This window comes from Odontesthes bonariensis, chromosome 7 (genome assembly GCF_027942865.1).
Source record: "Odontesthes bonariensis isolate fOdoBon6 chromosome 7, fOdoBon6.hap1, whole genome shotgun sequence".
Taxonomy (NCBI): domain Eukaryota; kingdom Metazoa; phylum Chordata; class Actinopteri; order Atheriniformes; family Atherinopsidae; genus Odontesthes; species Odontesthes bonariensis.
In genome coordinates, this window is record NC_134512.1 from 26327542 (window position 1) to 26388489 (window position 60948).

Here is a 60948-nt window from a genome sequence, read left to right on the forward strand (position 1 = left end):
CTGACAAAGACTGAGACAATGAACAAGAACTAAAAAATAAACTAAATAAACCATGAAGACTGATGGCGAGGATCTGACAAAGACGAAGGAAAACCAGAGAGCTAAATACTGTGGAGAGCTTGATGGGTAACAGCTGAGTGCATGGAGTAAATGACCAGGCATGAAGACAATAGAGAACAAGCACCCACATGACAGAAAATACAAGGTTAAAGCATGATAAAAACCCAGGACTTCACAAGAAAACAACAACCAATCTCAGAAAAACCAACACAAAACTAAAGTCCACAAATCCTAACACAGGGGCTTTTAATTTATTTTCAGTCTTTATTGCCCTTTCCAGACCTGCCTCAGCTTTTTGCTTCTTTCTTTCAGCTGTACACTCAAGCCTTTTAAAACAAATCATAATTTGCTCCTCTAATTACCAAGTCAGTTTTACATCTCTGTAATACAAATGTTTAACAACAAAGACAAACAGCTTTTGTTCTGTGGCAAGGTTGACCTCACAAAAATAACTAGCATTTGTACAATGTGTTCCTGTTGCAGTGGAAACTAAATGGGGCAATGCGCTCAGTTCATCTTCCGAGTCCATTGACACAATGTACTCATTAAAATATGTAAGGCATCAACATCAAAACAGCTTTCCAAAGCCACTCATCGCTCTGTCGGTCATCTGTCATCTATTGTTGTGCTCTTAATCCCACCATTGACAGTAAGGTTCATTTCCACAACTGGGGACTCAGAATTAATCAGTGGGCTTAAATTAGCTCAGGGCAATTAAAACACCCAGCAAATGGTTAATTAATTGACCTCCATGGTCATTAAACAATTCATGGATACAATACAGGATCAATGGTCACCAGCGACCTTTCATGTTCAGAGCAGATGGGCCGTGGCCACTTAGATGAAACCGTAACTGGATGACAGTGGAGATGAACCGATCGCGCTTTATTGCCCCGACAGATGGATACGTACAATCCCCCACCCCCCGCCTGTCCATCCTCCCCGTGCTCAACTCTCCCCCCGCAGCAGCCGTTTTATTTTTTAACCCTGAGGATACAGTGAGATTAAGCCTGTCTTCCTATGACTGACAATTTCTCTTTTATATCAGAGGTAAAAATGTATCATCTTGTCTTTCCAACAAAAATGAAAGCAACATTTAATTGTTGCTTTATTGATGATGACTGCAACGTGTTTTCCAAACTGATTTAATTGCACTGAAATGAGTACTTGATTTGTTTATTTAATGCTCCTAAATTGGCATGTTCAAATTGTTTGTTTGTTCCAGTCAATAATCAAGCGTTCACTTCACAATGATGGAGGAAAAAAAGGAACAACCTGCTTTTAAGCAGCTGACAATAGTTTGAAATTTTGCTTGAATTTTGATTAATTGAAAAAATCAACATACAAAGTCAAGTGGAATGTAACCAAAACAACAATGACTTGTTGTTTCTAAATGCTTTGATATTTAAAATGATTTACCTCTCTAAGCATACAGGACTAATCACATGTCCCAATTTTCACAATCAGTTCCCAAAACAAAATTCACTCTGTGTGACTGCAAGCGTCCCTGCAACTGATTCTCATTCATAAATGTGAACATTTTACTAAAAATCATGTGAATCTTTCTAATTGGTTTAATTTCTTTAAAAAAATGTCTGTAAAATCTATATTTTCAAGCACAGTTTACCAAAATGCAGCAAGGTTTGTATGTCTTCTTAGTAATGTACTTTTTTAGTAACCACAAGCCAGCTGCACTCTGTATGACTTCAATCTCTCCTGAAGCAAAGTTCGTCCCTGACCCTTGTATGGCCAGACTGTTGAGGACAAAGAAACTGCTTTCTAGTACATCCACCTCCCTCCTCTTCCTCCTCCTCTTCCTCCTCCTCTTCCTCCTCCTCCTCCTCCTCCTCCTCCTCCTCCTCCTCCTCCTCCTCCTCCTCCCCTACTCAACTTCAACCATTGCTCATTTAAACTCCCCAGTCTCCCCATCCACCCCAGTCAAACGAGCAACACAACCTACACAAATCAGCTAAATAGATAAGGATGACAAAACTTTGGCTGACATAGTTGAGAAAGGGAGATATATCTTCAGATGAGAAGTTTCACCATTTTTTAACCTGCAAGAGTATTTATTGCATCAGATTCACAAGAGCAGGCTGAGCCCCTTTTAAACACTGGTTAAAAATGTTTTTTGTTTTAAAAACCTCGCTTGAAGTGTTTCATCTGCATTCAGTCTCATGCCCAATGACTCTGCAATAGTCATGGATTTTTATCATCACTGGCACAGATCAGTTGTGATAGGAACACAACACGCAGGTGCAAATGCTAATTATCCACGAGGGTGGAGAGTGAGCACCTTTCTGACTGTAGCATCTCACATGAAGGCTCTGAAATTCACAGGAGGGCAAAGTAGACGGGACTGATTGTTTGATTTTGTTTCTGTTCCTCGAGTGTGTGTGTGCATGGGTGTGTGTGTAGCTAAGCCTGATTTACAGTCGTCCGGGGAAGGCTTTATTATCTCATACGGTTGTGCTTATAAGAAAGCACAGTCCACCACAGCCTGCAGGGTACAGTCTAATGCCATCCCTTCGTGATGCTCAGTAATAGCCTTACAGGCTCGTCCCTTGAGAATTAAAGGTTCTATGGTTCAGTTCTGTACAAGTTGTTGCCCTCAGACAGGATAAACAAACTTCCGCCTACTGGACTTAGCAAGCATGTTTTAGCAAGTTTACTTGCTTTTAAAATTGCAAAAATGTTTAAACAAGCTACTTAAAAAAGTGCATTATTCTGTTTTCATTAAAAAGTATAAAGAGTTTTACATTATGAGTCATTTATTTGTTGAGAAAGTAAAAAAGGCAGGGTAACATTCTGTTATAATTGGCTTTGTTCTGAGACATTATGTGTTCATATTCTGTATTTTACTAAATAACCTATGTTCCTGGTTTGTACTTTTCCACTCTGCTCATACAAACGCAATGTATATCCAAGACTTTAAGATGACAAAATAACTGGGTCAGATAAAGCATCTCTATTAGGTCAGATAGGTCTGGTACGGTAGATACACGCCTAAAACAGCACTCACTCACGCCCGTTGTTTATCACATCCAAAGAACATGGCGAAGACGGTGGTTGGCCTGCTCATGTCACTAATAACTGTCCAATTATACTCTGTCGAGTGTAAGTACAACTTCTGTGAGATAAAGGTGAACATAAATATGAAATGTTTCCGGATATCGGGCTCGGGCTCGGGCTCACGGATTTCCTGCGGGAGCTTTGTTTAACTTAAGATTTCTCCAGCTTGTTCTTGGTCTTCCAATTAAAGAATCAGGCTAACAATATATAAAAACTTAACACTGCAAACGTGAGCTGAATTGAATTTAGTCTGTGTGTGCAGCGAAAATAGTCTGACATGATAAGAGGTTTTTTTCTAACTAACTGCAACGCACTCTCCAGTCTCAGAGCTGTAAAGAAAGCAACTATGTATGTGCAATGATTACAAGGGTTTTGAAACATGAGAAAATGAAAATGTAGCGAGCTGTTGTGTTTCTGTCCCATGTTGGAGTGTTAGTTTGCTCTGTTTTCTGCAAGAGCATGGTTGGTAAATCATGGGTAGGCATTTACATGTGGCACTTTTTCTCTTTCTCTACTGACTAAAGGGGAGAGTTGTAGCCCACAGTTGTTGAACACTTAGCGCTTAGGAAGTGTTTGGTGCCCTCCCTCTGTGCCACTAGAGTTTCACAAGGCACTGTGATGAAAAACAGATAATCCTACCCAGGTTGATGATAAAGTATCTACAGAAGAAAACAAAGTAGTCCAGCCTTGGACAAAGTCCTGTTCTGTTGTCTGTTTTTTAAAGAATAGCAAATTGAATTGCAGATCAGGCCATAAAAGAAAATTGGCTTAAAAAGCCTAAAAGTTTGGTTTAAAGACTTGGACCAACACAGCAGGTGTAGTCGAACTACTGCGAGCTCGACTGACTTTTAGGAGATAAACCCAACTGCCAGTCCATAGAGCAGCTTTATAGCTCTGTGGATGCAAGCGAAGGGGAGAAGGCACCTCTGGGGAGCAGGCGGCTTTGATTTTGAGGATGTCATTTTGCCCTGCTGCTCCTCTTACGCTCAAGGTAACTTACCTTTGCCGTACTGCTTGTTCAAAGGCTCTAAAACATCTTCCCACGGGGGTCATGGCATCATCAAGAAATGATGACATCCTAAAATTTTGGATTGAAACTGTCTAGTTGGAGCCAATAACGTCCCGATCCCCCCACTCTTGCCTCAGGCTCCTCAGTCAACATTTTTTGACTTTCATAGAATACCATACCAGCGGAAAAAATAAATAAATTAGGTCTTGTCAGTCACTATGAGATCGCTCCCCATCTGTAATTCTTATTTCTCATGGCCTCCATATACTCCTTACATAATCAGTGTTTTCTATAACTAAACAAAGAACCATCTATTTCTTTTACATCAGCACACATATGCCCAGTTCAAATGAGTGGTCGTCAGTAGTTGAGGATGGAAATGACTTCTTTCCTGGCTGCTAATCGTTTTCGTAACAGAGCTGACATACAGAATGGCTCAGAGAGATGACGGCACCGCTTACACAGAAAATATAATCAAGCACAAAAATTTGGTTTATACTTCGAAATACACAAAGATTTTGTGTGCTCATGATTTTAATGTGGAAATGGTCAGCAAAAATTTCTTAAAAAATTGTAGAGTGAGACCAGATCACATGGTACACAGCATACAAGCTGTGTGGATAACACACTTGCTTTTGTAACTCATGTGGTCACAAATATTGGGCGGTCACCGCCTTACGATGCTACTCATGACACAGACCCATTTCAGTGCCCTTCAGTTGGCGCAATTCATTTCAATGTAAGAAACTAAGAAAATAGTGTATGCACTGTATATGTAATTGGATTTAAAAGTGTCAATTTGGTAGTGACGTCATTGTTGCTTTGTCTAGCCAATCGCCGCGCGATACACAAATATAAACACACCCTCACCCTCACCCTCACCCTCCTCTCTCTGGCAGCATCAGCCAGCTGTCTTCCCTGCTGCTTTCAGCTGATGGAGCACGGGGGAACAGGGAGGATATGAGGAAAGTGGGGTGGGGGCGGGTGGGTAACAGCTGAGCAGATGAAGTAGCCCCTTCTGGGTTAGCAGGGGATGGGCTTTTTCCCAGCCACCCGCAGCCATGCAGCTGCTCAGGGACCAGCTGTCCCGATGATCGCACCAAACAGACCAGGGACTTCCTCACTGTGGTGGTTGGCTGAAGAAGGAGTTGAGATGGTGTAGTGTGGACTTCACTGTATGGAACAGCTGACACTGCCTGAATGCCCCCACCCACCACCTCTCTATCTGCACCACCAGTTCGAGTGGTGACCAAAACTATTCCAGACAGCATGTGTGAAAGTGTACCATTTCTCCACTTTGACATCTGACCACAGGCGGGCATACAACAAATATAACTGAAGTGTCACAAAATGGATTATAGATCTGTTCGGTTATTCGTTAAGTGTCATTGTATAAAAACAAACGAACAAATGGCCAATTAGGCTGGTTCTTAAGATGATTCAATCCCTATGTTAAAACACTTCACAGCAGAAATGAACATGTTTACAACATCATATAAAAAAAACCCAAAACACTTGCGGTAGCTAATTTCTGCTTTATCGGGGGATGTTGTATGTTATGTAACTCAGTTTTTTTAGCCCTTGTTATATTCCCTCATAAAGCCACTGTTCTGAGGCTTCCTCATTCATAGTGACCAAACAGAAGCCAAACAGCCCAAGAAAGCCACATCAGTCCCACCTTCAGTGGGCGTTGTAAAAAAGGTTCCAACCACAACACAAGACAGCGTCTAAAACCACCGAGTGAGACTTACAAACCAATTAAGACAAAAAAAGAATGAGTTTAACCTTTCGTTTTCTTCCTGTTATTGGATGTGCTGTCTCGGGACAAAACATGACAAAGACTAAACACTGGCTAGTGAAACGAGATCCTGCCTGTAAAAAGAGTTTTACGTTCCTCAGCCTGACCTCGGCTATGGTCCCATCTACTTGGGTTCCACGAAACAAGTCCATTAGAACAACTGGATAAACAGGCGTTAGGTATGAAGACTAATATAACAGCGTGCAGAGACGTGATGCCGCTCTCACTCCCTGATTTATTTGAGCTTTTACTGACCTCACCCAATGTTGTCCAGTTCATGTGATCTTTTTGAACATTTGGAAACACAGTAGAACTGTTACATGTAGCGACTGCCTATAAGTATAAGGAAATGTATCTTACCATTACAGGATTGTTTATTTTTGTAATTCATGTTCCAATAATGTAGCAGTAGAACAATGGTGATATTTTTTTTGTGTTTTCATAAGTTTAGGGCTCACACGTGATTCTTAGAGAACATTCACTTCTGTCAAACAAATAATGTAGAGCTTTTGTAAAGGTCTGCTTTACATTGTGCCAGATGTGATTTTATTCTAACCACCGCTTCAAGTCCTGCTATACATGTCTGAATGATAAATATATGTAGGCTTTTCCAGTGTGTGTTTAATATGCTTGCAGCAATATCAGTGATTAAAAACAACACAAACGCAACAAAAGGATTCAGTGTCCATGTCTACATGTGGGTGGGGAGCGACATGATTGAGAAGAGGACCGAGCACATTGTGTGTTTGAGTGTGTGCGCTTGAGGGATGGCCGGAGGAGGGCCCCCCCCCCCCCCCCGCCCCCAGATGGATGATGGATGGGAAGTGCATTCAGGAGCTTGGGTCAGGCAGGAACACATCAACATGCCACTGGTGGGAGGCTGAGGGTCAGAGCTGTTGACCCGACCGTCCATCCAGCTGACATTAAATGAAATTACACTGCAAATCAATGTAGTTAAAATGTGAATAAAATTACAGTCTCTCTTAATTTATTGACATCCGACTGTGAATCTACAATAATTTTCCAACAATATTTGTGGCAAATTCATGGGAAATATTCCAAAAAAATATGAGTAGTTGTAATTTGCAGGAAAGTCTTGGCTGAACAACTTATTATTTTAAAAAGCTAAAAAAGAAAAAAGATTGACTCAGGTCTTTCCACAATGTTCCTTTTAAATAGAGGTCAGGACTCTGACTTTTGCTGTTCCAGAAAATCAACTTTAATCTTCTTTGACCATTCTTAGGTAAACGTTTCTTGTGTTTAGGCCTGTCTGGCAGCACGCTCACTTCCTTTTTGATATTTTTTTCATTAGAAATTGCTGTAATAATTCAAAACTCATTTGTCCTGATCCCAGATCCAGAAAAACAGTTCCAAGCAATGATAACACTGCCATTGTGTTTTACAGGCTGGAAACAATTCTTATAATTGAGCGCAGTGATTTTTGTCAATTCAGCATTTACAAAGTGGGATTAACGCGTCACTCCCTCTTCAGACATCACAGATGTCTTCTCTCCTCTGGGCGTGTTTTAGCAGCAAACATACAAGGGAAGCGAAGCCAAATTAAAAACATGAAGAGGAATCTGTTTCAGGATAAAACCAGAAGTAAAGCTGCAACACCGAACATGAGAACCCAAAAACCGAAAGACAAAGTCTATATGAAAACAAAGCAACAAGGAAAAAAAACTAAATTAGAGATCATGACACACCAAGTCATATAACTCTTATCTATATCAATGTATCTATAATTAGTCTCTTTTGTTTCATTTGGCTCTCTTTATATACTTTTCGGACTTCTGGTCTTGCTCAAATTTATGTAGAAATATTGAAAAGCGCAAGTGTCAAGCACCACTGTTAAACCCAGGATGTCACTGCCTCTCAAACATACTGGATTTGTGTTGAAGGCAAGAATATCCATTACATAAAGCTGTTAAAATCTTAGCTGATCGGCCTAGATTGCACCAATCCTGCTTTCAGTGGCTGCTTACAATAAAAAGAAAATTCAGAAAAGGCTGTTGGGGGTCAGAAAGTGCTGTGGGTCAAGTCGTAATTAGATCATATTCCCCTAACCAGCACAGTCTCAGCTGTAGCCATCCATCACAGAGGCCCAAGGCACTGGACTGGGAGCCCTTAAACCAACACTGGGCTGACTGGCCACAGAGAAAGGTGAACCGCCGTCCCCAAAGCTCTCTCCATCACCTGTCACCTGTCACTGTCACACCTCAGCAACCCTTCCACTCTACTGGCTTGAGAGAACTGGGCAGCAGCTGGCTTGCAGTAGCAGAGCATCCCCTGTGTGCTGCTTGCGTTTGATTCTGTTAAAGGTTGGTTTCTATCCTCTTCTCCGTAGATGAAGGCTTCTTTTGTCCAGAAACAAACCAAATCACAGTGAAACATGCAAACACTTTTATCTAAGAGAAACCTCTAAGAGAAGCAAAAGAAGAACATGGTTGTCATTTAGTTGCAAGAAGCACCAGCACTGGTCTTTGTTTCGTCCACAGTCAATGATCAAAAGCTGTTCGTGCTTTGAAGTGGTCCCAGTCAGCATGGCTGCATGCACTGTTGAGTCGAACAATGGTTACAGCTCGACTTGGCCAGTTACGTGCACGAGAGGGAAATCGAGTTCTTAACCAATGTATGTCTGACACCACAATGACTGTGTGAGAAAAACATTCAAGACATCCTGCTGCGTCTAGTTTTTTCTGTGGGAGATCATCATAATTCACTGCACAGATGTTGCCTTTTAGTTACTTGAATGCTGATTATACTCGATGATACTCCAATTATTAAATCGAATTTAGCTAGAGCAGAGCAACACAGCGATTGCGAGTAGACACGTAGTCTTAACTCATGGGCGAATTTTCTGCCTCAATTTTGTAATCTGACAAAAGAAAGTTAAAATCACGTGAATGAGATCAGCGTTATCAGGAAATTGGTTGTATCAAATACACATTAACCTTCACTGTTTGTACAAAAAGATGGAACTTTAGGACATGTGCGGAGCATCTAGGTCCATTAGAATCGAGCTGAGCATATACGTGCAGGAGTTACTCAATCCCATACCTGCATTATCTGGGTGTGTTCGTCAGGTTTTGAGAAGCTCAGTTTCCTAATTTCATAAATCATATTATGATTTCATTCAGACTAACCTGTTTGTATACATTTTAAAAGACCAGTTGTTTAGGATTATAGTTGAGTTAGTCAGTTCTTCCTGTGTTTTCGTTTTCTGACATATCCTTATGTCTCCTAACTGTCCTAAAATTTGGCCTCTTAGTATGATTTGTGTTGTCTCGGGGGGGATTTGTTGAGTGTTAGAACGTCTAAACCTTTTTTCAAAAGTTGCATTGTAGTAGCGTTGTACATCTAAACTTTATAGAAAACTGCAGAACCTCTTTTTTCTGACTTCAGATAGACTTTGTAAACTTGCTGGTAGCTGTTCAAAAGTTGTGGTGCGACTCTCTTGGGGGAAATCTCTTTGCCTGTAAATTGTAAAGTTTAGCCCTTTGAAATCCACCATTCTTATTAGCTGCTGTTCAGAGATTAGTTGAGATTATCTGTGATTTTCGTTCTCAACAAAGTATTGATTCAGTGTGGGTAAGAGCATTGATCACCAGCTGGTTAACAAATGGAGGACTAATCTCTCCTCCCACAGGCTATCCTGGCATCAGTACAGCTCAGCCAAGCCCACCTCAATCAAAGAGGTCACATTATGACTATTTGTTGACATGTGTCATACCTGTCACCTCATTACCTCACACAGCAGGATCCTGTTGACTTTTCAAGTAGATGACAGTGGTGCCACCCTGCTCTGTGACACTTCAGATGTCACTTCCCGCGGTCAGAGAAGCGTCAAAATCTTCACAGCGCACAAAAGCTGACTGTTCACAGGAAGCGTCAGTTGAGCCATTTAACTCTGTCAGCATGGGACAGCAGCCTGTGAGGGGGTCTGTTAGAGGATGTGAGAGAATCTGTGCAACTTTGAAAAGACATAATAACATCTAGTAATTCCAGTTGCCAACCTGGATGGGTTAAAAGCGGAGGACAAATTTCGTGTGTATGCATGTATGCATGACCAATAAATCTGATCTTAATCTTTTTGAGCATTTTCAGACTGGTTTGTGATAAGATGAACACACCCTCCAACTGTTAGATTTCTTACTGTCAGCCCGCTCAAAGAAGAATTGCCTATACAAACATTTCCCCCCCAAAAAAGAAGAAAACATGAAAAGGTTAAATGAAGTCTTAATCTTAGTTTCAAGGACTAGTGCAGCTGATGCATTTTAAGTATGTGAAAACTGAGAGACTGAAAAATCCTTTTGCAGGACTTCTTTTGTTTCTGCATGCTGTAACCCCACCTTTTTTTTATTTGACTTTTATTTATTTTTATTATTTAGCTTTTTAGCTGTGGCACACTTTTTAATTTTTTAATCTTCTTCTTTATCTTTTTGCCTTGAAGGGAAAATTTAAAAGAAAATGAGCAAATGTTGGATCAGTTTTAGGCATTAAAGCACAACTTGCAGGATGCTATTCTCAAAGAATATATACTGTATATAATGTGTTGTGGAAACGCGTGTTTTAAAACTTACTCATCAACTGAATACATTTCACGACGCATATGTGCATGAACACAGAGGAGAAAGTAACAATTCAGACTAGTGCTCTTACAAAAGTTTTTTTTCACCATCAGTTTACCTAGCAAATGGGGGTGGACTCTGCTCCAATGCTCTATACAGTATTGGTGATAGTGAGTTTTGGTTGTTCAGATTAAGGTAGTTGGTCATTATTTGGATAAATTAAATCACTGTAAACATATACTTAAGTGCAGGTTGTAGAAAACTTTAAAGTCCACAGTTTTTCTGGGTTAAAGAGGCTAACAGAGCTAGCTTTGATAGCTGCCTGGATACAAATGTGATCATGTGTGGTGCTCATTTTAAACCAGAAGATTGTGTACCTGACGATTTTTTATTTTTAGTTTGCAGATCAGGCAAAATCATTGCAAGACTGATAATTTACAGCCATTCATTGTACGTCTCCATAAGCATTAAGCTGCGAGGATGCCTGTGATCTGAACGTGGAACAGAAAGAGTGCTGAGATACAGCCTGACAGAGAGCTGCGATTTTAGAAGTTTTTTTTTCTAATAAAATATTTTGTCTTTCATCTCTCTTGTGATTTAATCTCCTTCTACTGCTTTGACATATCTGGCATCGTAGAAAGTAGTTTTGCTTCATCATACAGTGTAATATATCTAAAGACGTTGTCCCTGGGCATCAGGTTTTGCTTTTGGTCCTGTTTAATAGTCCAGTGGTAAAAGACCACCTGCCCTCCTTTGATGAGATGTGGCGGAAGACAATGTTAGCCCCCGTTAGCTAGTGTTGCTGTTTCAGCAGCACACCGGTTCACTTCTCCACTCGTTCATCTCACACTGCAAATCTGTTTCTCTCTAAAGAAGGACATTTCTCCTAATCCTTTTCTTTTCCTGGTCATTTTTTATGCCTATCAGGCTAATAATTAGAAATCTGTACTCTGTTGTGTGCTTGTATGTTTTCATTTTTCATCCCATCAGCGTCAAAACTCCCATCTGGATCCATATTTCTTATTGTTAAACTGTCTCAGCTTCACTGTTCTTCCCCTTTTTTCCTCAAAAACATATATCTTGCAAATTTTATGAATAAAATCAAGTTGAAAATCGTAAATTAAGAGAAAGCAATAGATGAAAGCAGACTCTGAATCGTTCAAAGAGAAAAACAACTGAAGGCAACTGTTTGAGTGTCGTTAGGACCCCACACACAGGCAAAGGCCATTCAGCACCTCAGCTGTCTGTTGACATAAGTGTGTAAGTAGCAGGCGCTTGGTGGTCACCATACCCGGTGTGCAGACCTCACAGGGGAAATCAAATTCTCTTGTCACACATATTCACCCAAGGAAAGAGATGGTGTTCGATATCATCCTCCTGTCCGAGTTTTTATTAGTTTCTCTGTCGATTTCAGCTGAACCAAAAGAGTACCACGTGAATCCCCTGGTTGACATTAGGAAAGGGTTTATTTAGGAAAAAACAAGCTGAGACTGTAACTTTTCTGGCAGTTTCTTCCCTTCTCACATTTCAGCTGCCTGGCAGACCCACATACTGTAGGCGAGAGGCCTTCACAACACTTACTGCAGGAACAGTGACGGAAAAACGTTGCCTACTTTTGTTTTAAATTGATAGAAAATAAATGTTCTTACCTGGGTAATGTGAAAATCCTGCACACACTCTTTCACAGGTCAGAGCTCCCTGAATGCCTTCACAGCTAATGATTCATTCACTGATTCATGAACAGCTAGAAATGTTATTTTTGTTATTCTTTTTTCCTGAACATGTGTCATCAGAGATACCTGCATCCCACTGTTGTCATGGTAACATAGAATTACAGTCTGCATCTTTTTTTATCAGGTTCAGCATTCGAGCTGTCTTATGCCAACACGCAACCCGATTTGATTCTGATTACTGGAGGTCACCATCTGATGAAAAACTATATGCGCTTCAAATTATTTCAGTATCCATTCAAGTTCACTGTGTGAAAAAGAGAAAAAAGAAAAAACACAAGTAAGCATGGAAGTAAAGTAAATTGTGTAAATAATTGATAGAGTTATATCTAAAAAGGTTACCTGACGTTACAAATACTAGGATAAGTCCATGATATATCACTATATGTACGAGTTACCATTTGTTGAGGAGACCTATTGTTTAGATAAAGGATCCCAATAAAATACAATTTGGCAACAGTATGAAAAAATAGAAACATATCTATATGTTATCAATATAGAGCAGGTTAGATGCAAACCTGTTATTCATGCACATTTCCAGTCTTATAATATTCTTGTGTTGGATTCAAACCCCAGCGTATACTTGACACTTTTTGTTAGCACCTACTGGCACCAATATTTGATCCTAAGTAGGGGGACAACAGATGGAGACATGTTGCATTCCTGAGCAGCTGGAGTCAACAACACAGCAGATGCTTTGCTTTTATTTTTGCTTGGTCTCTGGGTCATTTGGAAGTATGGCAGTCCGAGCAGCACAAAGAGCCAAGGCCAAATATCTTGGCTTTGTGGGGACAACAGCTGGGAGGGACTGACCAGGCAGTCGATTCAGTTCATTAAAGACTCAGCATGAGAGCAGCAGAGCTATTCTTGGTCTCTCCATCACTACTCCTCCCTCCTGTCTGTCGTTACTCGTACATGTACACGCCTTCCCTCACCAGTGCTGGTTTAGAGAATTAACTGAGGGCATGAGGAGTCCTATCACACTGCTATCAGTACATTTTTTTTACGTTTTTTATTTCAACCAGATGGATTCTGACCTTCAAACCAAAGCTCTGAAACAACCAATGCCATTCCTTCTATCTAATCCCATAAAAGTGTTTCTGTACCTTAAGCAATGACACACTGTTACTTAAGCTCGTCTGATCTGATCCTCCTACAGTGTGAAAGTGCTTCTCTTAAGCTGCAACAGCTCTAATCTCATCCACAGTGCAGAGCTCCCGCTTCACAGTTAATACAACTGATCAGTTGCATCTGAAAATTTCATTGTCTTTATGGCTTATCTCAGTTCATCAGTTGTTTGGTTGTTTCCTTGCCATCCCACTTCATCTGACTCATTTCCTACAGTTGTGACCTCCCGCTTCATGAGGAATAGACCAACATGCACTTGTCATCGAGAGGCCAGTTGTGTCTAAGAGCACATACAAATCCAAACATAAACAGCCAACTCGGACACAAACACATGCATGGCCTTTTGGCATCACTGGCCCCATTAGCAGCCGCCAATCACCTCATGATTTGGGCTTTCAGTGAGGGATGGACCGATCCCCCCTCAGTACAACAAAAGAAAACACCTGTTAGAATCTGCTTAATCCTAGCCAGCGGCGCTGCTCTCTAGGCTCTAAGAGGCCCAGTCTAATCCACACAAGGGCACTGGGCCAAGGCCGAGCAGACTAGACCCCCACCATCCATCCATCCATCCATCCATCCCAGCACGCACACACCTCTGAGTCTGCCCCCTATAACAAGTATTTGAATTGGTCTCTAATCCACCCAGCCAGCTCCCCCCTCTGCTCAAACCTAATCTTCATGCATCCCGTTCAGACTTGGTCCAGCCCAGCACTCACTACCCCACCTCCCACACCACTCCACCCCACCTCTTTTCCCTCCACTGGTGGGGCTCAAAGCCCATTGATTTGTTGATTTCTCCCCTTTTGTTTGCGGCCGGCCGAGTGTTAACAGGACAACCAGGGTCCAGAGCACAGTGCCAGGACTTTTAGCATGAGAGATTAAGGTCCTAATCTGGGCATCTGTCAAGGTCCAGTCCCCCTTCTCCTTCACAGCTCCGAGTGAGAACATTTCTTTAATTTTCAGTTTAAATGAGCTGTTCAAGCTGTACATTGATCATTAGCTTTGAAAGAGAAAAAAAAGGGAGCAAATAAAATCCACATTTTAAACATAAATCAGTTTGAAAATCAATCCAAAAGGTCTAAATATGTGTTGTGTTTTAGTATGATGACCTATAATCTGGCACACACAGCTATATACTCAATGTCATCACCTCTTAAATAGACACAAACACGAGTCACAGAGGTTAACATTTAGATCCAGTCTGTTTACAGAATGTTTGGGAAAGTCTGTATTCAATTACAGTTTATTTAACTGACAATGTCCTTGGATTATAATCTTTGTGCATAGACAACATAATTAATAATATAAGTTTTAATTAGTTAAAAAAAAAGGCTAAAAAATCAATAAAAATCATATAAGTATTAGGTTAAATGATATTAAAGAATTAATTTGGGACTTTAGACCCTGAAACAATATATTTAAAGTGCAGAGGAACCAGCTTATTTAAATGATGAGAGTTACATTCAAACAAATAATAGAGATTTTACCTTTTTTATTCTGACGTATATGTATTTATTTGTCCAATTATTGGCAACTAGTGCTTGTTAATGATGTACAGTGCAGTAAATATGCAATATGTAATTATGACTATTTTGTTTTAGTGTTAATATCTGTTTTGTAAAGATTACAAAATACAACATACAAATAAAACCACCTCAATAACTATAACTTCACAAAACAGATTAATTACTCTTGGGTAGATGAAACAACTCCACAGAAGTTTACTCAAGCTATGTTTATGTAGGTAGGTTTCCATCTAGTGGTGGGACATATCTAATGCAAGAGGGGATGAAGGAATTATTTCACTTCCAGTGAGGAGTAGCTTCAAGAAGAGCAGCAATTTACAAGAAGATGAGTCAAAATAACAGAAATATAGTATATGAGAGAAAAAAATTTAATTCGTACACTTCTAATCAGCTTTAAAGTCAATATTTGGTGTGATCACCTTTGTTCGTCACCACAGCCTCTTAGACAAGCTTTCTTGTCTTTTCTTTAAGTAGTCTTAAGGAATATTTCTCCAGGCTTCTTGAAGGATATTCCAAAGCTGTTCTTTGGATGTCGGCAGCCTTTTGTTTCGTTCTGTGTCAAGATGGTCCCACACTTCTTCTGCAATACTGAGGTCATTACTCTATTTCTTGTGTTATTTAGCATACCTCAGCCCTTTCTCCCAATTTACCTTCCTTGAGGGGCTTCTTGACAGCCACCTTTTCATAGAGATGATTTCTGATGAGGGTTCAGTGATGGATCAATGGAAAGTCCAGAGGAATCTATCCACACATATTTCATCTGCTGTAGATAGTTGTTCAGGCTCTTCTTCTTTTATCCTCCATTTTTGCTGTTTTTACTTTTTTTTTTTTTTTTTTTTTTTTTTTTTAAATGGACTCATCACACCATGTCAACATATGCCAATTTTTTTGGCAAACAGCTCTTTTGGAATGACGTTGTTGGTGCAAAAATATTAATTTGTGTGTATCAAGCTGTGTGATCTTTGACATTTTTCATAGAGGCACCTAATTAGATGGAACAGGCTGCTACTAACTACTTAAAGACAACTAAAACTGCTCCTTCGCAATGCTGTCTGTTATGTGTAGATACAACGTTGGTTCATCCTTTGAGTAACATGCATTTTTAAGCTTATATTGGTACAATATGTTTGATAAGGTACAAGGACTGGACTGAAAATGAGTGAGATTTCCTAAAGAAAAACTTCAGAAAGTCTGAAGAAGTATTACTCGAGACTACTTTGTAAGGTTGCAATAAAGTCTGGCTCCTTAGAAGGAAATGATTAAAAAATAAGGGGTGGGTATAGACTTTTGCAGAGTGCTGTAAGAAATGAGTCACGTGAGTAAAAGTTGCGCAAAGGTACAGCACATCAGGCAAATTGAGGTTTGACTTTTAAAAATGTTTCAAAGGTAAAACCCATTTTAACTGTGACATAAAATCGGTCATCTTTAGTAAAGTGGGCCCTTTGAGTACAAGATATAGAGTCTTTTTACCTATACTGCTCAGCTTTTCGTGCTCATCCTCCATTCAGAAACGTTAAGCTCTTTCAGTACAACTACAGCTGCATGCTAAGCTGTGATTTCACAAAGGCAAACTGTTATCATGTTTTAAGGTTGTAACAAATTTTAAAAATGAATTTAAACATAATGTTTCGTAACGATGACATTCGGGTGCTTTTTCTTTTTATTTATCAGATCAAAGATCAAAATAGACGTACTGATGTGTATATTTCTGGTGTAGTTGTAAAGCTTTCATCTCCATCTAGTGGTAGGCTGAGAGATATCTGGATGTAAAACATGGGGAAAAAAAGCAATGCAGACAGTAAAACAGGTTTTTTCATTTTTAAGACTTTTAATGACTAAGGCACTGATCAATGATGTGTTTATGATGCTCTTATAAAAAAAATATATATAGGCATTGTATAAGCAACAAAAAAATTCTGCTGTTTCTAAAATGCTGATCTACATTCAAATATATACGTTTTGATGCAAAAGTGATAACACTGATATACCCATAAAAAAAGAATATTGTTAATACATTACAATAACATCAGTAAAAGATTTGTAAACTCATTCACATCCAGCCCTGAGCTGCAGAGCTCTAACTTATAGAATTAACTTCTAAATTTTTATTTTTTACTTTTTCTGTCACAGCTTTTTGAGAGGTAGCTTGTGTTTTTTTTGTTTTTTTGTTATAGCTTTCTATGCTGTTTAAAGTATGATAATGATACTGTTGGTTAAATAGGATATCACTCTGAATAACTAGAATTTACGTAAACACAATTGCACTCTCACGTTGCTCAGAGCGAACTTACAAAGAGGCAGATTTCCAAAGCTGAGCATTGCAACTGGACCAGCTAAATGGAGACAATCTTGTCACACGGCAGCAGCTGGTTGACACCGATTTTCTTCGCATATTCATTCTGCAGAAACACAATGAAAATGTTGAGTTAAGTTTCCTACACAAAAAAACTCCTTCGAGGTGCTTCAAGTACCCTAAGTAACATACTAATGTTATATTCAAACTGAGTCATCTGTTAAAAAATAAATAGATTTTAAGAAGTGTAAAAAAAATATGTATATATTCTTATGTTATCTTTGCATAAGTTAATAAGATTCCAGCACTGGAAGTACTGGGAGTGAATTCTTGTAAATTTAGATACAGCTAAGCTGGTCTCTGTCTTCATGGCAGCTTTCTTAAACATAGATTTTTGGGAAGTAATAAGAATTATCATTCTGATATTAGCATTTCACAAGTTAACAAGATTCAGAGGTGCTGAGAGGGGAACTTTAGTGACTTTGGACACAGCTAACTCTTATTTGTCTTTATGGCAGGTTAAGCTAACAAGCTAACTTTAAACTTCCACAGTCGGCACGTGTATTCAAAGAGGGGGATGCGGACAAGTCTGTCAACTTCAGCCAGGATGGAACAGAATTTAACTGGGAAGCAATTATTTATAAAACGGTTTATCTTTATCAAGTAAAATAGCACAAATGCCCTCTCAGTATCTCCACATCTGCTATTCGATAGCACACTGTCAGGAGCATTACTTAATATTACCTGAATTTTATTTAATTTTACTTGCATAAAAAACTTGTTGATACAATTTAATTTGAATGACTGTGAGAATAGCACAAATTTTCACCCATTACCATGTACTTGATGACATTGATATGGTAGGGTATTCCACCCATCTCCTCACACTTCTTCATGTTTATCCTCTCTGGGTCTCCAGCAGCCAAAACAGGAGAGTCAGGATCGGCCTGCAGCAGAACAACATTAACATTAAGAAAGTGAACCTCTAATTTTAACATACCTTCCACTCCATAAAATTCCAGTCAGGGTTTTGAGATACAGTGCCAATGATAAAAACCTCCATATAAACCACAAGAACTTGGTGCTCCCCATTGGTGCGACGCTCAAGAAAGTTTATAACTACCCAAAAGTCCATCATTGGGGTGTACTCACAGGATTCTGGTCTCTCTGGATTGAGAGCAGATCTGACATCCTCTCATTGAACCCTGGAGCGAAGTTCTCTGGGTTGATTGCTACAAAACACTGACCCTACAACCCAAAACAGGTGGCACTGTGAGGTGACTGAGAAAAAACAATATAAATCTGTGGTTTCCATCAAAGTAACTGTGTTTATCTATTTGAATAAAAGCTCTAAAACAGGTGAAAATGATCAGGGTTGATGGTTTTTTGCTGTTGCTGAGTGAGTTCTAATCATAAACTTTGTTCGTCTTTAAATAACCAACACATTACAAAGCCATCTCTGTGCATTATCTAACTTAAAGGGATATGCCACCCCCAGGCCAAATTAAGTGTATCCCCGCATTCCCGAGACATAAATAAGTGTGTGGGAGCGTTTTCCTGACGACCCAGGCATTGTCCGAATCTCACAGCACTGACCACTGCTTGGTTTCGCGTAATACCTCCATGCTAGCGTCGCCAATCGAAATATTTCGCCCAATGTGAATTAATTTACTTGATTTACCTTCTAATTACTGTGTGAGTGGTGTACTTTCACATGGAGTGCAAATGACTGTGTAAATCAAGACGGAAGGCCCGACTTCCTCAAACAAACCAGCGTGAAGCAGCCGGGGGGGGGGGGGGATTCCCAATGAAGTAGCGGGGAGTGTGCGTCGGCTGTGTTTTCCGCACCGGAAACTAGTTCCCAAACCGACATGAGCAAACCAAGCCTTCCGTCTTGATTTACACAGTCATTTGCACTCGATGTGAAAGAACACCACTCACACAGTAATTAGAAGGTAAATCAAGTAAATTAATTTACGTTGGGCGAAATATTTCGATTGGCGACGCTGGCGACGCTAGCATGGAGGTATTACGCGAAACCAAGCAGTGGTCAGTGTTGTGAGATTCGGACAATGCCTGGGTCGCCAGGAAAACGCTCCCACACACTTATTTATGTCTCGGGAATGCGGGGATACACTTAATTTGGCCTGGGGGTGGCGTATCCCTTTAAATATTTTATGAATTTCATCTCATCATTATTTTGGCAGCTTTCACCGAAGGAAACATTAATATTTTTAAAGCGAGAGCTTTTATTTCAACTGCTGGCAGCCACATTTCATGTGCCTAAGAGCAAAAGCTCTATCCACAATGGAATATAACAATGACCTTAAGATTCATTTTCCAGTTTTTAAATACAAAAAGAAATGTGTTTGGCCATGAGTTGCATTAAGTTTTACAGACTTTTAGACAAGAGGACCAAGATGCTAACTTTTAGCATATTATATAAGAGGACAATCATGAAACAAGACACCTGACAAACACAACTTTGTTTAAAATGGGTAAATATGCCACGTTTATATCACAATACAATGCAACACAAGAAAAAAGGAAAACAGAACGTACCAGGTTGGCAACACGGTCGGTCACTTTCCACGTGCGGACATATTTGCTGTACTGGGCACCAGCCAAAATACCACAGAACACCTCCACCATCATCCCCAGACCGTAGCCTTTGTACCCTCCTGAAGGCAACAATAGAGAGATAATGATACATGCCAGAAATGTACTATTTCAAATACTGCAATATACAACTGGCAGCAATAGAGAGCACATAGAGAGATAACATCCTTGGAAGACATCCTCCAATCTCAAGTAATAGTCCAGATCATTTGCGGCCGCTGTGCGAGTAAGCGTGTGCGTGTGCTGGGGAAGTTTTCCTTTCCACTGACCTGTGGCTCTACACTGTTGTGGATACATACAGATACATGCAGTACTCATATCATTTGAATAAGGAGTTTCATCTGCTATTCTAAACATGTTGTAAAGCATACGCAGCATCACATCCACCCTGCGAGCACCAGACACCCGTGTTACCCAACAACACCCATTTCTTTGCATTTCCAGCTAGGAGAGCACAACTACAACAAAAAGCCTCCAGCTGTGATGTGCTTCAGTGAACTGCAATCACGGAAAATGACCAAATCAAATTTGTGTTCAGGAGTGAAAATGGTCAAATGTGATTGGGTTGGCTGAACTTGGATCATGCAACACGACAATGTTCCCAAAGACAGCAGCAAAAGGCAGCCGTGGCTCAGTGGTTAGAGTCGGTCGTTCAATAACCGGAACGTTGGCAGGTTCAATTCCCACTCTCGTCACTCAAAAATTGGTGGAACTGACAGCTGGAGGGGTGTCCGTCCACCTCCTTGTCACGGCTGAGGTGCCCTTGAGCAAGGCGCCCTTGAGCAAGGCGCCGTACCCCCCATTCTCCCCGGGTGCTGCGAATGGCTGCCCACCGCTCCAGGTTGGCATCTGTCTCTGAGAGCATGTGCATGTGCATGTGCATGTCAACAGGTGCCAACCTGGACGGGTTAAAAGCGGAGGACAAATTTTGTGTGTATGCATGACAAATAAATCTTAAATATAAGATCTTAAATATACAACAGAATGACTGAAAAAGAAGAGAATCGAGGTGTTGCAAGTGTCCAGTCAAAGTCCAGACCTCAACCTGACTGAGGTTGAGGTCTGGGCTGTGCACAAACGAATGCTTCCAAAACCTGAATGAACCAAAGCCACACTGTAGAGATAAGTGGACCAAAAATCCTCCCCAATGATGTGTGGAACTGATAACATATACAAAACTGATCATATGGAAAACAATAACTTAAAGTTATTGCTGCTAAAGGCTATTGAATCACGTGGTGTTTTACTTCATTTCTCACACACTGCCTGTAATATTGACTATTTTGGTTTAGTTTAAGTTAAATAAGTGACAGTGTAATATCTCATTGTTTATCTGAGCTTGTATTTACCTCATTTCAAGATCAGTTGAGGACCACAAGATTTTAAACTCTTTTTATGAGAACTTGTTCCTTATCTTAATGTACCAAAGTGAAACCACATTCTGCACGTTTCACAACAGCATGGCTCCCTAGTAAAAACGATCAAGAGCAAAACTGGACGGCATGCTGTCCACACTTGTCACCCAATCGAAGACATAAGGTGTGTTAGGAGTTCCTGAACCATTCAGCAGCTTAAATCATTGAAAGCAAGAATGGGAAAGTACTTCACCTTTTGAACTAAAACAAATAAAACAACAGGGCTCTTGAGTTCATAAATGCCTTTGATTACTGTAAGAAGAAGTAATGCAACACAGAGGTAAACATGCACACGTCCCATCTTTAATGAGAATGTTACTGACTTTAAGTTAAGACTGAGAATATATATTTTTCAAAAACAATGAGATTTATCAGTTTCGGAATTTGACATGACAAGTCTCCACAGCTAACTGTAAGAGCAAAGGGGGAAACTATTCTTACATTAGAAAGAAATAAATGAAACAAATAAATAATTAAGAAGAAGAAATATCTGACCCGTGGCTTCACTGCCACCAATAGGGACCAGTCCTCCTCCGGTCAAAACTCTCTTGGGGTCTGTTGTTATCTTTCCGTGAGGGTCACAGCCCCACCCATCAGGAATAGGGTCTCCACGCCGGTCATTAAGCTCCACCTGTAGAAACATTGCAGAAAATTAAGAGATGAAGAAGGCTTCACTTGCACAATCACTTAAAAAAAGTCAGTGCAACTTTTGTTGTGTAAAACATTCAAGACATCTTCCCAGAAGTGGACATCCCAGAAAGTTCACCCCACGTCAGACCGTGCAATGATCAGACAAACTGCACATCTCAGAATCTACAGGCCTCAGTTAGCACGTTAAATGTTAGACTCCGTGACACTATAGTTAGAAGTTTGGCTCGTTTGGAAGGGTTGTCGGGAGAAGGCCTCTTCTCTCTGAAAAGAGCATGGTAGCACAGCTAAGGTTTGTAAAGTTACATCAGAGCAAACGATGAGACTCCTGGAACAATGCTCTTGGATAGATGAGACCAAAATGGAGATATTTGCTCATAACGCACAGCACCTTGTTTGATGGTGCTGGATGGAACACCTCATACTGAATATCAAGCACGGTGGTGGAGGGCTGATGATTTGGGCTTCTTTTGCAGCCACAGGACCTGAAAACCTCAGAGTCATTGAGTCGACCATGACCTCCTCTGTATACCAAACTATTCTAGAGTTAAATGTGAGGCCATCTGTCCGACAGCTAAAGCTTAGCGAAAATAGGGTCAAGCAAAGCAAAATGACTCCAAGCACAGCAGTAAATCTACAACAGAATGACTCAAGAATCAAGTGCAGTGGTCCAAAGGCCTGACCTTGACCTGATTGGAATGCTGAGGTGGGAGCACACACTGCTTCTACATACTTTTGATGTTAAATAAATGACACTGTGTAATATGTCATGTGTTTTAATATTTATCTCATCTTAGGACCGGGACCATGGACATGGTTTGTTTTTGTTTTTTTATTGTGTCCTTAAACCTTAAAATTGAAAATAAAAGTACTTACTTTTTCGCATGCCTGTGTTATACTGATACTGATACTTTTCCAAATCAGCAGGATGTGCTTACCTTCAAAATGACCTCGTTAAGTGACCAACCACTGACCACTTCCATAACAACTACAAATGCAGCAGTAAAAATCCAGGTCTTACCTTTCCAAGTGCTACCGTTGAAGTGGCCGTGTCTAGAACAAAGCTGTCTCCATCTTTCGCTGGAGCGGCTATACTCAAGGGGTTGGTGCCCAAAGTGCGCTGTAGACGACAGGCTCACAGTGTTAGGATGAGAACGACGTTTACATGGAAGATACATGTTCATACATCTGGGCCAAGTCATGCAGTAAACAACAGACACAGAACTCTTAAACCCTGAACCCTGCCGTCTTAAACCCTGCAAAGATGAGATAAATCATGTGTCAAGCCTGCAGGTTTCAACACACATGGAGAGCTGAGAGGGCAAAGTGCAAAGGGTCTCAGTGCTCCAGCCACAAATTTCTGAAGAGAAGATGACGAGGAATATATTATGTCGCGAGAGGCGTCGCGCAGATCTTCATGATATCAAGATATCACAAAGGGAGTAACACCGTGTATTTCATGTCTTGCTCTCTGTGCGGCAAAAACTAGCCTGCGGACTCAGCCACAAACTTTGAAACACGAGACACTCGTAAAGCTAAACAGCAGCATGACAAGACCGTCCAGGGACAGATGCAATGAGCTGCAGCACGCCTGCATGCAGCATCTGGAAATAAACTTACAAACTGTGTACTGTGGAAGACATTAGAAAAAAGACAATTTCATTTAAAAACGTGATGGTAGAACTGGCATTCACTTAGTTCATGGGTCATATTTAGGCCAAGCTGTTCACAAGAGGACGCGACATGTCTGCAGCTCATTGTCAGTGACACATGGAATGCAATACTTTCTTTTTCTTTTTATCGTAACTGCATCACTGATAAATGTTAAGGTAATAAATAGACAATTTAGAGAAATGCCATTTTGCTGTTATTACAGGAAGAGGTAACATGCAAAAGTAACAAAGTACTGTTTAGCAGATTCTCTTCACTCTGTTAACAGTAAATGGTCAGTTTGGTATTTCTTTAAAGTGTCTGTTTATCACCAACGGTTTCTAGAGAAATTCGGTCAATATTGAAAAAAAAAAAAAAAAAAAAAAATCTGAAAGTGTTGCTTCGAAGAAGATTTAAACTGTGCCTTTTTAAATTCACAGCTGAGAGCACAAATGCCACCAGGAATAGCCAAGTTTGACTGTCGCGTTTACAAACAGTCTGAAACAGAATTCATGCCGCATATCTCAACTGAGGAAACTACCAGAAATATGACGCCAAGTGCATCAGTCAGAAAGGTTCAGCTCTTCAAGCCCCAACATGAAAGTAACAAGACACTCAAAAGTAGAGCACAATGTTTCCACCGCACGCTTAGTTCATGCAGTGGAAATGTACAGACAAGGAATAAAATCTGCAGTCCCGCAGTCAAAACACACTGAGTGTGTCACGTGTGGCCTTTAGAAAAACGTACTCGACAGACTGAATAATACATTTACCTCTTTACCACGCGTGGGAACCACGAGTGGGGATGTGTTGGTAAATGACATGCCCTGTGGAGATCAGATCCAAATTAGCGAGGAAATTTAGAAATGACAGCACATTCATTTGTTGTTATTGATGAGATATTAAACAAAAAACTTTGAGGTTTAAATAGCTTTCAGCTTTCCTCTTTATGGAAAAAAAAAAAACTCAAATAGATGCTGTAATGTTTCACTCACAATCATGTTTTCCTTTAGTGCTTGCATTGCATAGTATCCAGCAATACCAAAATGGTTGGAACCTAAAAAAGGTGGCATAAAGATGTCAGTTTTGCAGAAATATTCCTGTTTGTCATTCTTTATTCGTCATATTAGTTTACTGCTTCTTTACTACAATGAAATAACAAAATCATTCAGCTTTCGATAAACTCAAACGGAGATTCTAATACTCAATTCGATCAGCATTTATTCCTCATGGAAAAAAGGCATTGTGATCATCGAAGTCCGACTCCCTGAGCTTTTGCCTGCCTCAGCTACATAGGTTCTGGTTTTTCTTCCGCCATACTAACTTGGCTGTTAATATGCGCCAAATATTCACTGATCTTTCAAGATCAATGTGAAACTTTAGTTTTTGAGAAATTACATTTTTTGCTAGCTCATTTATAATGCATTGAACCTAACCGCAGTGCAGATGCAGTCATGTATCTACAAATACGCCATTAGGATGCCAAAATATGCAGGCGGTCGAGTGGTATTTAAGATCCAGACAAATTTTTGTTGAACTCTGCGATAAGGCAAAGATGCAACCTTCTAACTGGTTTTTGACAGACAGAGGTAGATATGGATTTGCACAGTGCAAAGTGAAACCTGTTTTGTTTGAAGACGAAAGAACATTGGGACTCACCGTGTGCCACAACCCAGCCAATGCCAACCTCTCTGGCCTTTGCTATGGCCAGATTCATGCAGAAGTTTCCCACCACTGGGCCCAGGAGGTTCTTCCCATCCACCAGCGCTGTGGCTGCACTCTCCTTCTCGACCACCGGCTCACCGTCAACTGCACAGATTCCAGTCTGGATGTCCTTCACGTACATGTCTTTTTAAAAGAAAAACACACACAGGGGGCAGAGAGAGTATACGGCACACACATTTAAATCTCATTAACCGTTTACGCCGGATACGTCCTACAACCATCACCCTCCGTGTTGCAAAGGTATGTGCCACATAAGAATTATCCATGCAGAAAAAGTGACTGACCCATCCTATTGAGCCCATGGCTGTAGTGACCCCTGCAGTCTCCCTCCACCAACACATCAGCAAGGCTGCGGGCGTGATGCGGTTTGGTGCCCACTGCTGTCACACACCTCTCAATGAAGCCCTGCACCTCTATGTGGCTGATCAGACACCTGTGAGGTGGTGGTTGGACAAAAAGTACACATAAGCACATGTAACTGTTCTCATTCATGCTGGGCAAAGAGATCTCGCTTTCAAATTATCTTTTCGAACCGTGATGATAGCCTTCCTTCTGCAAAAGTGTGCCAATCTTAAAAGTTCAAGATCAAATCCATGTTTGTTTTGGAGTGACTGTCCAATCTGTAAGTTATAGATGAACAGTGTTGGGGAAGTTACTTTAAAAATGTAATCCGTTACAGTTACAAGTTACCTTGTTTAAAATGTAATTGTAGTGTAACTTTTTGGATTACTTAAAAAAAGTAATGTAACTAATTACTTTTGGATTACTTTTGGATTACTTTTACCTATTTATGGTATAGGATAATCTGTATATTATCTGTATGATTCCATCTGTATTTATCACATTTATTTATACCATGATATTTTTCTTTTCATTGTACTGCCATAACTACATTATACATTCTCTGCACATACATGCATTTCTCTAGGTAATTGATCTATTCTGCACATATCTATTAACCATCTTTCCTTACACTAGCTGTAAATAACTGCATTTTATCTCTAAATACTGCATGCTATACATCTGCACGCGTTACACTTGATAAGATGCCAAACTGCATTTCATTGATACATGTGCAATGACAATGAAGTGCTCTACTTTAGTAATAAATAAGCAAAGTAAGACTTTTACATCACATTTTATTTTTCTTTGCACACCCTTGCTTGTGTGTGTGCGCCAGTACTTCCGGTGAAAACTTCCGGTGATTTGACAGCTAGCGCGTCAGGTTAGGGCCAGTGGCCGTAAACAAAGGTTAACTTATAGCCGAGAAGAAAGATGATAATATAACGTAGCTAAAAAGACTAGCTTTCTTCAGTAGCCTAATGCTTACCGATTTAGCAAGCCTAGCAGCCTCGTTGCTAATGCTAGCCGCAGTAACGTTACCAACCATACCCGACGTCAAGGAGTTGGCTGAGCAGGGGCAAGAGTATGGGGCTGGCAGAGTTAACTTCATAATCGGTGAGTGCAGGTTTCATTCACTTGTTTTCATTCTTTCACAGGATTGATTCACTTCATTGGTTTATCCGATTGCTGGCCGCCGAGCCATTATGTGTCTGGGTTTGTGTAGGTTACTGATCATGGTTGTTAGCCGATAGTCAGGTTGTGTGATGTGTGTGTGAGTGTGTATTTTTTCTATGGGTACATGCCATTGACTGTATGAGCGGTCTGTGCTCGTTTTTTTATTTTTATTTAATTAGATTGGAGATACTAATTAATACTGAGGGGGGGCTGGTCCCGGGGAAAATTGCCAGGGCCGATTTTTTCCCCCAGTCCGACCCTGCCGCTCTGTACTTCTGTCACTGCAACCTCGCACAAATTGTAATCCTGTTAAGTAACCCCCATTCTCACTGAATGTAACTGTAATCTGAGTACATCGTTTTTGCTTGTACTGTAACGGATTACAGTTACTTTTATTTTGTATCCTTTTACCGTAACGCCGTTACATGTAATCCGTTACTCCCCAACCCTGTAGATGAAGGAGTACAGTAGTAAATCTAATTTGAAACTAAACTGTTAATTACAGATAAAGAGGCGTCATTACTGACATAATTTCCTACTCCCTCATTTTTTGCAGTATTTCCTCCTCTTTCTTTTTTCTTTGCAGTGTTTGGTGGATAGAAGAGGGGGGAAACTTTCGGATGAACCCCAACTGCAGTCCTATACGTACCACGGACAGGTCTGTCAAGTGACTGCACGATACTCACTCAGCAAGAGAACATGAAAACTACCTAGACGAAGCACTGGCCAAGGAGGAACACATTGAGTTTTGTAGTGAATTTGACTTGTTTGGGAAAATATCTGGATATTTGTACTGAGTGAGATACACGCTCTTGTAGAGAAATTCTAGTTATTCTTCAGTGTTACTCATCAAGAAGCCTGAAGAAATCAAGAAGAAGCACACTTAAGAACACTGCGTCTGCCTGCAGACTCAGACAGCGTTCACACGCATTATGAGCTCAAAGTGAAACAACTGCCTGCCTCAGCCTTAAATTCATCAAAATGTGCCTTGAAGCGTTTTCAGAGTGCTTCTTGTGCCGACTCTTTTTCAGCAAAGAGGAATATCCTTGTAAAGTGCCCTTTAGCAGGGGAAGATGCTTATTTGCCTCTTTTTTTTTTTGTTCACTCGAAGATTTAGATCAAAAGACCAATATCACTCACAGCCCTTTAGCCCCTGACACAGAAGACCACAGCAAATGGAAAGTTAACAGTAACAGCTATAAATAAGACATATCAATATATATATAAATGAGACATATCAAAGATGCCTTTGGACACACGGGAAAAGCTCCAATGTGTATTATTGTTTTGTTTTTTTCTTCAAAAGGATGTTTCATAGCTATGTGATTTCAACGTTTAGCATAATTTCAACAGACAATTTATGAATGTATTTCTTCAGTATACTTATTAAGGTTCACCAGTGCCTCTGATGTGGCACGTTTTCTCCATACAAACCTGAGTCTGGACCTTAATGCTCCACTTTCACCTTCCACATCAACAACACCTAACCTTGACCTTAATCCTTGCTGCTTGCTTGCCAAAACTCTAAGAGAGGGAATTTCTATCTTCAGAATGGCAGGACGTGAGTGGGGGGCAGGGGGCCTCAACACAACAAAGCCCTACTACAGCCCAGAGTGGAACTTGCAGCATGGGGGAAGTCCAAGCATGAATACCACTTGGTCACGGAATAGCTTAAAAGTTTCTACTGTTCATCGAATCTCTCCTTTGGGTAAAACTGCTCCAGCAAAGTGGCTTACGTTCAATTTCTTTGTAAACAACAATGTGCCGCCCGACCGTTTTGAAGGGCTGAGGCCCCTTTTTCTCCAAATCATATTACTGATGAAATTGTACACCTGAATGTCCGAGATGCATAAAATAAATTTTAAAAAAAATGCATCACAATAACCATCTTTAAACTGAGAGAGTTGGGTAACAGTGGCCTAATTGGCACCACTAAAAACCAAAAAGAGATTAAATATGACTTGGCGGGAAGAGCTTACTACTTACAACAAAACTACAGAGTTCCCTACTCTGCTCTGGCAGGGCTTGTTGTACTGAGTTCAATGAGTTCACTTCAGTAAACGACACACTCCCCATTAACAGTGAGATGAAAAAAACTTTGAGCAACATATGTACAGGGCTCCTGAGCAGCATGTTGTACAGCGAGTAGTGGCCCCACCAGTCTGCTGAGTGTTCATTTTGCTCAACAACAGCTTTTCCCCCTGTTTGCCCTCCTTTGACTTCAGCTGGTTGAGAAACACAGCCATCCTCCCAGAGTCTGCTTCTGTTGTTGGTTTACTCCTAATACCAGAAAGTTTTTCCTCCAGACTGCTGCTCAGAGGAGGATGGCTGGGTGTTGCAAGGGGTTCGACCTGGCTAATAAGCATGCCCTGAAATGGCATGTGTGGTGATTTGATGCCATAAAAGTCTATCAAGTAGCTCTAGGATGGAAGAAAAGCAGAAATATAGTTTTATATTGTGGTGTATCACCTTAATTGAGTACCATGATGTGCAATAAGCTATAAAATGGAGCACAAATATGTTGCAACAATGGGTTGCAAACTGCATCACGTGCTTTCTGTAGAACTACAAAAGTAGAAAACACGTTAAAAAAAAACATTTGGTTTCAGTGGCCTGTAGTGTAGCACACGCATTTTTCTCACAACCCTCTGGATAAACGGGGTCCCAGGCCGACTCCTACCTATTCATGCTGCCCGGCTCTGAGCTCCCTCTGGCCGATGGCTCCTCGCTGCTGGTGCCTGCGACACTCTGACAAAAACGATGCAGAAGCCCGCCCAGTGTTGTCAACCCGTTCAGCTTTTGTGTCTGTCAGTGTCTCAGTAGGCGTGTTGAAATGAGATTTTTTTTTTTTTTTTTAAGTTTTCATCACATCAGACCCGCCCCGGCTCGTTCTGATCATGTGTGTCTCCAGTGGGCTTCAGACCCCTTGCAAATTTCGAGCTTCGCAGTTAAACATGGGAGGGACCCTCCCTGTCCCTCAGAGATCACATGTTCTGGCGGGTAATATTCTCATAGGGCACTTATTGAAAATACATAAATAAACACTTTGCCCAGGCAACTTTAAAGAAAAAACTGTTTCCTAAATAACCACCTCAGCCTGAAACGGAGACCAAAGTCCCACGACTACTACAGATACTCTGCACCGTTGCAGTTTATGTCTGCTCTCTCTAATTTAATGATGGACCTGCGTGTATTTTGTCCTAAGCTCAAGGAATGCTTTTGTCTTCCAAAATGGCAGCAAGGGAAATCAAAGAAGACCAAAAAAACAGAGCGCCGAGATCGCATGAACATGAGCTCAACACAGAAGGGGTGTTCTTCAATGAAACCATCTGAGTGAATTAGGCTTCTTGTGTTCGTTGTGGTCGCCAGCTGCCAGCGAAGTGGTCCGCGGATCGAATCTGATCAGGTCACAGTTGTATTGAGCGGCTTTGAATCAATTTCATTTCTCAGTCTTGCTCTGTGTTCACGGAGCGCTTTTGCAACCAGTGTAAGGTCCAACAGATAGAAGCCAACTTGCCTTTTAGCCATGATAAGGCCTATAGGTCGCAATTTTAAAGGTTAATGATGCAAAATATTTTCCAAACCCAAATTGATGTAATTGAGCCACGATCTGCCGTTACAGAGAGCTGCAGCCTGTTTCTCGATACCTTCGATTGATTTTTGGATTTGACAAGCATGAATGTCTTCCTCGTGTCAGCTACTAATATGTTTCCTTGGGTTGTTATTGTCAGTGTGAAAAAAACTTTGTCCATTGTCCAGCATTGTCCAATAGATATTTAAATAATCAGGGGGGAGAAAACATAGGCTTCCATCAACATTTCAGAAAATACAGTATGACACTAAAACACACACAAACATAATGCACACAGCAGCAAAAAGACAACTTCAGAGAACGCAACCACCAGAAATCCCAACATTTTAGTGAAAACAATACATTTTATTGTTTTTTCTTAAGTTTTTTCCTACATTTTTTGGTTCCATTTCTTTTCTGTTGTTTTCTATTGTGGTTATGTTGTTGTTAATCAGTCATCTTTTACATTTTGCTTTCACTTGACGTTTTAAAGTTTTGCAAAGTGCCGTGTAAATAAAGTCAAATGCTTTCCCTGTTTCATTGTTTTTGGTGGTGCTGGTGTATTTTGTCTTGTGCAGTGTTACTCTGAAGTCCAGCAGGCCACCAGGGGGCAAGCACTGACTGAAAACAAGGCGAGTGTTACAGATGCACACAGTGTTTTTTATTTTGTTGGTTTTTTTTACACGTTCCTCTACCAAGGAGCAGCTTTGTGATCAGCCAAGTGACATCCAAACTACCTCGCAGAATTTCATGGCGATGAGGTGGAGAACTCATAGAGTGTTGATGCAGCTCTGGATTACTTTCCTTAAAATAATTAAACAAGTCTTAGTTTTCTCATATGTCCCATATGGTAGGAACACAAACTATGGTGCATCTCAGCTCTATGATTTGCCGCGCAAGCTCATATTTGACACCAAAGTTGTTGTCATTTGGCATTTCTCCTTATGTTCTGTTTTTATTATTATTTATACCTCTTTAAGAACAGAATCAGCTTTGTGCTCCAAGTGCATTTTCTGAATGAACACTGAAAAAAACAACTTGAAAGATTTACTTTAAAAAACCCTTTGTAAGTATTTGCACTCAAATGATTTAAGTAATATTTAATGCTGCAATATCAAGTAACACTCACTTGCCAGTATGAAGTAAATTTTACTTACCATAAACCATAACAGTTTTGAAGATATTAAGTAACATTAACTTAATTACATCTAAGTTTTAAGTTATATTTATTTAAACAAATTAAGTAAAGTCTTCTTGTTTTTCATAGGCAGGAACATAATTTTACTCAAAATTTTAAGTAAATTTGATATATCTGTAGTATTTGCTGTTATGAAGTAACTTAGTAGATTTTAACGATAGACTTTCAGAGTAAAGTTTATGTAGTGTTTCTAGGTTTATGTACTTACAACTATTAAACATTTAAAACCTAAGTAAAACTTACTCTTCCCCCATAATTTATGTATTACATTAATAAAATGTTTAATTTTACTTAAGAAGCTCTAGTTCTTACTGAATCTTAAAAATACAAGGTAGAAATTATGACAGTTACTCTAATAGAGTTTACTTAACCAAAAAGTCCCTTTTTTCAGTGAACCGTCTCAATAAACTTTGCAGCCTCTGGTCTCTGAAACGCTTCAAGTGTTTGTTAAACCTGACCCCCACAATAGCATTAGTAATTACTTCCCCTTCTGCATTGTCTTCCTGTTTCCTTCCACAGGCTTCCACTGTAGCGACCAGCTCCTAGAAAGAGAAGGAAGTTTATACCCCGCCTCCTGCAGCGCCATTTCCTATCCTATAATTTTCCTCAAACATCTGTAAGCATTTCTCTCCGACCACAAGAGCATTATAGAAAGTTGGAAGCCTGAGGATGTGATTTGGATGGTTATAAATAAAGCTGTGAGCAAAGGAGAAGCTACTAATATGATGGGAGTCCAGAGGGTGGGAGGTTTGCATGAGTCTGACACTCAAATCATCAAAGACGAGACATGAGGATCAGGAGGACAAGCGGAGCCTCTCAGGGACTTTATGGCGCTGGTGTCTGAATAGCTTAAAAGCTATCAGTGGGTGTTTTTCACACATTCAAAGTAGAACAATTATCTCCAATGGCTTCTGTCTTCGTTTGCTTGCATGTCTTTGTCACTAAATACCGCATCAGGAGCATGAGATAGAGCCAATTATGCATGCAGATTACATCCAAGAAGGTCATTTTATAATTGAGTTTACAAAGTAATCAAAAGGACTGTTGTAAATCTGTTCCATTAAATGTCAATGGAAACCTGAACTTTGAGGTTGTGATTGTCTTCCTGTTCTGGTGGTTTTGCAGGACTATGTAGTGTAGCAGTTGAAATATTCACAGATTGGTTATAAAAGAATATCCAGTGGCATTAACCAGTTGGCAAGTCTTTCCCAAAACCTTTGCCATTCCTTAGGTAATAATAACTTGGACTGAGAGCAGATGGAGAGAGCCTTGTCGTCAGACTGCAGGCCTCCACATTGCTGCTGACTCCTCTGTTGTGGTCTGCCTGGGCGGCCCCGCCTCACAACTTGAGGACACGTTTATACAGTTTCCTAAAACTGCATGTTCTGTATATAGCTGGTAGAGCAGTAGGCTCACAGCTGGGATGAAAACAACCATGTCGTGCTCGCTCCCTCAAACCCGCCCCTGAGTGCAACCCATGAAGCCCCAAATGATCACTTTAAAGCTGGGTGTAGGTGCAGCAGCACGACCGCAGGAGCCATTTAAAGGCGCGCCTCTTCGACCACCTCACCCCCATGTTCATCAGCTACGATGGCAGTCAAAATTACCTGAAAGTTGCCGGTGGATTTTTGGCACAGTGAGTCCAGGCATTTTATGAGGTGAAAATGAAGTTTTTGCTTTTCAGTGAAGGACCAAGTCAATGGTTTATTCAGCTCATCAGAGGTTGACAGTAAGACAATATAAAATCAGAGTACTTAAAATAACATAATACCAATAAAAAGTATGTGAATAATGACAAAAAAATAGATGAAAGTTGTAACGATAAAAACATATATAAACTGCTGAAAGATGAAAAGAAATTGGTTGTTCGCTGTAATGTGTCCTCTCATCTTTGTGGCATTTAGACTCCGGCTCCTCGCTTCTCTGTTCTCTCCACTCTCCCCCCCTTTCTACCCTGTCTAAAGATAGTTTAAGCCATCATTCAGATTTCCAGTCAACATAAATACAATAAATAACAAAAAAGTGATGCTTGTTCAGCCTCATGACCTGGATTCACTCTTTTTCATCTTCATCTATCCCTATATGTTCTTGTTTAGGCTAGTTCAGCCTTTGGTCAACTTCACATCTTAAATGACCGTATCCCACTAATGCTGAAAATTCACTGTAGACCTTTTAAATAACAGACATTTCAATTTGTCATCGAAGGAACATCACAGGTGTACTATACGCTGGAATTTCCCCTCGGGGATTAATAAAGTATAATTGATTGATTGATTGATTGATTGATTGATTGATACGTTATGAAAAGCAACTGTGTTCCATTTAGGTGAGACAGTTGTGGGATTCTTGCTTTGGGAAATCTTGCTCTCTGCCATGGCTTCTGGAACTGAGCCACCGTTCACAAAATTGGCTGAAGCTGCGCAGTGCGCAAGGTCTATAAAGCAGGCACCGCTACTGTTTTGCCAAATACCAAATTTGCTCTCCTGCTTTTACTGCATCCCATCCACAAACCTTATTATTTTTTTCACTCTGACCAATTAGAATTACTTTAATACTGAACCAAATTTGAGCAGCCCAGCATTGGGTTTGACCCTTGTGTAAAAAAAGAAAAAAAAAAAGCAGCATTCAGCTATCATACCTGCCTTCATCTTCCGAATTAAACTAAACACCCTACCAAAACAGTTAATGCAAAAAGGTTCCATTTGAGGCCTGATTTTTCTAGAAAGCTATCATATTTTAGCTTTTTATCTACCAGCTGAACAGATTGATGAAGTTTTGGAACCCGTCTTCTCCAAAGAAGTCAAAGGAGCCCTGAGACGTGCCGAGGTGGACGAGGAGGAGGACGAGCAGGACGACGGCCAGAAGGGGTATCAGCAGGTTCCAGCCAGCCGCCAGGATGTTGTACCACTTGGCCTTGTCTGAGCACTCCTGAGCCATCTGCAGGTTGCCTAAAGTCTTCTGATCCCTGGCCTACAAAAAACGCATACACAAATATTAAAAATGATGCCATGCATCCACTGAAGTAATACAGAAATAAAGAATCACCTCAGTTTGTCAAATGTGGCAAAACAGTGGAGGATGTTACAGTTTTGTGCCGTCTGCATGAGGAACAGAGATACAGACAGACTGTAAACAGTGAAAGGAAGGTGGCAAACAAAAGAATGTTCTAACCATAATTTTGTTCATTGCAGCTTGTCCCAGGTCACATTCAGGGCTGACCAATGCCAGAGTGATATGAAAGCCTTGCTAAGTATCACTGTGCCTTTTTGCTGAAATTTTCTCCGGCACTCTCTAATTTCTTATGACTACTTGCCCATTAAGAAGATGCCAATTATGCCATTTTTAACTCCCCACACAGCGAGTCACTGTCTTTAATTTGTGTGCCGAGTCAATAGTGGGGCTGGGATTCAGAGCTGCACCCAGTACAGACAGAAAAGAAGAGTTAAATATGGGTTTATATACACCCTTTTGGGGTGAACCTTTTAGGAACCGTTTTATCCAGGTGGCTTAGCACAAGAAACATTCAAGGTCCTTTTAGTAGTTGTTGAAAGGAAAGCTTTGATTTTCGATTTGAAGTTTCTACGATGTGTGAGATTGTATCACGGGCAGAAACAAGACTGCAATGCTTTGAATAAATATTTTTTTCCCCATTTTCCTGAAGTATGAGATCCATAGACCTGGAAAGTTTAAATCTTCTTTTTAATGCATCCACTCATTGCTCGGGTGTCACTTCTTTGCCTAGACTTTATCTCAGGGATTTTACTTTTTGAATTTTTTATTTTTTTTTTTTTACCTACATTGATTTTTCTTCATATTAGTTAATACAAACTAATTTGGGCTTCCAGTTCATAAAAAAAATCGTATTTAACACAGGTTTGAAAAAAGGTAAATACTATAGTGTCAAACATTCCCCGATGTTATCTGCATCCTGCATCAAATAGTGCACATCGGATGCTTTTCAAAAATGGTCTGGAATTTACAAATTGAAAATGTCACATTGGTCAAAAGCGCCAGAGCTCACCTTGATAGAGTAGATGAGCGCCATGAAACCCAGGCAGCAGAAGTTAACGTACAGGGTGTTACACAGCGACCAAAGCAGATAGTCCCTGGGAGCATTCTTTCCGGTGTTGCCCATGTTCACCACGGTGGACCCTGCCGGCTTACGGGCAGATTTACAGTTGGTGAGTGGGGTACAGTCGGAAGGAAAGTTGTATGAATGGTTATCCATGGTAATCGTGTAGAGGAGGTCTCTGGTCGTAAGTGAATAGTTGGCTTTATGGACTTGCTAGGCTTCCAGATGTTTAGTCTCTCGTTTGAAAGTGATGCCCCCCCTTGTGTAAGGCTTTTAAAGGCCCATGAAGAGGGAGGTGGCTGGGAGAGGACGCCTGGGCAGGGTCCTTTAATACACAGCAGGTCTGTCATTATGTGGCCAGGCCTAAGAGAGACTGAAATAGGGATAGAGAGAACAAAAATTTCGAAAAACTGCACAAGAGAAGGGCAAAGACTTCCCCCAAAGTATCACTAGCTGAATTTTTCATAAAAATTCTCTCAGAGGAGGTGTTGAACAGATGCTTGAGTTGGGAGGTGTTAATTAAAGAACAGTTCTAGGCCTCTACCAATGAATTTGATCCTTTAATTTTTTTGGATATGCAGCTGAATGTGTTTCTGTATGACTGAATGGCTCGCCGTGGAAACCATACTGTGTGAAACTTCAGGAAGCAGCTGCTGGTGGATGCGAAACAGTGGTGGATATCACACTTCTAGCATACAACCTTTGGAATACCATTGCATCCTGGTTCCTTGAATTTCCCCTTGTGAGTCACGATCAATCAGTGGATTGATGGAGGTTCTCCTCAAAACTCTTGATTCAAATGATTGGGTATTAAGTACAGTTGGGTATTCAACACTGTAGCTGCTTGATATCTGATATCTTGAATTGAGTATGCTGGAGAGCAGAGAAGAGTTCAGCATTATTGCTTCTATCCTCTTCTCTTCATTTTGTTGTACAGACACATCCAATTTCTTTACATTTTATTGTTTTATATATATTAGTAATTTAAAGGCAGTGTGAAGAAACCAGAAATATGATTGGTTGCCCGAGGGCAACCCCATACTAAAGAAGGCCAGTGTGCTGATATTGCTTAAAGGCACCAATGAGTTTTGAAGTCCTGTCTGCCAGAGACCATAACTGACAAGTCTGTCTTATGATTTTGTATCTGAGTGGCAAATGCAGGTCATGGATGTTGGAAAAAAATTAAAAATTAAATAGACTTTTTTCGTGGGGGGGGATTTTCACTTCCACAGGTACCAAATTTCAAATGAAGTTCTCGCCAGAAATCTTCCAACCGGAACATTTTTCAAAGCAGAAGCTGAAAAATGCAATTGTTTACTTAAGTAGCCAAAAGAAAATTTGTCACTTTTTGTGCAAAACAAGACAAGGCTGAAGTGTAAAAGAAAACTTCCCGAAGAGAGTTTTTTTTCATACTTAAAGTAACATTGGAGAATTTGGCAAATTATTTTGCTCTTCGGCTCTCCCTACAGTTGCGGGATATAACAGCACAGTTATAAAAACAAATCTCCGTGTGAGCCTTGCAATTGTGCAGCCACACACATGAATTTGCTGTCATGTGTAAGAGGCCAAAATGATGCAGTCAAAAGCCCACAAAAATGTCAAGCAATCGTAAAGCAAACCGGTGTGATGGGGAGCTGGAAACCAAGGTTGTGAACTGCTGTATGTCAGCCGGTGGCGGCTCAAAGGCATTATTTCAAAAGTAATAATGAAGGCTTATTTCTGCTTATTTGTATCCATCATCACACCGGGTGATGGTCTAATGTTGAATTATAAAAGTTAAGTTGAATTAATATATCAATGATTGATTTATTGAGATATGTTATGAATTCTAAAACTATACTTTTTATCTGTATTCATCTATTCGTCTATTCAACAGGGCAGCAGGACCACAGATCACTGAAATAAGAAGGATTCCAGAAAATAGAGAGAATCACAAAGCTCCAGACTCCCAGAAACACCAAAGGCAGGTGTAATCCACCCACAGTCATGTGGAAAATGTATGTACAAATTTGTATTTTATAGACATATTTGGACAAGCACACATTTCATCCCCATGTGAAAAAAGATGTTAGTGAATATGTTATTCTATGAATAATATATGAATGACTGCAATAATGTGGATATGCAAAACAAAAAGGCAGAAAAGGAAATGTTTAATTTGTAAAACAGTAAAGTTGCATGAAAAATGTATTTTATCATACTAAGTGTCCTTGATGCCAGCAAATCTAGCTAAACTAATATAACAGTAATAAAATATTTATTTTCTTTATCATATGCTTTATAGTATTGGATTATTATTACTGGTGTAATTTAATTTGCTTCCCTAATTAAGCTGGTTCCCACGTGGACCCATATTGGTTTTTAAATCATTAAAAATCATTAAATATGATCTTAGTCAGCTCCTTTACCCTGTGTGAGAAAACTGCTTTTCCCTCTGGTCCCACTGCTGGTTGTGACACTGGATGATTGAGCAGACATCTTAGTTTACATACTTTTCCACCATCCACCTGTAGAAAATGGAACTGTAACCTGCGCTGGAGTCACCTTTTTTCTCTTTTTTTTTTTAAAAGATGGCATCTTCCTGAACAGATCAGGGTCAAACACGACGTTTGCTAATGTGCAGCACACACTGTTTATCTCACATGACTCACTGTTTACGATTTCTGTCGTCCAAATCGCTAATATCAAACATGATAACCAACCATTAGACAGATCGATTCTGTGTGACCTAAACCTGGATTCACCAAATACTCTCTTTTCACTCATTAACACCCCCAACTCAAGATACAACCGTCCACCTTCTCTTACACAAAGTTTTAGTTTGCAATATCTGACCTGATTACCAAATAAGTATTCAATACAGCAATGAATTAAAAGTTACTTGTTTGTCTATAGTTTAGTTTGATTTCATGCATATGACATTAGCCCCATTGTAAGATGCCTATGAACAAGTTTTCTTTGAATGTGTGTCACATTAGCCCACACAGATCACTCCATCGTTCTTCCGGACAAGATAAGGTACCCCAAAAAACAGCACGTAAAAACGTCTCTGTGGTTAAAATGGACCTTAGTGAAGGGTTTATATTGCGCTGTCAAGGGGATGAGGTCAGGACGGACGATTTCACACGCTACATAAATGTTCTATTGGGTGAGTAATTTCCATCCCTTCTGAATCGCACGCCTATCCTCAGGCTCAACAAGCGATATTGTGGGTGTATCCTCTCTGGAACAACTTCTTATGTGTTTGGGTGGTAAACCGCCACCACCGCCCAGCCAAGGACACCCAGGTCAAGCTAGACAAGGTAGCTGCTGAGAACCAACACAGTCAGTGATTAGTAGGAACTAAAGTCAGCAGGATGTTATCCATGAACATACTTAACAATGTTGGGCGGTTCAGTCCAAACACAAGAAAGGAAAATGATTTATAGCAAACGTAGCTCAAACTAAGCAGTATACTGTGTATTGCATAGTTGTACAAAAAGTACTGTGGGGCTCCGATGATTAATATAGCTAACATCTAGTGGTAAAAGGGTACATAAACATAACAGTTCAATGCAGTGAAGCTGTCAATAAAATTGAAAGAAAATCAACTGATTAAGGCTTCAATATTTCATTGATTAGACATTTGATCAATTTGTGTGGTTTGAGTAAGTTATATAATTGGATATATTCAAAAGAAAACATAGGTATTCTGAAATTGTTACAAGCACGATTTCATGACCTCGTCAAAAAATGATCATGGAGAACGTTCAGCAGATTGTCACTGTGCACTCCTTTTGATTACAGAGCAAAACATCCTTCCGGTTATTAGGAATTGGACAGATTAGATAGGCATGAAAGGTTTGATCACATTCACACCAGCCTTTGGTTGCTGTGCTACATCTCTAAATATAATGCAATCTGGTGAAGATTTGCAAATAGTTTGAGAAGGCTATCTCTCCACAATAGGGTGCTCATCCGGCGGTGTAGATAGTGTTGTTCTTTGAAATTCTAAGTGGGTGTGTGTTAAGCCTTGTTAACCTTCTTTCTTATGTACAGAACCATATTATATCAGCGGACGTTGTGTAACACCTCAACAACAACAGCTGTCGCTCTCTGTACTGCTTCTCAAAACTTAATAGAAACCTGGTTAACCGCACACAACCTCAAACATCTCGTTCAGGATGAAGCAGCATCACGGTAGCAGAATAATGTTTCGTGCTGGAAGTCTTAAAAGATACCTAAAAGATATGTGGATTTTAGAATTTTGGACTTTAGACCTTATTCTCCAGATGTGGTCTCATTTAAAAAAATTCCCAGTTGCTCTGTTAAGGGCGGATTATACTTCTGCGTCTATCGTCTTGACGTGTTGCTTTGCAGCAGTTTCCCCTCGCGAGAATTTCGGTGGGCGGTGACGAGAACTTCGGCGGCGCTGGCGGAAGTGTTTGTTTTTACAAAAAAGAAAAAGTGTATGCAAGATATGGATTTGGAGTTGCTCGACATCGAAGAAGAACAGCTTTTTTTTTTGGAGTTGGCGAAAATGCAAAGGTGGAAGCCACACAGACAACCGGAAAGGCACACCGAGGACCAATCACAGCCGCTTTTGTCTGCGCACTTCCGTTGGTGGTCTGCGTCCGTCCGACGTGTAGTCAGGATTTTTCTGAGGTGCACGACGACGCGCGCAGAGCCTCTGCGTGGGGGAGTGGTCAAGATTTTGACGCTCGCAGAGGCTCTGCGTCCGAGCGTCAGAGGCTTTGCGCCTGAAGCATAAATCAGGCTTTAGTTATCATCTACAAAAGAAAGTAAATCAGCCCATCTGGTGGACAGAAGACATCATTGCACTTGGTCTCCTCACAGCTTCTTCAAGCATTTAAAGGGGAAGTTCGTTTTTTTAAAACCTTGACCGGAAGTCGGCGTCCTTCGGATGATATTTAGATTTCACGAGATCCGCGTATATCCATATAACGGGAGTGAACAGGGCATAGACAATACAGCCTCTAAATAAGGCATTATTTGACTTTATTTCACCAATACTTTAAAGGGATTGTTTGTCTCTTTTGACATGAAGCTGTATGACATCCCATACTAGCAATATCATTTATGAACATTGTGCTGCGTCCGAGTTCCAGCCTCGTTTTGGCGTTGACGAAGGTAGTCCGGCTAGTTGGCTGGGGCCACAAAAATAAAGCATTTTGCTTCTCAAAACAATATGCGTTCAAAAGAGTAATACATTTGCTTCACAAAATCGTTCATCCAGAAAAAGTCAGACTTCACAATCGCTTGGCACTATTTTCTCTCTACCTTCATATCACTACCGTGCAGACCGAAGTACAGACCGAGCAGTCCCCTGCTTACGAGCCGTAAACACCGTAACAGGTGCGGCTATCGGCAGGTGGCTGCACGCATTGATATGAAGGTTAAGACGAATGAATGAATTAACGTGTACTATTGGACTGTTAGTTCATAGCTTCCATGTTGTTGCTGCCAGAGCTAAAGCTGCCATGTTGTTGTTATTGGGGGCTATCAGGGGGCTTATGGGTGATTTCTACACATGCGTCTAGTGGGATGATGCATCGATGCGTGAGGCTGTTTTGCTTGAAAGAAGCAAAACAGATGTTAAAAGCTAAAACAATTCTGTAATTGTTACAACATGACGACAGCCTGGGGCTGCACGGTAGTGTGGTGGGTAGCACTATCACTATCAGAGCAAAATAGTTCCTTTTCTGAATCCTGACTGGAGCCTTTCTTTTCAAAGTTAGCATGTTCTCCTCCGTGCATACATCTCCAGTATTCCACCCACAGTCCTAAAACATGCATGTAAGGTTAAGTTGGGATTCAAAATTGACCCCAGGAGTGAGTGTGGGTGTGCATGGTTGTTTTTGTCTCTGTGTTTGCCCATGACGGATGGCCAAACTGTCCTCGAAATACCTTGCCTTTCACCCAATGGCAATTGGAATAGACTCCAGCTACCCTACAACCTCGAATTGGATTTAATGAGTATAAAAGATGGATGGATGGATGATAGCATATGTATGATAAATAGTGCGTAACATAATTTACATTTAGTTACTTTTCTCAAAAGCTTTTGCTACTTATCATGTGAAATAGGTGCCAATAATACTTCAGTCTATAGTGATTTCTAGACAACAAGCTAGCTCCTAAACAGCTTACAATCACAGATAATAGAATAGAATAGAATAGAAAAATACTTCCCCCGTGGGGGAATTTCAAATGGTCATGTAGCTCAATTTAAATATTTACAATAATTGTATTTTAGAACAAAAACAATAAACAAATAAGTAAATTAATGAATAAATAAATGTGAGAAGAACATGTCAGCAGTCACTGTTAAAAAGCCTTATGGGGACAAAGGACCTCCTGAACCTCTCAATCCTGCAGCACAGTGAGATGAGCCTCTCACTGCAGCTGCTCCTGTGTCCTGCCAGGATGCTGTGGAGAGGGTGTTTATTGCTCACCATCAAATAATATAACTTCCTCCTCCCTCACAGAACTGGCCATTTTTACCAGTTTATCAAGGCGCCTACAGTTTTTGTCTGCAGTGCCAGTCCCCCAGCAGACAACAGCGTAGAACAGTGCACTCTCAATGACAGTGTGATAAAACATGCACATCATATCAATGCAGACATTGAAGGAGCTGAGCCATCTCAGGAAGAAGAAACGGCTCTGTCCCTTTCTGTACACCGTATCTATGTTGGCAGACCACACCAGTTTATTGTCAGGAGAAGACAGTTCTTTTTGGTCCTGTCAGTAAAGGCCTCCACAAGGTTCCTGTATTCCCCCTCCTGTCCACCACGCACACATGCCACAACTGTTTCATGGTGGGCGCGGTGGCTAGGGGTACCCTGATTCCTCATTGTCCTAAGCTGTGGCTCAACTGGCGGCAGCAGCTTAAAAGCCTCTTGGTCCTCTTCTTTAGTCTCCAGATAGTCTGTTCTCTGTTCTCTTTTCACAAAGTCCCATTTCTGTGTTCATGTTATCCTGTTCCTACTTTCCAGAAAGGGGCCACCATTTTAGTCTCCATCTAACCACACAGGGCACCACTGGAAAGCCACTCTACACCTCCAACGTTCTCCACCTTCACTGGAAACCGTCCAAGAAACCACAACACCCCACGGGAGTTAGTTTTAAGTCTTGTTTCAACCACTTCCTGGTTTGTACCTTTATCTTCTTGGAAATATCAAGCATCACAAATCAATGAATTGTCGCTAACAAATATCTTCTCTCACAGAGAGACCCAAGCACACCTCCATGTGAGACATCCAACTGTCTCCTTCCTCTGGAACACACTGTGTATATTTTGTAAAAAATCCCTTACATGCATATCTGTTCTCTGCAGATCCTGCTTATAACCAAAACCCTAGCAAATACAGCCAAAATCCCAAATCCCCTTTCTGTCACTGTGAAGAATCATATTTCTACAGTGAGAAACTGATCTCAAACAGGCCACTAGTTTAGTTTCAGTACTGTAGCAGACTGACGTTTTTGACATCACAGCAAGCTGTTTTAAGAGTACTGTTGGCTGGATCCAACAGGAACTTTGGGGACCATGACCAGAGGGAAGTACGTGTGAAACTGGGCACTGCAGAAGCCTGAAGTTTGGGTTGTGGCAGACACCTTGGGGAATTTGGCAGGCAGTGGAATGAACGTTGTAGGTTGCAGCTTGTGGGCTGCACATGCATCGGTTTCGGTGACACAGCACGATGTGGTTTGTTTGCTGGGGCCACATTGCAGCAGCACAATGAGGGAGTTCAAGAGGCCAGACAGTATATTAACTGTAGCAGAGGGAGCAAGGTCATTCCAGGCTTGGGTTTGGTTGTCACCACGAGCTTGCCTGTTTTTGCCTGAATCAAACCAATGGAAAGTTAAAATGAACTGTTATCATTCTTTTGTTTTTAGAATCCAATTTTCAGTTCTTCAACCTTCTCATCCTTTTGTCCATATCGTTTAAGTTACTATAGTGCAAGAAAGCCTTCCTATTTGAGCTGCAGGAACAAGGTAAGGTCACCCAACTCTGTGTCTCTCCTGTTTGCAACTTGTCAAGTCAAAATAATATGAACGTGTTTAAGTACTTTTATGTGTGGCTGTGCGTTTGGATGTGATTCTGTATGTTTCTGTATGAAGCTAAATCCTGAGCAAATACAAGAAATCACTGCCCAATGGTTACAATGTGTTATGAGACCAAGCATGAGGAATGTTTGAACAAGCCAATGTTCTATAAAAGCTGTGTTTAGCGTTGGAATGGCAGCTAAATCCAACTGGGGTGAAATTCAACTCTGGACTCAGTTTGTTCTCATGTGGCATTAGCAGACATTTACGATTTGAAAATGTCACCACATTTGTACATTTCATTTCCAGTGTGACTGAAAAGGGATGAGGACGCAAGAGATGGACAGACAGATTGGGGCTTTGTCAGCAGTGTTGAGGGCGTTGCATTCATCCACTGTTGTTCAGAGGGAGCTCAGCCGAAATGCGAAGCTTTCAATTTCCTGCCCAATTTTATTCTAACCCTCACCTATGGTTACTGAAAGTCTGTGGTTGCTGACGTGGTTCAGGCATCTGATTAGGATACCTCCTGGTCGCTTGCCTTTGAACTTTTTTTCAGACACATCCAACTGGGAAGACACCAAAGGACAGACTAAGAACATGCTGGGTGGATTATGTATCCCATCTAGCCGAAAGCCTTGGGATCCCCCAGAGGGAGGTGGATGTTGCTGAGGACAGGGATGTATAGGTATCCAACCTGGGCCTTTTGCCTCTGTGACCCAACCATGAATAAATGGAAGAAAGTGGGTGTATGGATGGATGGATAGATAGATGTTTCCGGAATTTGGCCTGCATCAGAGATATTCTGATCATTATGAACAACCACTGATTCGGAGTGTCAATAGCAGAATCAAACGTGCTCCTTTACATTAGAGACTAATAAATTATATATCTGTTTTCTTGACATTTGTAGCAGTTGTCACAGCAATGGCGTAGCCACGGGTGTGCCAGGGTGTGCCAGGGTGTGCCGGTGCCACCCAAAGAGGCAGCTGGCACACCCAAAAAATTGCTGTCAGACGATGCGTTGCGACACCTGCAACTGCCAAACCTGGCGTAGCGTTATTTCTGATGAAATAATAAATGCGTTCAATCGCCAAGCCACGCCGTCTTCCCCTTTAAATTGAGAGCTGCGCAGTGCGCACAGGTAAGCAGCAATATCGTTGTGTCCCTTACTCTGCTGCTGAGCCCAATAGTTGTGTTCAGATGGTTAAATAGCTTTGTTGATCATGCGTAATGTGGATACGTTATGGCTCTGTGAGAGTGCATGAGTGTGCGCATGAGTGTTATATTTCACTATTTTCATCTCATTGGGCACGCAATGTCTGTGTGTGTGTGGGTTATGTTTTTGCGGTGTTTTTTTGAAAACACAAAGTGTGCTTTTTGTATTACTTTGTTATTGATTGATTTGAGAGCACGTCACATGAGTGAATGTTTAGACCTGCTGTGAACTACTGTTGACTATTACTGATGAGAATGCACACAACGTGTGGATATGTTTTGTGTTAATAATGTTGTATTCGAGAGATACATTCTTTTGAATGTTTGTGGAGGTGTAACACTCTGTTGAAAATAAATTTGGCACACCCATTATTTGCTGGTGCACACCCAATGTTTTTTTTCTGGCTACGCCAGTGTATCAAGTTATTTAATTTAATAGTTATTTATATCAAGGAAAGATTCTTGTATTCAAATTATGCTGGTGATATGACAGCAACAACAGCTAAAAAGCAGGAGCTCTTTTGAATTTGATCTGCAGTCGAATAATATCATTCCACCATTTTTCCACCAACATTATCTAAACATCTAAAAGTAGTGCACAATAGTTATAAATCAGAAAAAAAACGACTGATCCTCCGGGTGTACTGCCTCGCTGCTTTTCCAAGGAAAAACTTACTTCATCTTTTAGGGATTTGCTCCAATGCGTATAACAGATGTGAAGTCTCACTTGGGGAATTAAAAAAAGAAAGAAAACAAACAACAAACTGACAAACGTGTAAAAGCATTTTCAGTTTTCAGCTGGACCAGAAAAGCCTTATATAAGTACAATGTATTTACCGTTTACATCCCTGTCCATCTAAGCTGGAGAGAGATGGAGCTGATGAGAACAGGAACGTCAACAAAATATCAATGTACAAGTCTACGGTCCAGTGTGAAGAGAATATAGAATGTGATGGTTTTTAAAAATGTAAAATAGTGACACCAATCCCGTCGGGAATTAAGTGAACATTTTAATTAGTAAAAATAATGTTCATGTGACACAGTGTGGTTCAGTTTGGCAACAAAATTAGATGATATATTGCTACCTAAAGCATTTGGAATAAGAAAAGCTCACTCTTAATACTGGATCTTCACTGACTTTCAGAATAAGACACTTATGAAACGTTATTTCATTGCACTGTATACTGTGTATATGGCTGGAATGACAATAAACCCTCTTGAATCTTGAATCTTATGCAGTAGTTGGTTTATTTATTTATTTTCTTTGTTATACATCCATGCAAAAGTAGTATTGGCAAGCTATAAGAATGTTATAAAAAGTTATATAGATCAAAATTAGGATTTTAAACAAGATATTATGACATATTCAAAGGACCGTTACATAGTACTCAGCTTCATAAAACGTTTATCCCTTTATATCTGACAAACAACGTAGGCATTCAGGAAGCATTCACGTGTCACTGCCCACAGACCGTTTTCTGACAGCATGGTGCAGCCTGTATCCTGAATGGATTTATCTGGCTGCCCTTCTCCCCATTTAGTAAAGGTCAGACGTCGATTTTTCATATCAACTTGAAAATTTCCCACTTCCTGTCTGTTGTTGACGTTGATCCAGGCTGCTTTGTACACGTCCCAAAACACTTCAGTGAGTACGTTGTTCTCCTCTTCAGTCTGTGGCAGGGCCAGCTCCAAGCCTCGCTGGGAGCAGAGCTCCACGGCCTTCTTGAAAGACTCTCTATCCTTGTTAGACACAAAGTATTTCTGACCAACCTTCCGGATAAATTGGTAGTTTACAGCTGAAAGGGAACAGTTAAAAAAAACAAGGTGAAAAAGTGTCTAAATTGACATGATAAAAAAGAAAAGCAACAAACGAACAATTTGATTTTATCTGATAGAAATGTGCACTTATTGCAGCTGAGAGCTATAAAAAAACCGGCCAATGAAGAAATGTGACTCTAAATATTTTGAGTTCATATTATCACATGTACAATAAAGGAAGACAGAGGTAGACTACAAATTCAGTCACTTTTTCACAAACTTAAAGTGACCTACAAATAAAACACAATCACAGCACTAAGTTTTAGAACTGCAGAAAACGTGAATTTGTGGGCCACTGCTATTTGAAAATGAGGTAGGAATGTTACATTAGTTTCACAGGCCTGCTGAGACTCGACATCTTTTACTATTTCCTCAGATTGTAGTGTTTGTCAGAAACTTTAACAGCAATCAAACTGTCCTCAGTGAACGGCCCTTGAAGTTCTTGATCTTGGTACTCACCCAGCTCTAACTTTCTAAGGTTGTCCTGTAAGGCCTTGGTGTCTGGGCAATGTGAGTCAGCACCTGGATCAAACAGATCAAGTTCATTTGAAATGTTTGCAACAACATGGAGGCAACTCGTACAGGTGTTCGAGCTCACGACAGACTTAGAGTCATCAGTTTTAGATGTTCGACCTGTTATATTTATTCCATTTTTTATGAAGACTAAATGAGTTTTTTAATGACCATCACAGCAGATTAATATGAGTGTTTACCAGGGCAAAGGTACAGTACAGGGAATGGCAGCACAAAAATACCCCGTGGCACCTGCACTCACTTTTTGTTCAGTGTCCAGTAGGTTAGAATTTACTCCATTTTACAAATCTGAAATACCTTGTTGATGACTTGCATAATCATAAGAGAATGAATGTTGGTGACTGAGTGTTGACTGAGAGCTACAGAGTCTGAGTTGGTGTCTCAACCCGTTTTAAAAAATGCAAGATATGGAAACATTTGCAAAATAAGAGTTCAAGATTGACAGAGTTGAATAAATGACACTCCATGTAATGTGCAATGCACTTGCAGTTATCTTTTTGCAATTCCACTTTCTCTAACAAATGTTGATTGTGTGGGTTTCATTTCATTGTGCAGAATGTTAAAGAAATTTGCACTGAAAGGAATTTCTCCATTTTTCAGTTGAAAATAGTACACATGCAAAATATCAAATACAAAAGCTGATAAATGTCATAGTTTATTAACAACTACATGCTTGCTTTGACTTCAATCCCTGCAGCATTTGAAAAAGTTAAGATGAAAGTAGAAGCCGAGTCACATTCGTATAATCCAAAAAAAAGGGGCAGAACATTGTACAAATAGATAGGATTAACAACAACATGTGTTCCGTTACTGAAATTGCATTGACTTGGAACTCGAAGAAAAAGAGCCCTTACAAATGGACAGGCTCTTTTCTTACCTTTAGAATAAAATACACTTTACAATACACTGTAAACCAGTTCAGTTTACCCTCTAATAAATACTAAAGCTATGAATCTGCTATATATCTTTAGTATTTAGTGTTGGCTCACAGCTGTGGAGAATTGACTAATTTGCTTTGATATAACTGTGACCTGTCATACTTATGATCACTAACCGATTACTGATTATTCTAACCCAATTGTTTGATTTTAAATCTCTGAGGAGATCTTGTAGTGGTAATCTTAATAAAAAAAAAAGTAGAAAAAAAAAACGTGTAGTTATTTCAATCTCCTCACAATGAATGCCGGAACCATGGAATTGTCTTTTTGCAGGATTACCTCTACAAGATGTGCAAAAAGACAATTGGGACAAACAATTGGGTTATAATCCTTATAAAGTTCACAATAATCAGTGCAAAAATATGATTTTTTTCCTATGAAGAAACTAAATGGGAGCATTTACAAGTTAAAGCGTAATGGAACCCCAACTGAATTTTATCTTTTATTTCTGCTGATTTAAAATGATCTATTAAAAAAACAAGAACTTGAGTTCATTACACACAATAAAGATCAATTTAGAATGTAAAGGCTTTCATCTTTTTATGTCGCTTACTTGGTTATGCATCTGAACTTTGTTTAACAAATAATACACCCGTAGAAGAACTACTACTGCTAACACTGTTTATACTTTATATGTTGTATATTGTGTTTCTGCTGACCTGTAATTAATGAAATATTGTAGTTACTCACACTTAAACTAGTTTAGTGACTAATCACCTTGTTCACAAATTCCAGGTTTTCCTGGAGGTCCAGGTAGTCCAGGGTTTCCATCCCGACAACCAACACCTGATTTGAAATAAGAGCAATTTTAAGATGTTAAACAATGCCAAAGCCACCCAGAATTGTGAAAAAAGGAAATGTTGGATAATTGATAGAACACATGGTAGCTATTCTTATTCATCTTTTGTCCACGGTGGGTTAAGTGGCACAAGACCCAAAGACGAACAGAAGATTTTTGCAAAAACAGGATTTTCTTTTTTCGATGCTAACAAAGATAATTTGTCAACTTCCCTCTAAGGCTGACATTTCTTTCTAAATTCTCTTGGCAGTGCGCACCCATGGGACCTAGAGCGTGCACTTCCACCACAAGCATTCGAAAAGCAGAGGTTATCGCTCTCCAAGGAACAAGTGATTTGTTAGTACTTTTCAGAGCACAGATGGGGCCATCAGTAACTGAACACTTTGCGTTTTCAAATCTCAGTTGTTCACGTTGAGGGCATCTCTGCTCATTCATGTTCTTATTGTACCATTTTGGAGAGCAGCAAAGCAGAGCAGCAGGGAGACTCCTGTGGGTCAGCGACAAATGAGAAGCAGGTATGAAGTTTAGGATTCTGAAACAGATGAGGCTTCAGGTTCTTTTCTGTAGTTTGAAGTATGATGTCTCTTTCTAACTGGAGGATTTCAGAACACACCGTACTGTTGTGAATGCATCTTAGTGCAAACATCATGATTTCATTGAGGGAAACTAAGGGAACAAACGGTATTTTATGCTGATAATTACCGGTGCATATGAAAGACAACTGAACATATCCATTTGTTGCTTCTACAGCTGCTCAGAAACAGAGTTACTAAATCTCAACAATTCAGAAGACACTTTAGCCAGATCCCCTCATTCTTTCCTCAACAGAAAGCTTCCTCTAGTTTGGGAAATAATTGCAAACTATTTGGAGTTATGAATAGTGCAAAATTAGGCTGCTGCAACGTAACCAGTTTAAGAATTGAATGTCTGGAAACGATCGTGCCGCATTTACTTTAACGGTTACTCAACCTCCCTCAGCACTGGAATAATTGCTCTTTGACAAGTTGTTTCATATCTTGAGAGACCAGATCAGTCAATCAGCTTGAAGGAGAGGGTGGAGCGGATTCAAAGGCCTGAACCCATAAAAAGCTTCTGGCTTCAATGAGACATTACACAAGAGACATCGACTGAAATTCTAAGAAATTACATACATTGGCTCCACTCAACTGTTCTCTATCTTATAATCCATACATTCACATATCAGGAGGTTTTATGTGAAAGCATCATGAATTAGTAAAATAAGTGTACTATGTTTGTTTTAAGAAAGAGGCTCTAACATACTTGTGGTTTACTTTTGTTTGCTTACTTCTCTAACTTTTACTATTTGCTTTGAAGTTTGATGGGAGCTATAGGGTCTGTAATAATGTAATATATATTTAAACATTAACAGATCAGAAGCAACTGGTGAAGTCAAGGAAACCAACCACTTTCACATCGCAGTCCAGGTATCCCAGGAAACCCAGACATCCCACGTGGCCCAGGTGGCCCAGGTGGCCCAGGTGGTCCAGGTATCCCAGGTATCCCAGGAAACCCATGATCTCCTTTTTCACCTTTAGGACCAGGCAGCTCACTGTAGATAGCAGGAGCCATCAAGCAGAAGATGCAGAACAGAAGACCAAGCCTCATCTTCTGAATGAAGAACAAAAATCGAAAAAACAAGTTGTGGCAGCCAACTTATTTGTCCTACGTTTCTATGTGGATAACAGTTAATCCAAAGTAATTAGCCAGAGTTACGTTAATGACACTTGCTTCTTATAACAAATTCTATCTCCAGTAGTTTCAGTCTTGAATTTTTACATGCAAGTAAATAGTTGAGTTGTCTATAGGGCATTAATTATGTTCATTTAAAAAAAAAGCATTGTAAAAAGGAAGAAACTGACAGTTAGAAAGGGAATGATCTAAGAAATGTGCTGCCTCGTCGTCTCCGTTTCAAAACACAAGTGATGAGGAAAACAGTTCATCGTCAGATATGTGAAAGATCCAGCCCAGAGGAAATGAAAAGCAGTTTAAAAAAAGTGAAATATGACACGCACAAAAAAAACAAGACTCTGTGGTATAAAAACAAGACCCTGGCGAGAGACTTTTGTTTAATGCATGCATTCCATAAGTTACACTGCTTCCCATTAACTCATCCGAGCAAAACCTGATGGAGTTTTAAATATGTCACCATTTGAAAATCCCACAAAAACATTAAACAACACTAATGTTCTGCCCTGTCATCAGTTTGAACTAAACCAGGTTGGATGGGAAGTGTATGGCCATTCTAGATCATACAATGTCTATAATGTGAAAACCTACATACTGATTTTCTGCCATGTATTCTAAATCACACACAGTGAAGAAGAAACTGTTGGTTTCATCGGTCAGATGTTGAGGAATTCCTTTATATGTTTACGAACTGGGGCTACGGTCTCATCTGTTTTTTAGCTTGCAGAGAGTGAACTCTGTCAGCATTCTCACAGTGAGATTAGAGTTTTGAAATCCACCTCAAACCTGATACAAAAATCCAAAACACAACTGCACAAATGCTGTAGCCTAGAAATCTAGACGCCCCTAGCGGCCGCAAATGGAATTTGCTCCGGGGCCAGTCTAGTCACTTGTGGTCGTTTTGCAACGTTCCAAATCAATAGTTGATCGAGCCAATCAAATCGTGAGGAGCGGGGTCGGAGGCCGGGCTACCTAGTGACGACAGAGGTGCGACGTTTCAGTGTGTAGTTCCAGAGAGAGGTTAAAAAAAAAAAACTCTCTTTAGATTTATAGGGAAACGAAGTAAACTTACATCTGAGAGCAATCCCCAGTCAATTGCGAGCATGATGTACCAAAGACAGCGGGCCGATCTTCGTCTCAGAGCTGACAAAACTCTCCGGTAAGGCATTTGAACGGTCAAATTCCGTTAACGGGACGAGAGTAGTCAAAACGGCAAACCGGAAGTGCATTGCTCACTGCGGCTAGCTTTAGCAGCGCCGAATTCGTGGGAACAAAATTGTAAATAGCCGGTATTTTGTCAGATTTTCAACACCTTGGGGATCTAAACGACTACTTTCTCGCCTGAAAATGTTTCAAATGTTGCTAAAGTTTACAGAGTTGAGAGCTTAAGAGAAATCAGCTTTTCAGGCCATAGACTACTGACCACAATGTACATTCCGTCGCGTTGACTACGTAACACTTCTTCATCGCTCTGATTGGTTGTTGCGCCATCCTATTGCGTGGCGTTAAAACTTGACAGACAGCCGTATATCCCGCCCACACTGCTATCCAGCGTTACTAGACCCCTGTACAGCTATTTGCTGTACGGGTCTGGCTTGCTAGGCTACAAATGCTGACCAAAGCATGGAAAATATGACATGTTACAGTATTGTTAACATCTATGGCTACTGCTTTTTTTTCGGTATTGATTTAATTCTACAAACCATCAAGGACCCTTAGGTCCTCTAGTTTTAATTATCACCAAATTGAGAATCAAAGCATATGGTGAAGCCTCTCTTTGTCACTATCGCCCACAACTGTGGAATTAAGAAAGTGCCTCACTTCAGCAATGGGAGAAGCGAACGTTAGTAGTTTTCCCATTCAGTTTTATGTTGTATGTATGTCCATGAAACTAAGACGCTATGCATGCATTCCATAAGATACACTGCTTCCCATTATTTTAATACCAGTGCTGGCTAAATACCACAATGAAGTTTCTACCTGAATGTGATCAAAAGATAGTGATCAGTTTTTACTTCAAAGCCAGTAGTTTGTTTGCCTGTTTGCTATTTTATTGATCAAACTACCTGCCTTCTCTCCCTGAAATCCACAGCAAAACTGAAAATATTTCAGCATACTATTTCACCAAATATGGGGAAGGAAAAAAAATGGAGCGCAGGGTTTGGTTCATCTATCTGAGATTTCCACGATTCGCGGGAATCAATGTTATTGCGGTTGGCTTGCAAATGCGTATGTGGAAAAGAAGTGTTGGTGTTTCCTGATAATATTTCCCCCACTTCTGCTCTGCTTCCATATTATCATCCAAGTTACATTTGTATGGGTGAGGGTGTGATATTGGCTGGGCCTCTGAGCAGGCTCGCTCCCATGTGGTGTTCTGGTTCAGGTTGGGCAGCAGCTGAGCGGGTGAGCAGGTAGGGTGAGTGTATGTTAATCTATGTAAAGATACCAGTTTGGATATGTGCTGTCCTGGTTGTGGTGCAACATTAAAGGTGAAATACATGCATGGAAAACCCCTGTTGCTCCACCACTGGAGGAGGAGCGTAGTGTCAGTCTACTTTAGAGGCTGCTCATAAATGTCTTTATCTTAAAAAAAACGTCAGAGGAATGTTGACTGTGGTCTTTTAAGTGTCATTGGGGGAGGTTATTTTAGCTACAGAAAGCTATTTAAAAAAGTCAAGGTCTCCATAACCAAATTTGAATAACCGACTGAATAATTGCTTTACTTGTTTCACACTGATGGCAGACACCACCGCCAGGACAACTACAGGAGTCACCAACATGCACCATCTGTCTGAAAAGATGAGGAAACATGATTTGACCAAGATCCATATGGACCGTTGAAATTTTCAATGTTTAGCCGAGTGAACATTGCCACCCAGTTAGATGAGAGCTACAGGCTGGTAGTTCAGGGTCACACAATGATGAGGTAAGCAGAAATTAATACATCCTAGTTTGCCTCTTCGACTGTTTGAAATTTTATGGTGTGTTTGATTTTGCCTTGCAGGGCAAAGATGAAAGAGAGGGCTCAAACAATCCTGGCATTTCATTGTGGCAAGGATGATTTCCACTGTTTTCAATTGGACTTCAGAGACCGTTCAGAACAAACTTCTGAAGTGCATGCTCGGGGTCGTCACGGGTCGTGTAACAGAGGAGGTCAAGTCTGCTAAGTTCGTAGCCATCCAAGCCGATGACACCACTGACATTTCAGCACTGACATGGCTTGTGCTTGTGATTAGATATATAGACGTGCAGCTTACAATGCAAGAAGGCTTTCTTTTAGTTTCCGCCTGTGGGTGCAACGTCTAACTCGACTACCAGTTTGTTATTGGAAAGAGTGGACAGCCTGTTTTTCCTATGGTGCCAACAAATAGCTCAAGCATATGATAGAGCCTGTGTGATAAGTGGAGAGTAGGCCATGTGCAGTAGTAAAAGCTATAAAGCCAAGATACACTGACCACACTAAGACCAGCTATCTTGGATTCCCTTATTCTGCTTTTGTTACAGTTTTCTGATGTTAACCTCGGGAATGAATGAATTACAAGATGTAAAGATTGACATCCCTTCTCTGTTAAACTGTTTGATGACCACAGTAATTTTATTTGTGACTATAGGGCTTACAGTAAGTGGCTTATGGAGCAACAGGGAAATCTTTGTGTGAGTTGACTGATGGGGTGGTTATCTAGCTACCTATCAATTTACCTATTAAACAGGTAAACTCTGTCATCATAACAATCAACCCCTTCCCACCGTTAAATTTCTGGGGACCACCACTGCGATGGACTGCAGCACATCTTGATTGTGTAATCGTTGAATCAGGGGTACAGTGTCGTCTGAAATGCTTATCTCATCACTTGCAAGCATGTGCACAAGGCATATTATATTATATGCATATTCATTGCGAAACTAGTGTTAAAACTGAATTCAACCTGGAGAGACTCACGCAGAGAGAGAAGAAGACAATTAAAGGGTTTTATTGACAAGATTTCTTTGGCGCTCGGGCCCCGGCGGAGGACATGCAAGCTGAACCGCTGTGAGCTTGAAAGTCCGGCAAAGGGAGATAGATGATGGATATCTTCCCCCCGGGACCCAAACCGTACGAAGGAAGGAGAGACCGAGGACCTTGAGACACCGGGTGGAAATGGGGAGGTGGTGGGATGCAGCTTGGCTGGCGAACAGGGAGAGCCCGGGAAGGAGAGCCTTATATCTGGATCTGGACGGTTGATGAGCGATTGGCCACACCTGGTGAGTCTGCCATGTTGAATTTGCGGCTAGCCTTCATCACAGCAGCTTGCAGACAGACGGACAGCATGCCATTACATTCAGTTCTATAGAGAAGACAGCGGCATTTCTGGATCATGTTTATGGCGTCTTTACGTAATGGAGCTTTAACCTGAATCTCTGGATGGAACATTCAACTGTGCACGAAGAAAATTATCTGGAATTGTTCCTGAGTCCATACAGTGCGCTCAGATATTTCTCCAGATTCTCTGAATCTTTTCATGATAATATGTACGATGATGAATTTTCAAAGTCTTGGCAATTTTGACGTTGAAGAAGTGTGATCTGAAATTGCTCCACAATTTGAAATTATTTTGAATAATGCTGAATCTCTGAGCATCTTACTTCTGAGAGACTCTGCCTCTCTAAGGTGCTCTTTTTTTTATACTCGATCATTTTACTGACCTGTTACCAATTAACCTAACTAGTTGAAACATGTTCTTCCATCTGTTTCTTTTTTAGAACCACTTAATTTTCCAGCCTTTTGTTGCCATGTTCCAACTTTTGCCACCAACAGATTCAAAATGAGCTCATATTTTTAACGAAATGTGAAAGGTCTCATATATTTTTTATATATTCTGTTGTTAATAAAATACTGTTTTATAATGTTTGCCAATTTTATTGAATTTTTACTTACATTTTACACAGCATTACAACTTTTTTTGGAATTAGGATTATAACTCTACTTTTACCCTTCACATGATGAACTCGGAATATCAAATTTAGCCCAGCCTCCCCCCACACAGCTCATTGCAGACCCGTATATTCCCTCTGTTGAAAGGAAGCCTGGTCTCCTGCTCCACTGAGCACCGATTCAGCTTATCTTTTAAAAGCACAGATTGCTTGCTTTGTAAATCATGAGGTCACGTACATTATTTTTCTTTGAAACTGATTTAATATCTGCACCATGTCAACAGACAAAAGGAAGGTATACAACATTCTTTTGTTGCTCCTTAAAGTCACAGCTTGGCCTACAGCTGACAGATGATGTAAGCATCCAAAGAGCAGTCTCGCACCACACGCCAGAAGCCGTTATCTGACAGTATAGTGCAGCCTGTATCTTTAATGGTATCATCTGGCTGTGCCTCTCCCCATTTGGTGAAGGTCAGAGGCTGATTGTTGATATTAGTTTCAAAGTTCCCATCAGCTTTTTTATTATTGACACTGATCCATGCGTTTTTATCATCTTCACCCCAGAGCTGAGCCAGCATGCTGTTCTCCTCCTCACTCTGGGGCTGAGCCAGCCCTAAGCCTTGTTGGGAGCAGAACTCGGCGGCCTTCAGGAAAGAGCCTCTCTCCTTGTTGGACACAAAGTATTTTTGCCCAATCTTCCTCACAAAGTTAAAGTTTATGGCTGAAAAAAAGACAACAACATGCGGCGGATCAGGAAGAATCACCAAGGAAACACATCTGGTATAAAAAAAAAGTTCAACTGTTCTTAATTCTTAATGCTGACGTGTACTCTTTTCCTTGAAAATGATACCATCTACACACATCACTTGTGTCACTTGTGTCAAAGTGAATTCAAATCCATGGTCGCTAAATAGGGTACTTACCCAATTCTAACTTAACAATGGTCTTCTGTAAAGTTTCAACATCCCGAACAACAGGACCAAAGAGATCTGATTTGAAAAGAGTAAATTCAGGTGTCAAAGTTCATTCAGCTGTATGTCGCTCACTGATGTGAAAACTGTATCAGTGATGTCTTTTCTTTAACTCACAGAAACATGCACCTTACAATATAAAGCAGACTAGATCTCAATACTTTTGCAAATGTGACAGACCATGCTTTTATGAGATGTGCATGGAATTTAATTACATAACCCAAGAGCATGTTTTTTGTTAAAAAGAAATTCACATATACTTTCAATCTTGTAATCAATTATTATAATGTAATGAGCTAAAATTAAAAAATGAATAATAATAATAAATAATTTGAATCAATTAAACATTACAGAGATTGAATTACTGCAGATCTGGATGCAAAATACAGGCTCTCCTCTTTCTCTGTCCATCACAGATAAATGTGTCTGTACCTTTTGTCATGAGTTGTGCACAGTTAGGAATAAAGAAAGAAAAAACTTTCATCCATAATAACTCTACGGCTGTATAATGTGCATCAAGAGATGCAAAAAGATAAATACAACAATTACTGAAAGTATTTCAACAAATGTCTCAGGTAGCTATATTAAATATTGATCACCTGGTCCACACACTATTGCTGGTCCAGGTTCCCCAGTTGGTCCACGTGCTCCATATGGTCCCGGAAATCCTGAGTCCAAAAAGAATAAGAATCTGACTCAGCTTTTTTGGCCAATCATGTGTACACGTGGAAAAACTTGACTCCAACTATCATTACTCTCTGCGTAACTAAACAGGAATAGATGTAACGGTTAATACCAAGGCCAACACATTTGAACAGACAAACGTTAAGAGTAAAAAAAGTGCAAAAAAAATTCATATAGAAAGGTTATAAATGCAGTAGAGGATTATGTGCGGTGGTTAGCACTGCCGCACAGCAACAGGGTTCCAGATTCAATTCCCGGTTGGGGTCTTTCTGTGTAGAGTTTGCATGTTCTCCGCGTGTATACATGGGTTCTCTCAGTGTACTCCGGCTTCCTCTCACCATCCAAAAACATGAATGTCAGGTTAATTGGTGACTGGGATAGGCTCCAGCCCCCCCGCAACCCTAAATTAATTAAAAAGGTATGGAAAATGGATGGATAGAATCACATAAGAGAGTTAAGGAAAAACGCTGATCAACTTCTTAGATTTAAGATAAATATATGTATACAAAAAAAAGAAAAGAATGATAACTAATTGTAAACCTTTTTGGCATCGAAGTGAACCTAAATGTAAGGCAGTAAATAACTGATTAAACAAGTAAATATAGAGCAACAGAAAAGGCTTGTCTCCTGTAACTCAGACCAGATGTTTGGCTAAAGCCTGCCGCTAGGTGGCAGTGTGGTTCCATAATAAATATGTAACGGTGTATATTAACACCAATTAGTTTTGACAATGAAAAAATACAGTCTTTTGGGGTATTTTCAGACAGCACTATCATGCTTGACAGTAACTTAAAGCCCGGAACAAGGTGGAGTGTCACATGGGACTTAGACACGAGAGAAATGGAAGAAGTAACAAGAGATGTGTTGTTGCCAATGTGACGGAGGACAGATTGGTGTTTTCTCTTCGGGGAAGCATTGGCTTACAAAGTTAACTTTACAAAGCATTCAGACAAAACCTGGGTCTTTCTGGATCCTGATTTGTCCTCTTAATTCTGTGTGTGTGCACGAGAACTGCATTTAGTGAAACAGAAACTTATTTATATACATATTCAGTGGTCTTAGCTGATTTTCTCTCGGGTAAAAAAACAAAAAAACACAAGTAGGTTATTGTACAGAACCAGCTCAAATCCTTCTGGACAACCTCAGGACAGGACAAGGCTGCAAGTCCAGATGGTGTCAGATCCAGGTTCCTGAAGTCCTGTGAGGAGCACCTAACTAAGATTCTACAGCACCTCTTCAACCTTAGTCTGAGTCAAGTAAGGTTCCAGTGCTGTGGAAGACATCCTCCCTTGTTCCAGTGCCAAAATAAAATCTCAAACATCGTGTAAGTGACCGCAGGCCAGTTGCCTAACATCCCATATCATAAAAGACCAGGAGAAACTGCTACTGGTTCACCTCAGAAAGAAAGTAAACATCTTTCAGGAAACAATATGGTTTGCTTATCTTCCTAGAGGTGGTGTTGCCATCATCTACATGCTTCAGCGCACCCACTCTCATCTGCACAAAGCAGGCAGCACAGTGAGGATCATGTTCTTTGACTTATCCAGAGCTTTTAATCACCCTACACTGTTATGTAAGAAGCTCCAGAATATACATATAAATGTCTGCACAACCACCTGGATTATTGGCTGCCTGACAAACTGACCACATTTTGTGAAACTGAAGGGCTGTGTGTCTGAGAAAGTGGTCAGCAGCACAGGAGCACCTCAGGGCACTGTACTCTCACTGTTTCTCTCCACTCTGTACACCTTGGACTTCCATTACAACTCAGAGTCCTGTTACCTCCTGTATCAGTGATGGAAAAGAGGCTGAGTACAAGAAGCTGATCAATCACAATCACCTCATCTTGAAAACAATCAAAACAAAAGTGATGATTGTGGATTTTAGGAGGACCAGGAATAAGTCAAACACTGTCTCCATTCTCTAATGTGGACTGCTCTATAGCCCAGAGAAATCTGGCATGCTGCGTTTTGCATAATATTGCCATGAACGAGGGTCTCCCACTACCTGAAGGTGTGGTGCCAGAAGACCCCCTTCATGGACCGCCCCATCAAAGTGCCATCATGATGAGGCAACAGCTGATTGCACGGCTTTAGTTGCAGTCATCGGGCACATTTTTAAGCCATTTTTATATCAAATTATTTCTTCATCACTTCAGTGACATTACGAACTACAGGGGACACGGAATTAACAGAAATCGTAATATTTCTGTGGACAAATTACGTATCCATGAATGGGAAGTGCAACTGACCAAAGTGATATTATGCAAAGGACCATATGTGAGTCTGGAGAGTCGATATGTATCAATTTAAGTTGCTGTTAGTTTCTTTGCCATGAATTGGGAAATGTTGCCATAAATTCTTAGCTGTGTTGGGCTATGTTCTCTTGGCAGTAGATTTGACAGCCTTCTCTCTCCCCTGATTGTTTATAAAATGGTATCAAAGAAGCAAGAGAGAGCCAGCAACTCAAGTGAGTTAATGCTGGATGAAAACAGCCAGCACGGTGACATGAACAGCTGAGGTAAACTATGGTTACAGCTTAACTTTAACAAGACCATTGTCTTTGTCCAAGTACACAGGCATAGGAGTGGCATCAGGTTATTGTCTGAAGTAAATCTGACCGAAGTGACTGATTGTGCTTGGTTATAAACTCAGGATTTTATCAGAGTGGAGGGACGGTCTTGAAATGTTCTACGCAACCACGAGTTGACAAATAGTCTAAATGAGCTGCATTCATTGACACTGTTTCACAAGGTGGTTGAGAGAACAGTTGTTAAGTTAAGCTAGTCATTTTCACCTCGCAATCCAGGGGGTCCAACGGGTCCCCTAATTCCCGGATCCCCTTTTTCACATTTGGAACCAGGAGGACCCGGCTCCTCACTGCAGCCTGTATGAACCATCCAGCAGAGGACGCAGAAAAGAAGATAAAGCCTCATCTTCTTGGTGTAAAGTGGAATACTGTTGAAAAAGTTTTTATATACAAATTTTTAAATACAAATATACAGTAGTTAGTTATTAACGTGGTGTAAAAAACAAATGAGATTAGTCCATTTCACAATTTGAATTCATCACAAATCAAGTCTCTGATAGTTTCCACTTTGCAACAGATACATAATAGTGTATGTGTCCTTTCAATTGGTTTTCATCATGTAACACTTAAAAAATATTCAGTTCAACACACAAGTAAAAAATCAAGTTAAAAAGAAGGTACCATTCAAATGTGACATTAATCATGTTCTGATTATCATTGGAAAAGGAACTTACAGACTAAATAGGAGAATCTCCAGAATGTGATGTTCCTTTGCTGTTTCCAAACTCGAGTAACACAAAACAAACCATTTCAAATTAAATTTATGCAATATCCAGCCCAGAGGAAATGAAAAGCAGTTAAAAATGCTGAGCGTGCAACACAAAAGAGAAGCGAAAGTATCAGATGTTCAATCTTTGTGAAGTCTTATGTATCCTACAAACAGTAGTTCCTATAAGCAGCAGTTCCTCTTTCAATCCAAGATTTTTAGTTTTTTAGTTTATCTGTTTTCTTGTAAATTTACCTTTTTGTAATATGTTCTGTTATATTTTCTGAACAAAAGAATTCAAAGCAGAAAATGGTATCGAGTCTTAATTTCCATCTTGAGTTAATTGATGTTGGGTGTGTGTTTTGATGTCCTTATTTGCTCAGGATGTGGAGATTGGATCAAAGAGAAGTTTCAGTGCAATCCATTA

General features: G+C 40.3%; 4 protein-coding genes and 1 long non-coding RNA gene across 9 annotated transcripts; 1 reads left to right on the forward strand and 4 right to left on the reverse strand.

Moving 5' to 3' along the window:
• Positions 1-16768: 16768 nt before the first annotated feature.
• On the reverse strand, positions 16769-29570 carry LOC142384751 (putative oxidoreductase YjmC). The gene is made up of 11 exons (XM_075471053.1): positions 29443-29570; positions 25529-25677; positions 25179-25367; positions 24515-24576; positions 24293-24346; positions 22891-22989; positions 21717-21852; positions 19750-19868; positions 18340-18435; positions 18024-18134; positions 16769-17293 (listed from the first exon to the last, which is right to left on the reverse strand). Exons 1-11 carry the CDS (start codon positions 29448-29450, stop codon positions 17228-17230), a joined length of 1089 nt encoding a protein of 362 aa, XP_075327168.1. The 5' UTR covers positions 29451-29570; the 3' UTR covers positions 16769-17227.
• Positions 29571-33398: 3828 nt separating this feature from the next.
• Positions 33399-35846, reverse strand: LOC142384752 (interferon-induced transmembrane protein 5-like). Its single transcript, XM_075471054.1, has 2 exons — positions 35553-35846; positions 33399-34501 (listed from the first exon to the last, which is right to left on the reverse strand). The coding sequence occupies exons 1-2, from the start codon at positions 35757-35759 to the stop codon at positions 34280-34282; spliced, it is 429 nt and encodes a 142-aa protein (XP_075327169.1). The 5' UTR covers positions 35760-35846; the 3' UTR covers positions 33399-34279.
• A 10247-nt stretch (positions 35847-46093) lies between these two features.
• On the reverse strand, positions 46094-52098 carry LOC142384248 (mannose-binding protein C-like). 4 transcript variants are annotated; one of them, XM_075470345.1, is made up of 6 exons: positions 51733-51815; positions 50834-51632; positions 50378-50582; positions 48872-48940; positions 47142-47204; positions 46094-46660 (listed from the first exon to the last, which is right to left on the reverse strand). In XM_075470345.1, exons 3-6 carry the CDS (start codon positions 50577-50579, stop codon positions 46278-46280), a joined length of 717 nt encoding a protein of 238 aa, XP_075326460.1. In that variant the 5' UTR covers positions 50580-50582; positions 50834-51632; positions 51733-51815; the 3' UTR covers positions 46094-46277. The 4 variants fall into 4 exon arrangements, with proteins under 4 accessions (XP_075326460.1, XP_075326458.1, XP_075326461.1 ...); XM_075470343.1 differs by lacking the exon at positions 50834-51632 and having other exon boundaries at positions 50378-50579; positions 51733-52098; XM_075470346.1 differs by having other exon boundaries at positions 50378-50579; positions 50834-51821.
• Positions 51498-55544, forward strand: LOC142384251 (uncharacterized). Of its 2 annotated transcripts, XR_012770045.1 has the most exons (3): positions 51498-51819; positions 53404-53586; positions 53665-55544. It is a non-coding gene; the product is annotated as an uncharacterized LOC142384251 (long non-coding RNA). The 2 variants fall into 2 exon arrangements; XR_012770044.1 differs by having other exon boundaries at positions 51498-53586.
• A 266-nt stretch (positions 55545-55810) lies between these two features.
• Positions 55811-60580, reverse strand: LOC142384249 (phospholipase A2 inhibitor clone 09-like). The gene is made up of 5 exons (XM_075470347.1): positions 60490-60580; positions 60023-60183; positions 57142-57210; positions 56495-56560; positions 55811-56292 (listed from the first exon to the last, which is right to left on the reverse strand). Exons 2-5 carry the CDS (start codon positions 60159-60161, stop codon positions 55910-55912), a joined length of 657 nt encoding a protein of 218 aa, XP_075326462.1. The 5' UTR covers positions 60162-60183; positions 60490-60580; the 3' UTR covers positions 55811-55909.
• Between the last annotated feature and the right edge of the window lie 368 nt (positions 60581-60948).

Coding starts and splice junctions, on each gene's coding strand:
- LOC142384248 (XM_075470343.1), bottom strand. CDS start 51,828: ATGCCTTACCGGAGAGTTTTGTCAGCTCTGAGACGAAGATCGGCCCGC. Junction 47,205..48,871: donor ACCTGGAATTTGTGAACAAG/GTGATTAGTCAC, acceptor TGTTTGATCCAG/GTGCTGACTCACATTGCCCA. Junction 46,661..47,141: donor CCTTAGAAAGTTAGAGCTGG/GTGAGTACCAAG, acceptor GTTCCCTTTCAG/CTGTAAACTACCAATTTATC.
- LOC142384751 (XM_075471053.1), bottom strand. Junction 18,135..18,339: donor TCCAGAGAGACCAGAATCCT/GTGAGTACACCC, acceptor GTTCTGCTGCAG/GCCGATCCTGACTCTCCTGT. Junction 17,294..18,023: donor TCAATGTCATCAAGTACATG/GTAATGGGTGAA, acceptor GTGTTTCTGCAG/AATGAATATGCGAAGAAAAT.
- LOC142384752 (XM_075471054.1), bottom strand. CDS start 35,759: ATGGATAACCATTCATACAACTTTCCTTCCGACTGTACCCCACTCACC. Junction 34,502..35,552: donor CGCTCATCTACTCTATCAAG/GTGAGCTCTGGC, acceptor CGTTTTTTGTAG/GCCAGGGATCAGAAGACTTT.
- LOC142384249 (XM_075470347.1), bottom strand. CDS start 60,161: ATGAGGCTTTATCTTCTTTTCTGCGTCCTCTGCTGGATGGTTCATACA. Junction 57,211..60,022: donor TGGACCCCCTGGATTGCGAG/GTGAAAATGACT, acceptor TTTTGGACTCAG/GATTTCCGGGACCATATGGA. Junction 56,293..56,494: donor CATTGTTAAGTTAGAATTGG/GTAAGTACCCTA, acceptor TCTTTTTTTCAG/CCATAAACTTTAACTTTGTG.